This window comes from Haliotis rufescens, unplaced genomic scaffold (genome assembly GCF_023055435.1).
Source record: "Haliotis rufescens isolate VD_foot unplaced genomic scaffold, xgHalRufe1.0.p SCAF_3, whole genome shotgun sequence".
Classification (NCBI taxonomy): domain Eukaryota; kingdom Metazoa; phylum Mollusca; class Gastropoda; order Lepetellida; family Haliotidae; genus Haliotis; species Haliotis rufescens.
In genome coordinates this window covers 1,988,877-2,043,758 of record NW_025964001.1, presented here as the reverse complement: position 1 = coordinate 2,043,758, position 54,882 = coordinate 1,988,877, and the positions used below count along the sequence as shown (strand labels likewise).

Genomic DNA, 54,882 nt, shown 5'->3' with positions numbered 1-54,882 from the left:
GGCAGAGCGATTAGAGTTGTCAGAGGATTGTGACGTCAAGCAATATCTTATATGAAAGCCAGGTTTGGATAATAAATTATCATCACACTGATGCAAGATTCTAATGCACAAGCTAAATAATTATTTATTATCTTTATGCAATATTCATTCGCATAATGTGGAATTATGGATAGATATAATGTATTGTTGTACAAACTATGTTCACAATTGTGTTATTTTTTAAGAAGAGAATTTTTTTCAATATTGATGGTTTATTTGATAACAATGTAGAGGTTGGTGTGGACAGGGGGGCGAGCGTGTTTGTTTGTTTGTTTGTGTTTGTTTGTATGATTAAAAAAATATCAAACATAAATCAAATTGTTACTGGTCCGAAAACAGTCGCCTAAACAAAGCAAACGTCCAAAGCTATACTATCATACCTGTATCAAATACATCACCATCGAATAACCATTTCTTGTTTATTTCTTATTTAGCCACCATCAAACATGGGAGTAGACTTTCTTTTACCCGGCAGAAATTAAGATAACTATAGAGTATAACAGTATATATGTATATACTTTATCAAATCTGTCAATAGAAAACCCTCAGACATTTGTGGAAACCTAATTCATACATAGGACGTGGATAGTAAACATAAGGAAAGTGAGGTTAATTCTGTATATTATGTGCACGAATACTGAGCGGTGATTTGTATATGTGTATATGCTGAGACGAGTAGCCGTGTAATGATTGTAGTTTGTGGTGAGAACTATTTTTATTTCAAAATTTAAAACATTTCATTCCCCATAAGTCTACCTACTCTTACACTGAGCATATTCCAACAGAATTAGAACGTAACAAATATACACAGTTAATATAATGTGATATGAATTTTATGAAATTATGAAGTTTGTCATAATTGACAATGATTCTTTGTAGTTGTAATATGAATTATCCCCGGTCGAGCGTCACTCTATGAAAATACACAACTGGCACATTTTGCTGGGGTGTGGATGGGGGTTGGGGTGGGGGGTGGGGGGTGTAGCGGTATACATGTCTGTCTTGTGAAAAACTTGACAGTAATAAGGTTTGAATAACATGCCAGATTGATGAACAATGCGCCTCTATAAGACTGTAAACAACAAGTCAGTTTCTTGTGGTCGTCAACAACAAATGTCACAGATGTAACGGCTACAGATGTATGTAACTTATGAAATAATCGTGGTATTAAAACGGGAGAATGGACGAACCAACGCATGTTTTCCGTGTTGAATTCAAGACTTCATACCAGGTTATGAAACAGAAATATATTTCCTATGTGGTGACGGCATTCATCTATAGGACACTATGATATGTTTAATTACAATGAAAAAAATATTATATATTAAATCTATTATTTTTATATGCATATTTTTAGAATTATCTTGTATATATCATTTAAATGATAAATTTATTTTGATGTTTGGTTTTATAAGAATATTCTGGTGATTATGACGTTTGAAACACAATGTGCATGAGTTGTATGTAAGAATTAATGTTTGTATAACTGGGTAGGATTGGTATCGAAAGGCAAGGTCAATGCGATAGCATTACCGCTGATCGTCAGCACCATAAATATCACCTCCCGGGGCACGTATAAACATCGGATAGAATTATAGTTGTATTAGGATGAAAATATACTATACTTAGGCGATAATTGACAATACTGTAAGTGAGGTCTTAATATTTCTATAGACACTTGAATTAACGATATTTCTGTGAACGCGAATCACGTTGACCGCGTCAAACAAGAGTTTGGTCGATACTGGCTATGGAAGCTTGCCTCTGGTGTCTAAATGAAGGGATGAGTCATTCTAAGCTATCTTTGAGATGCTCCCTTGACGAGATCTTCCAGCTGTACGTAACGCGAGTTACCTCCCCTGAATGACGTGATGATCTATCCTGGGCGTCTGTCGATTGCTGTGCACCACGGCAACATGTTGAGTCTTGCAATGTATCCTTGTATAAATAGCCACCTCTCGCGCTCTCTCGCTAACACCAACACCCGCGCGCATCTCCACTCATAAAACAGCGAAAAAAGCTAGACCGAGGAAAAAACATGGAAATTTACTTTCGTCTTTGAAAAAACTGTCTACCGGTGAAATACTTGCCCTGTATAATACTGCAGAGTCATTGACGTCTGTTGGGACCCATGTATATACATGACACACATTTTTGTGATCAATACGACTGCACTAGCTGACTACTGTGGTAATTACGCTTGTCTTTGATGGCTGTCAAATAATATTCGCAAGCTCACAGACTCCCGGATAACAAACTTTAAAAATCCTGGCGCCATCCTAATCGTTCATCCCCCCTACAACTGTATACACACAGGTGTTAGGGGGTATAAATGTGATCAACCTCACAGCTGATGTTATAAACACGATCGAAAGACACAATAAAATAAAATCGAATCACGTTGTACTGTCGCTACCGGCGACCGGCATATGGCGAACTCCGCAGCCCTTCGTAAACCGGATCCTGTGCATACACACTCACTACGTAAAGCGACCAGCCGTACACAGTCATCGCGGACCTAGGGGAATGCTGGCTGTGTATATTGACGGCAATCTGGTTCCTTGTCTCCACAAGACAGTATGAGTCAGCGCTCGCTAGTGCAAGTACCACTCCTCGGTAAATGCCCATCCTATATGCTATACTTCCTCCACCGGTAAAGCCGACCGGTCTCTATGTCCACTACCGCCCCCACCTTCTCTCACTCAATCAGTGTTTGTCGTTCTGTCTCTCTGGATAGAGGCACATCGACTCGGACGACGGCTAAAGCAATGCCTTCCAACATGTGGATACTGTTTTTTGCAATGGCAGACAAAAAAAGCAGACAGGTCTATTTCTGGCTCGGGGGTCGCAGTGTGGACGACGGGGCTAGGAGGGTTGTACTTGGCGCTCTGCTGGTTTCTCGGTGATTTGATTTGCTGGTAAGTTAGCTGTTTTGCCTAATCGTTTGTATAGAATGAGTCAATGCGTTGTTTTGTGGATCGTTCTACAAAGAAGTTGATGTACTTTCTAATTGACCTCTCTATGAGAAATAATGAGAGCTTCGTACTGCTGGGAGTATATAGAGGTTATTAAACGTCTAGACGAGTACATATGGTGGGTATACCTCGGTAAAGCATTTTCCCTTGGAGACAGGCGGGAGTCATACTCTATTCCTCCACGCTCAGACAGGCGGTAGGAAAAGTTTAAGTGGAATTAAATAATACCATTAGTAAGCGATTGTCAAATTAGGGGTCTAATTTCATTCGAACGTTTGGCACTAGTCCAACAATATGGCGTGCATATTTACTAGTTTCGATCAATTCATGGTCATAAAGAAGTACTTGGCACATTGTCAAGTGAGGTAGTGAGGTGGGGAACGGCCTACAGCGTCTCTTCAGTTGTCTCCCCTACATCGTCGCCACGGTGTCGCAAAGCGGGAATGGTCATCGAAGTGTTTAGGCTCGCGTCGGCCACGAGGAATTAATTTATTTCCGATTGAGGAGATAGTGATGTCATTCTTTTAGCACAACGCGAGCAAGGCAAAATGTTATTGTTTGGAATCTAAAAATAGCTCTATCTAATTCGGACTGGTGACGTCACCTTGGAAGGCATTATCTTGAACTTTGGTTTATTCTGATTAAATATTAATTTCAAACTTACCAAAAAGGATACATTATCGTTGATAAATAGTCAACAATCAATATTTTAAGGAAAAGAAATTTTTCGCAGCTGAATTTCGAATTATTTCGTTTATTTTCCGCTGAAACCATTTGCTTCGAGGCTTGAGCGGAGAAATACCACAACACGTCTTGGCCCCAGCTGATCGTAGTAAAAGCGTGTCTGCCATGACGATGGCGAGCAGTGTGGACGTGCACGAGTCAACGGCGTTGACCACGGCAGCATTTATGCAGGAGCTGGGCGACTTGGACGACCTGACACTGGTCAAGGCGACTTATGCCGCCCTGGAGAGCGGGCGTCTCACTCCTCTCCTGAAGGAAGAGCTCAGATGCCGAATACAAAGTCGCCGACTCTCTGAAGGGAAAGACGAGCTCATGGTCGAGTTCACGGCTCCCACCAAAGACGAGGTACAGACAGAAAGTCAGACATTTTCACACCTTTGATAAATTTACTTCGCTCTGGTTGAAATATTCGTTAACAGTTATGATGCACACGTGCTATTCCACGTTCAGAAACAATGCCATTCCTGTTATTACATATTTAGCATGAATATTAACGAACGAAATGTTTGCAATACTTTTTTGCTAAATCATTGTTTACTTTTTAACGTTTTTGCATGTGTTTAATCGGAATGTGCACTAACCTATTTGCAGCTTTAATAAGCATTGAAATCGTTGTTTGTTGTTGCATAGATATTAAAGTTTTCATTCTCGTTTTGGAACTTAGTTTTATTATGTTCGGCTGCGATTTGATAACATAAAGCAAATGTCTGCAAAATCTGGGTTAACAACCCTTTTAACCACCAAATTCGGAGGTAAGGGATGGGTCAAAGATGGCACTTCGCGCCCCTTCCCTGTAATTAACCCGCCAGATTTTACCAATCCCTACAACCCCTCGGTCGAAACTGCGTCGGTAGGGTTCGCAGTCATTATCTCTCTGACTGGGTTTTTATAAACAGGAAATATAAAGGGATGGTACGCACAAAGTGTATTGCTGTAATGACAACAACTTTTTCCTCGGTTGAAAAATGTAAACAACATCTGTGTCGGGACGGCATCGAATTGCGTCTTCCATGGTCTTGGAGCGCCCTCCCCCTTGCGTCACTCACGGCTATTGGTTACTTTGATGCCACAAGCAAGAAAACACATTGTTTCGTCTTCATAACACTAACAGCATTTTTTTCGGTTTCTTTAGGAAAATGAATTATTTTGTTTCAAATTATATAATTCGATAATCGTGTCAGGCAATTCTATAATATGTTTGAAGCTTTGACGAGTTAGCATAGATTATGTTTATGAAACACTTGATTACGTAACCGATGGAGCTTTCAGCATCACCCTGAATACAACACGTATCGGAGTTGATCGTTTAGCTTTTATTAAGATCATTATACCTGTTTACATATTTGGAACTAATGTTTTGTACTGATCTACCTGGACATAAAGGGTTGTGTTGTTGTTAATCCACACCTTTACCTGAGTTGATTGGATTTATCCTTTGATTGAAGGCGCCATGATCGAGAGATGCTCTCTGGAAATAACACGCAATTGTTTTTGATTTATAGCTGTGGCTATTTTTGACATTGTTTTAAAAATAAATTAGAACTGGCCGCATACATAGTTGTTAGTTTATATTTACGATACACTTTCTGCAGTTTAGTGCGTGCAAAAATATACATGAAGCCGCCCCCTGTTTATGGCGAATATTTTATGTGTATTTGCAATAATATATTATATCTCTGTTTGAACAAGGAGGGAAGTAATATACATCTAAACACAACTGAAAAGATTCACAATTTGTTTTGGATTTTGATTACTTCGTTTCTATAATTTCTGAAGGGATTTCTTAAATTCACACCCATATATATATACAGTGTTTTCTTGTGACGGTGCCACTAGTGGGGTTAGGATACGCTCACCTTTTCGCGAACACCTGGTATCGTCACTAATTGATAGTGATTCATAAACACTTGCTCATGATATTGCCGGAATCGTACAATCGACTCTACTTTTGCAGAGATTTGTTATGATTATTGAAATGGTTTTTTCGCTGTTATTTGTATTGATCCCGTCCGAAGGTGTATGCTGTACACAAAACTGACGATAATGTTCAAGTTAAAAGACCTCAGAGACTCTGGTATATAATTACCTAGTCCAGGACTATTATTTTAACCATTTCGTAAATTCGGTTATAAGTGTGCGAAATTCCCCGTGTTAAGATTCGTGGTGTTTTCAAAGGATTTTCTAAGGCTGTTACAGAGAAACGTGTTTGACATTTTTGTATTTTGGAATATGATGAGCGAATGTTTCTTTTCTTTTTTAATCATGGACTAAAAATGGGAGTTGTCTTTGATTAATTATAAAACAATATACGCAGGAGCGTATACTTGAATACCGCATTGAGAGTAATTGCGTTATTTTCACATTGCGATTTAAAAGCGGGTTGTAACTTAAAATAAAATAAGTTATTTACTTCCAGAAATATATACGTTTGAATTTATATATATACCGAGGATATAACTTTCACGTGCAGGTTCCGGCGTAAAGGAAATCTGCTGTGCCTACGCGTTTGTTTCACATGCCGCATCGTTATTTGCAGTTCATTCTTAAATTATTTTGTTTAATTGTATGAAGAGAAAAATTTCAATATATCAAGATTATTCTTTTTGGGTATAAAGTAAGGGATGCGTTTGGTGCATTTTGACAATTAATGCTGTTTGTCCTTGTTCAACACGGTTTTTGCCAGTCCAACATTGTCAGAGTGATCACCCACATACCAATAGAACACATTTAATTTTTATAATGATATCTTCGTAACTGTATATATCAAACGAAATATATGAATTCAATTTCGTTATCTCATACAGAGATGGTACAATTTGATTTTAATTTTCGCACTGCACAATTCGAGGAAATATACAAGCAAAAATGTTTTTGCATATTGGGGAATACTGAAGGTCAATTTCTTATGTTTTCGTTAAGATACTGAAAAGACATTTAACGGATATCTGGTTTTAATTCTATACAAATTTACTTCCTGTCTAACAATAAACAAACAGGACACAGCGGCGATCTTGACATGCAAAACTTTAAACTATTTAAGCAGGAATTTGAAAAGCTAGGCAGTTTGAAATATGCCACTGTTTGGCCCATCCTCAATTTTTCCTATTGTACGAAAGAATTCTTTCCAGACGAGATGACCAATGGTCATTTCTGTTGACCTTGGCGTGACCGTGCACTCCCTGGGCGCGTGATTTCTTTACAACCAATCGCAACAGGCCAAGTTCCACACAAAGTTTTCATTGGTTGAAACTGGGTCAGGAATTATGCGGCAGGGTGTCGACGAGTGAGGCCTTGAAAGAGTCATATCAATTTGAAATCCCGATCACTCTGTCGCATAATGCGCTATTGTTCATATATATATCGGTGTATTTTAATTCAAACGGCCGTGCTATTTTTTTTCAAAAGTCATTTCGGTGATTCAGGGTTATAAATATTTTCAAATATGACACACGTGCTATATATACCAGATATTTTATGACATATTCACGAGATATATAATAAAAGCTGTTCTAAATTCACATCAGTATCGGATTGTATGTAGGTACTCTTAAACGCGATTGTCTGGTCCCGACTCGATTATATACAGACCGCCGTCTGTAATAATGCTGAGTGCGGCGTTAAACATCAAAACAACCAAAACCACATCAGCCCAACTTATCTTACACACAAAAGAAATAAAAACTATATTAAGTCAAACTTCAATCCTATTTTGACCCATTAAATCAAACGAATGATGTAAAAATAAATCTGAAATTACGAAAAGTTTATCACTTCAGGTAGTCTTTGTTATACAGCTACGTTTTTTGTTAAAATTATTACGAAAATATGAACTAGAAGGGATCTAGAACCCATCCCGGAACGCAATGGGTGTGAGCGAAAAACCCAGGTGGCGAAGACCCCCCGCCACGCATCGTTCAGCAATTGTAAATCGCTGCCCTATGGCTTTTTAATTCCCCCCTCGCATGTATTTTACCTGTCTGCACTCCTGTCTCAAGGTATTCGGGACCGGCGCCTTGACGGGATGTCACATGTATAACCCAAACAACATATCACAATGATCGGGCGGTGCTTCACCCGCTCAAACGAAAACATAATTGACTGCCATAGAAACGTTTTTAGCTGAAATCTCGATGGAAGAGGCCGACGTAATGAGATTATTTTGCTGGAAAAAGTGTTACATTCTTTCATGAGCACAAAGAATAAATAACGCTGCATTTCCTGGCACAAAATGCGACTCCTCTCTGATAAAAAGTTCTTCCGGATCCATTACCGCCTAAAAGGTATACGTTTCACGGCAATCTATCCACGATTACTTAGATAGCTATACACGTACTTGTATAGATGATTGAGACAATGGCGACACAAACGTATACAATATTCTTTTTATTCGTAAAATATGTAATGTAAATATTCCAAAACACTATTCTGTATTAACATACACACAGGCTATGACCCGAGACGGGGATTATTTAAGGTCGCTTTATCATTAAGTTTAACATTATTTTATGTTCATGTTGTCATGGTGATCGTATGTGATGTTCATGCCGTATGAGGCAATGACCAACCTGCAATCAAATTAACACAAGTTACATACACATATTGATATATTACTATTCAGGACGAACAAAAATAACTTGGGAATAAATTTTATATATATCTAACTACAACTTCCCGTTACGGATAATTTTTTCATAACATTGTGGACGAAGGTGTTTTTTCTATCGCCACCGTTGCTTCATGTTTTGACCTAGATGTATTCAAGCTCATAATCTGCATCTACGCCCCTTTATTAGGACTGTGTAATAAAATATGCAACTAGTTATTAAATTGCATAACTTTATGAAGTAATGATAATATATGGTATATAGTCTTGGTTCCAAGTCTGTGTCAACGAATTCTGAAACAGAGGAAACACAATTTGGTAATATGGAAATAGCGAATGCCAAATCGTTTGGGGGTCCTGTTTTGGTAAGACATTATGTTGTCTTGGCTGAGAAACAGGACATGCGTACAGGACATCAAACAGGACGTAATTTTCTCCAGTTGACTAGTTACGTTCCCTGAAATGGGCCTTATCATTGTGATATACGCAGTCTCAATATTTTCTAAATTATGTATCAACTTTGGCCCTGAATCGACTTTCAGCTTACAAGATACGTCTTCTAAACAAAGTCAGGATATACATGTATAAACAGAGTTTTGAAGATAATGTCCCAATAATCGCGGACTTCGTGTCTAGCCACGACCCGTCATGTTAAGTATTATAGACAGAGTGGAATGTACATGCCAGATAAGAAATATGTGTAGTGCATTCGCCCTTTTAGTAATCATGAGAGAAGGACTGATTTGTTGTACAAGAGAGAGAGAGAGAGAGAGAGAGAGAGAGACAGACAGACAGAGAGAGAGAGGGAGAGAGAGAGAGAGAGAGAGAGACAGACAGAGAGAGAGAGAGAGGGAGAGAGAGAGAGAGAGAGAGAGAGAGAGAGAGAGATTCCACTTGCATTATGTTCCATTACTTTTGACTATTACGATACGAAAATGTGAGAACACCTACAGGCATATAAGTAAGATTGTAATTGCGATCACCGTAAAAAATGTATAACGTATTTTTACTTGATCCACTCCCTAGTGAAGATGAAAGATGAAGAGTGAAAATGTATGGTGAAAGGTCAATGGCGTTTACTTTATCGTCACTTGTAGCGACATGTTTAATTGCCTTTCACTTTGTGCGAGTTCTAATTCATTGGAGTATTGACCGTCATAGTCAGGGCCAAACTGTATGAACTCACACAAAAGGAAAGCCAATTCTAATATTTTTATGTCACTATTGAGTACCCCGAATGATGTATGTACAATTGCATTTAGTACACGTGACTTCATGTTTACACTGATAGACTTGCAACAACCAGTTGTACCGCGGAAAAAAATAGTGGTTCCTGAAAACGAGAGCGTATGTATGCTCTAATTCCTCTACTGTAACAGCTTTGAAGTTTGTTTACAAGAAATAGATTTATATGATATCAGCAGTCGATGAGAAAGGTATGTTAACAGCTAACCAACCCAGTCAGTGACAGTGCGTCGTAATACATTTACCTACGTCAAAATGGCCTCCGACGCGAACAGCGTGACAACGAGATTTCCGAAGCTGTCAATGATTATACATGTGTCGAATATATACTGAAGTAAATTCATAGATTGCTGTAGAATGTTGTTAACTGTCACTGTCAGTATAGGCACGCCTCGAGTCGATAGATTAGGTGTGCATTTCTTCACCGTAGCAAGAATATTCGACCACGGGCATGCAGTCAAACACTCCGACTTTTTTCCAGTGTTTGAACATAGAACGAGTTCAAGTTGAACGTATCTAAATGATCAGAAACAACACTTGGTAGGCAACTTCCAGGGTTTTCCCCAAGAACGGGGAAGTGGTCGATCATTGTTTACGTCATTTCAAGAATACAAATCTCGTTAAAAGACGTATGAACGTCAAAATGTGACACTCAATTCAACCATGAAAGTCGGTTTCGCGGCTTTGCCACCAGTCTCTCGTTCAGTCATTCGTGACCAACTCGTGTTATTCCGGGACAAGCCGAATGGCGACATTTTTGCGACCGGGTTCCGTCTTTGCGCAAGCGGGCATACCTAAAACAATTGTCGACTCGTTGCGTAATGGTTCACAAATTTCCCCCATATATTATATATATATTTCAGATGCAATTTAAAGCACATCGGGAGGTGCGGAATTATACAGTATGATTGAACACATCTAACTGTGTCTTTGGTATATTTTTAGATGCAAGACATATGTAAAATCAAAAATTATTTCTGAGGGATTCTTTAACGAAGAACTTGAAATCATACGCGCATTCTGATTGGTTTGTCGTATTTTCGCACATAACATTCATCGACGGGGGGACGAGTCTTCTTGCGGGTGACGGAAAGGGGCGGGTGGTGACGAATCTCGTTCAACGTGAAGCCGTGTGACGTGTACACGTCGTATTCAAACAGTACATACTAATACAGAACATCAAAAGGCGTAGGGTTTGGAAAGGTCTATTGATGCACGATGTTGCGTGAAGAAACAGGTCAGACAAAAGTAATAAATCTCCGTTAAATCCTCAATCAAATAACTATAAAGTTTGCTGGAGTGTGAAAAAGAACAGCCGAGGCCTAAAGACCAAGTATAGTGAAGTGGAGAGCTGTAGTGCTGCAAGGAGCTTCTCGGCTTGCGTGTCCGTCTCGCATCGTTAGGAATAGTAATAAGGTCACTCAATAAGGTTTTTGTCTAATACCCTTGTGTTTACACGATATTAGTACTTTATATATAAGATACCGTTCACGAGGTCACACGTAGTCTGTCCAGGGAGTGGAGCTTGGAGATGGTGATCAATTGGAAACATTTATTTCCAAATGAACAATGAATCTGTAGGTTAATATACTCTCACTGATTGAAGAAAAACGACGTTGGTTGGTCATCCCTCGTCTGTGCACACACAGGAAGCATGGCCTGTGAGGGCGTGCAGCATTTCCTGTTCAACAGCGAAGGAAGTGTCAAAAGCTTGTGTGTTTTTTACTTGTTGGACTACGATCACGGCGTTAAACCTGCCATGCCGAGTCAGCAGACTGTGTCCTTGATTGTACAAGACGGGTAGATGGCCCATAGACATTGTCCTTGATGATGCGTTGATGAGGTTGCACAGCATGGAATATATAAACAGTTGTTCGTTCTTAACGTGACCTCACATACGACTCACGACCCCCTTTGTACACCCTGACATTTGTACGTTAAATGCAGGGAAATTTATGAAGTTTAATTGTATAACATAATTCACAGGCTGCGTAAATGTAAAGATGCCAGACTTTCAAGTTCATGCTGTCATTTCGTGGTAAACCAAGGTTCATTACAGTCAATCAAGTTCATGCTGTCATTTGGTGGTAAACCAAAGTCTATCATGTTCATACGGTCATTAAGTGGTAAACCAAGGTTCATCAAGTTCATACTGTCATTTGGTGGTAAACCAAGGTTCATTACAAAGTCTATCATGTTCATACTGTCATTTGGTGGTAAACCAAGGTTCATCATGTTCATACTGTCATTTGGTGGTAAACCAAGGTTCATTACAGTCCATCAAGTTCATGCTGTCATTTGGTGGTAAACCAAAGTCCATCATGTTCATACTGTCATTTGGCGGTAAACCAAGGTTCATCAAGTTCATACTGTCATTTGGTGGTAAACCAAGGTTCATCATGTTCATACTGTCATTTGGTGGTAAACCAATGTTCATTACAAAGTCCATCATGTTCATGCTGTCATTTGGTAGTAAACTAATGTTCATTAAAAAGTCTATCATGTTCATACTGTCATTTAGTGGTAAACCAATGTCCATCATGTTCATGCTGTCATTTGGTGGTAAACCAATGTTCATTCAAAGTCTATCATGTTCATACTGTCATTTGGTAGTAAACCAATGTTCATTCAAAGTCTATCATGTTCATACTGTCATTTAGTGGTAAACCAAGGTTCATTACAAAGTCCATAATGTTCATGCTGTCATTTAGTGGTAAACCAAGGTTCATTACAAAGTCCATAATGTTCATACTGTCATTTGGTGGTAAACCAAAGTCTATCATGTTCATACGGTCATTAAGTGGTAAACCAAGGTTCATCAAGTTCATACTGTCATTTGGCGGTAAACTAATGTTCATTACAAAGTCTATCATATTCATACTGTCATTTGGTGGTAAACCAAGGTTCATCATGTTCATACTGTCATTTGGTGGTAAACCAAGGTTCATTACAGTCCATCAAGTTCATGCTGTCATTTAGTGGTAAACCAAAGTCTATCATGTTCATACTGTCATTTGGCGGTAAACCAAGGTTCATCATGTTCATACTGTCATTTGGTGGTAAACCAAGGTTCATTATAGTCCATCAAGTTCATGCTGTCATTTGGCGGTAAACCAAGGTTCATCATGTTCATACTGTCATTTGGTGGTAAACCAAGGTTCATCATGTTCATACTGTCATTTGGTGGTAAACCAAGGTCCATCATGTTCATACTGTCATTTGGTGGTAAACCAAGGTTCATCATGTTCATACTGTCATTTGGTGGTAAACCAAGGTTCATTACAGTCCATCAAGTTCATGCTGTCATTTGGTGGTAAACCAAGGTTCATCATGTTCATACTGTCATTTGGCGGTAAACCAAGGTTCATCATGTTCATACTGTCATTTGGCGGTAAACCAAGGTTCATCATGTTCATACTGTCATTTGGCGGTAAACCAAGGTTCATTATAGTCCATCAAGTTCATGCTGTCATTTGGCGGTAAACCAAGGTTCATCATGTTCATACTGTCATTTGGTGGTAAACCAAGGTTCATCATGTTCATACTGTCATTTGGTGGTAAACCAAGGTCCATCATGTTCATACTGTCATTTTGTGGTAAACCAAGGTTCATTACAGTCCATCAAGTTCATGCTGTCATTTGGTGGTAAACCAAGGTTCATCATGTTCATACTGTCATTTGGTGGTAAACCAAGGTTCATCATGTTCATACTGTCATTTGGTGGTAAACCAAGGTTCATCATGTTCATACTGTCATTTGGTAGTAAACCAAGGTTCATTACAGTCAATCAAGTTCATACTGTCATTTGGCGGTAAACCAAGGTTCATCATGTTCATACTGTCATTTGGCGGTAAACCAAGGTTCATCATGTTCATACTGTCATTTGGTGGTAAACCAAGGTTCATCATGTTCATACTGTCATTTGGCGGTAAACCAAGGTCCATCATGTTCATACTGTCATTTGGTGGTAAACCAATGTTCATTACAGTCCATCAAGTTCATACTGTCATTTGGCGGTAAACCAAGGTTCATCATGTTCATACTGTCATTTGGCGGTAAACCAAGATTGATCATGTTCATACTGTTATTTGGTGGTAAACCAAGGTTCATCATGTTCATACTGTGATTTGGCGGTAAACCAATGTTCATTACAAAGTCCATCAAGTTCATGCTGTCATTTGCTGGTAAACCAAGGTTCATTACAGTCCATCAAGTTCATGCTGTCATTTGGTGGTAAACCAAGGTTCATCAGGTTCATACTGTCATTTGGTGGTAAACCAAGGTTCATCATGTTCATACTGTCATTTGGCGGTAAACCAAGGTTCATCATGTTCATACTGTCATTTGGTGGTAAACCAAGGTTCATCATGTCCATACTGTCATTTGGCGGTAAACAAAGGTTCATTACAGTCCATCAAGTTCATACTGTCATTTGGCGGTAAACCAAGGTTCATCATGTTCATACTGTCATTTGGTGGTAAACCAAGGTTCATCATGTTCATACTGTCATTTGGTGGTAAACCAAGGTTCATCATGTTCATACTGTCATTTGGCGGTAAACCAAGGTCCATCATGTTCATACTGTCATTTGGTGGTAAACCAAGGTTCATTACAGTCCATCAAGTTCATACTGTCATTTGGCGGTAAACCAAGGTTCATCATGTTCATACTGTCATTTGGCGGTAAACCAAGGTTCATCATGTTCATACTGTCATTTGGTGGTAAACCAAGGTTCATCATGTTCATACTGTCATTTGGCGGTAAACCAAGGTCCATCATGTTCATACTGTCATTTGGTGGTAAACCAATGTTCATTACAGTCCATCAAGTTCATACTGTCATTTGGCGGTAAACCAAGGTTCATCATGTTCATACTGTCATTTGGCGGTAAACCAAGGTTGATCATGTTCATACTGTTATTTGGTGGTAAACCAAGGTTCATCATGTTCATACTGTGATTTGGCGGTAAACCAATGTTCATTACAAAGTCCATCAAGTTCATGCTGTCATTTGCTGGTAAACCAAGGTTCATTACAGTCCATCAAGTTCATGCTGTCATTTGGTGGTAAACCAAGGTTCATCAGGTTCATACTGTCATTTGGTGGTAAACCAAGGTTCATCATGTTCATACTGTCATTTGGCGGTAAACCAAGGTTCATCATGTTCATACTGTCATTTGGTGGTAAACCAAGGTTCATCATGTCCATACTGTCATTTGGCGGTAAACAAAGGTTCATTACAGTCCATCAAGTTCATGCTGTCATTTGGTGGTAAACCAAGGTCCATTACAGTCCATCAAGTTCATGCTGTCATTTGGTGGTAAACCAAGGTTCATCATGTCCATACTGTCATTTGGTGGTAAACCAAGGTTCATTACAGTCCATCATGTTCATGCTGTCATTTGGTGGTAAACCAAGGTTCATTACAGTCCATCAAGTTCATGCTGTCATTTGGTGGTAAACCAAGGTTCATCATGTTCATACTGTCATTTGGTGGTAAACCAAGGTTCATTACAGTCCATCAAGTTCATGCTGTCATTTGGTGGTAAACCAAGGTTCATCATGTTCATACTGTCATTTGGTGGTAAACCAAGGTTCATTACAGTCCATCAAGTTCATGCTGTCATTTGGTGGTAAACCAAGGTTCATCATGTTCATACTGTCATTTGGTGGTAAACCGAGGTTCATTACAGTCCATCAAGTTCATGCTGTCATTTGGTGGTAAACCAAGGTTCATCATGTTCATACTGTCATTTGGTGGTAAACCAAAGTTCATTACAATCCATCAAGTTCATGCTGTCATTTGGGGGTAAACCAAGGTTCATTACAGTCCATCAAGTTCATACTGTCATTTGGTGGTAAACCAAGGTCCATCAAGTTCATACTGTCATTTGGCGGTAAACCAAGGTTCATCATGTTCATACTGTCATTTGGTGGTAAACCAAGGTTCATTACAGTCCATCAAGTTCATGCTGTCATTTGGTGGTAAACCAAGTTTCATTACAGTCCATAATGTTCATACTGTCATTTGGTGGTAAACCAAGGTCCATCAAGTTCATACTGTCATTTGGCGGTAAACCAAGGTTCATCAGGTTCATACTGTCATTTGGTGGTAAACCAAGGTTCATTACAGTCAATCAAGTTCATGCTGTCATTTGGCGGTAAACCGAGGTTCATCAAGTTCATACTGTCATTTGGTGGTAAACCAAGGTTCATCATGTTCATACTGTCATTTGGTGGTAAACCAAGGTTCATCATGTTCATACTGTCATTTGGTGGTAAACCGAGGTTCATTACAGTCCATCAAGTTCATGCTGTCATTTGGTGGTAAACCAAGGTTCATCAGGTTCATACTGTCATTTGGTGGTAAACCAAGGTTCATCATGTTCATACTGTCATTTGGTGGTAAACCAAGGTTCATCATGTTCATACTGTCATTTGGCGGTAAACCAAGGTCCATCATGTTCATACTGTCATTTGGTGGTAAACCAAGGTTCATTACAGTCCATCAAGTTCATGCTGTCATTTGGTGTTAAACCAAGGTTCATTACAGTCCATCAAGTTCATGCTGTCATTTGGTGGTAAACCAAGGTTCATCATGTTCATACTGTCATTTGGTGGTAAACCAAGGTTCATCATGTTCATACTGTCATTTGGCGGTAAACCAAGGTCCATCATGTTCATACTGTCATTTGGTGGTAAACCAAGGTTCATTACAGTCCATCAAGTTCATGCTGTCATTTGGTGGTAAACCAAGGTTCATTACAGTCCATCAAGTTCATGCTGTCATTTGGTGGTAAACCAAGGTTCATCATGTTCATACTGTCATTTGGTGGTAAACCAAGGTTCATCATGTTCATACTGTCATTTGGTGGTAAACCAAGGTCCATCATGTTCATACTGTCATTTGGTGGTAAACCAAGGTTCATTACAGTCCATCAAGTTCATGCTGTCATTTGGTGGTAAACCAAGGTTCATTACAGTCCATCAAGTTCATGCTGTCATTTGGTGGTAAACCAAGGTTCATCATGTTCATACTGTCATTTGGTGGTAAACCAAGGTTCATCATGTTCATACTGTCATTTGGCGGTAAACCAAGGTCCATCATGTTCATACTGTCATTTGGTGGTAAACCAAGGTTCATTACAGTCCATCAAGTTCATGCTGTCATTTGGTGGTAAACCAATGTTCATTACAAAGTCCATCAAGTTCATGCTGTCATTTGGTGGTAAACCAAGGTTCATCATGTTCATACTGTCATTTGGTGTTCCATATCTGTTGCTGTGAATATACAAACTATATTCAAAAATAGGATCTCCAACGTTGTTTGAACGTTCATGTGCATTCTGGCTGGCAAATTTCTGAATAAAACCGCTTTGTTTATTGTCTAACACATGTGATGATTAACACTTCATTCATGAAGGATACTTTGGAACTGGATCTCATACACCCGGTATCAACAGCAGATCCAAGTTCTATATACATTAAAACCTCGTTAATCCGGATGGCACAATTCCGGATAAAGGAATCGTGTGTAATGTCCGTATAATCAAACAGACGCGCTGAACAGAAGCTGCTTGGATGGCGGGTTTTCGGATTAAACAGGTTTCACTTGATATAACACCAAGGAATAGAAAAAGCATGACCAATAAGGTTTCACCCCTTGACTGTCATCAGAGACGTTTGGAGGTAAAGTGAGCACAGGATATTGATCCCAATTGCGACATTTTTGTTGTAGCTATATATGCTTTGCACTATTATACCGACGACCTGTATCTCTTCACGGGCAACAGACGCGCCTTGTACGTCATTGTTCAGTTTAAAATAACCCAATTTAGAATCGTGAACTTAATCAGCGACTAGTGGAAGTACAATAGAGCAAATCGTAGTTTTAGATATCGATACAAATTGGCGATTTTATGACCTCGTGTGTATGAGACATTAAACTATACTTCCGCCAAGCGAGCGCAGACAGCCGGTGTTAACGTGTATGTAAATACATCAGTTTAATCAATACATTTGCCGATGGTTTCATGTAACCGTGAATATACCTACGCGACAAGTCCTACATTTGGGTCGAGGTGATGTGATAGCTTGAACCAGGCGCCCATGCATGTACATAGTACATAGACACTTAAAGAGGGGCTCCGCTCGAGAAAGATTGCAGTCCCAGCAAATGTGACGCATGTCGCAAACACTACTAATCTGTCTGGTATCTCAATTATTATGATGCTTATCTCCACGTGCGTTAATGATTACTCCCCATACATGAACAGGTTGTCTCCGTTTTCCATATGGTACTAATAACATGTTTTTGACCTAGACTGTATTTGGATCAAGGCCATGTCATTGTGCTGTTATAGGGTTAACACTATCACACACCAGCTTAGGATAACGGTATCACACTTGAGTTTAGGATATCAGTGTAAAACTTCAACTATTGCACAACAACGATTATCACAACTACACAACATTACGAGTTAACATTAATATACAAACGTATGGGTTAACACCATTGCAAGTTCGGTGAAAGTGTTAAATAGCAGGTAGGAATAACATCATTACACTGCAACTATGTTAACCCTTTTACACAACAGGTAGGATGAACACCTGGATAACTGGATAACACAACAATTAGGGTTAACTTTATTTGACAACATTTCAAGGTAACGGAATTCGATAGCAGTACGGGTTAAAAGAATAAGACGATAGTCTGGGTTACTAGTATTACACAACGTTTGTGATAACGGTTTTACTCAGCGAGTTGGAACCCAAGTATTAGACAACAATTAGGGATAACCGTGTTAGACAACAGTTTTGGATAACGGTATGAGACAGCAGTAAGGGATAACGGTGTTAGACAACAGTTTTGGATAACGGTATGAGACAGCAGTAAGGGATAACGATGTTAGACAACAGTTTGGGATAACGGTATGAGACAACAATTAGGGATAACGATGTTAGACAACAGTTTGGGATAACGGTGTTAGACAAGTTTGGGATAACGGTATAAGACAACAATTAGGGATAACGGTGTTAGACAACAGTTTTGGATAACGATATGAGACAGCAGTTAGGGATAACCGTGTTAGACAACAATTTGGGATAACGGTATTAGACAACAGTTAGGGATAACCGTGTCAGACAACAGTTTGGGATAACGGTGTTAGACAACAGCTTGGGATAACGGTGTTAGACAACAGTTAGGGATAACCGTGTTAGACAACAGCTTGGGATAACGGTGTTAGACAACAGTTAGGGATAACCGTGTTAGACAACAGTTTGGGATAACGGTATGAGACAGCAGTTAGGGATAACCGTGTTAGACAACAGTTAGGGATAACGGTGTTAGACAGCAGTTAGGGATAACCGTGTTAGACAACAGCTTGGGATAACCGTGTTAGACAACAGTTAGGGATAACCGTGTTTATACCATAGTTTGGGAGACACACACGCATGTTTGTGTCAGCTGGAATCATTGTCGCCATGTCTGCCACACACACACCCTCCCCCCACACACACACCCCCACCCCCCACCCCCCACCCCCCCACCCCCACCCCACCCCACCCCACCCCACCCCCACCCCCTGGGTCACCATTACTGCTCAGATGTTGCTTTGAAAACAAACAAAGACTAAACACTGATCGGGCTCATAAAGTTCATGAAATGTCCACACTCTTTGCTTTGAACGTCGATTATTGTACGCTGTTTTGTGCCCCCACTCCCTGATATTGCTAGAATATTGCTAAAGGCGGCTTAAAACCATACTCACGATAATGTCTACGTCTTTGTACGTATTAAGGGACCGAACATTTGATATTCGTGGGGGGGGGGGGGGGGGGGGATTTTCTTTTATCGAGATTAGCTATTTTTCATTTACAGCTACAAAACCAGATATTTTTTGTTCAAAACAATTTCTCTTTTTTCAACAGTCTGAAGCGTAATTAGTTTTCAAGAAGTTTCGGGGACACTGTTGCATTCAGCATCTTTTGCCGGGACAAACGTACTAATCCAACTGGTCGTACCACGGGGAAATGTGTAGTATCCAGACAGCAGAGGTTTGCAACACGTACAATCTATATGTTTATTGCACTATGCCACGATATACTAGTATTCATTATGTGATGAACTATTTAGTATAGTTGATGGATGTGGCAGCTAATCCGACAGGTGATGGAATACATCCATGTACTAGTTCTAAGCGCTTGTCCTAGTACTGGCAAATCACGCGGATAAGTAACGCATTGACACATACTCGCTATGTTTCTAATAATCACACAATGTGCAATGTTGTGTCTTTTCATCGTCAGGATTTGATTTAAATTATACCACCACCTGTGTTTGTACGCACAGCGGGATAAACACGCTGTTAAGACTGACATGGTTTGCTGTTCATGTGATAGGAAAGCTTGACTCAGATGATAGGAACGCTAAAATATTTTTTGCATATGGAAATAGGTATTCGGTCCACTTGTCAGCACAATCAGGGTCTCCGTATAAATAAAAGCGAAAAAACCCTTTCTATAATGAGGAGAATCTCTGTTGAAAGCTCGATTGTACAGTTCCGACTGTATCATGAGCATGTGTTTATGAACCATTACCAAATAGTGGCGATACCAGATGTTCGCAAAAAGGTGAGCGTATCCTGTCCCCACCTATATCACAAACACATCCAAAGGAAAGTCAATTGTTCACCTGAGAAGACAAGGGAACATATGGTACTGGACATCATATTGGTCAGTGATGCGTCAAATTTAGAGACGTCCACTACATGTCTATAATAAACAAATTAAAGGCTTGACTGAGGCTTTGAATTTTGTAACCTTGATCAAACAATTTCTGAGCAAGATTCGTATGACGCTTTTTGAAATTTTCGTTTATAATAAAGCGATAATAAAAAAGGTTAAATAAATATCATATCACAGCGGAAAAAAATCTAGCTTTATGTCGCATCCATACCCCGGATCCGGGAGAGGGACTAGTTGACTACAGCGAGAGCTAAAAGTTAACTAATAAAATATAGTGCGTGTGTTCTGTAATAGTACGCTAAACATTCATGCATTCAAGAACTGCGAGTATCAGACAATTTACAAAAAAATGTGTTTAATATCAGCCTTATAGCGGTGTAATTGTTTTAATTTTATTATGTTCCTACTCAAATTGGAACTGTAAATTAATGGAAAAAGATCACGAAGAAAATACTTTTCGGGGAATGAAAATAACCGAGGAAACTAACTGGCGAAGCCGTGAGACAATTCCCTATCATCACGTTACAAGTTAACTATTTCATGTCCCCAAATGTGTGAAAACAGTTAAAGGCCTCAAAAGAGGGAAAGATCCTACGTCATCTGTCACCTCTGGAGGTAGTCCATCAAATGGCAATAATTATGTGTCATCTGTTGCCTTTAGAAGCTTCAACTTGCACTATATCCCTATGTCCCGCGAGTGAGTGAGTGAGTGAATTGGGTTTAACGCCGCTTTTAACAGTATTCCAGTTATATCGCGGCGTGTCAGCTTAATGTGGGAGGAAAGCCCGAAGTGATGCAGGTCTCAGACGTTTACCACTTCGGTGAAACCCACGAGCACGGGTATGGTGCTGACAAACCTAGAAACATAATCGGGGCGAACCGCTATGTCCCGCGAGGACACTGCTGAACGTGGAGTTTTGGAGGGCGCATACTTATTTCGAAACCGCTGATCGTCCTCACTTTGGTGATGGGAAGCACAAACACATTATTCATTTTGGGAAGATGCTGTATGTAGTATTCTCCATGGAAAGTAGTACCGCTGAGGAATTTAAAAACGGTAAATCCAATCTGAGATGTTTATTAAAATTATTGATGTGAAATGTGCTTCTCTAGACTCCCAGAACTCGACATACATTCTTGTGCTGTACACGAGATCCCAGCATAGATGTCGCTGATGTGTCTAGAGAAAACATGCAGCACCGAGAGAGGTTTCCTAGAACAGTAAAACATGATGATGATGATGATGATGATGATGATGGTGTGGTGTTTAACAATCACTAAAGTAATTACAGACACATAAGAATTATGATTCTTAAACTATAATCAAGTATACACCTGCAATACCTCGCTTTCATTTCACTGTTAATATAGAATTCTGTGTCTGTCTAACTTGAAATGATGTATTATAGATGGTATTTTCGATAATTGATAGGAGAAGTCTTCTAAATCGGTGACACATTGACTTAGATTTTATCTTAGCCCTTAGTTGCTTAAATATTCATAATATATGTAGGATATATAGGATAATGTTCACAAACGGTTATGTAATATATCCTTTATGCTGAATAAAATATAAGATATATTAGTTGATCAACCGCATTTTGATAAAACATGTGTACACTGATGCTTTCTTATGTCTGTTAAATTAACGAAATGTGTCCTTTATCAATAAGACGTTATTAAATAAAGGAGATATTGCATATTGCACGTGTAGTGCAGCTTAGCCCAAACATCAGCCTTACAGTAGAGGAAGTGGCCACTTGCTATTTCCTCTGTTTTAAACCTACACCGTGTTATCTTGTGTAGTCTGTACTTCCCCTTTAGCAATGTTTCAACCATATCAGCAACATCTTAACACCCAATGCAATAAATAATGGTGCGTTATAATAAAGTCTTTATTTACAATTTGAACAAACCCTTTTTCTTTTTTTTATGCAAAATAACCATGGTTTCATTAGTAGGACTTCAGTCATGGTTTCATGGTTTCATCACTGATTTTATTGATCCATTCGTATATTTTTCACCACTATTTTGCACTCTACGCCCATTCATTTTTCATTATTCTTTTGCGTTGACGAGTTATGTCAACTCCAACCATTATCAACCAGCTGTGTCAAAACACATTACATGTTTCGTAAGACCTTCAGAAAGTGCATCCGATTATTATTATTATTATTATTATTATTATTATTATTATTATTATTATTATTATAATATTTTTACATGTGTTCCTTACCCGTGCAAATGAATTTATGAAATGATTTGGTCTCACACAGACTTTTATTTCATAAAGGTCGCATCAATGTGTTTTAAAAACATAAAATATTTAAATAAAACATAAATATTTATGAATATCTCCCTGTATTACGCATGTACATACATATATTGTTATTGATCGTGTACCGTTGCGATTCATCTTAACATAATATTCTTATAAACTGTAAGGGAACTATATGATTATTATTTTTTCATGTAATTTCCACGATTAACTAATATATGTGTAATTACGGTCGTACCAGTGTCGATCGGAATAACTGGTGGACATTCTACCTAAATAAATGTGTTATGTGAGAATTCGGTATCCGTTTGTTTCAGTCCTTGCAACAACGCAGTATATATATTCGCCAACCCTCATGTCGAGATAAGCCCCGCCCCGCGCTAGTCGATACCAACATCAACATAACTAGCATGCACGGCATAGCAACCAGCGAACCAGACAGCCCAACTGGCGTATATAGACATATTTGCACCAGCTTCGTCTAGCATTGATTAAAAATGATTTAATAACTCCTAGCTATATCGACAACATGCATACCATATGGGATGACATAACATGTTTAATATTCATCTTTAACTTTTGTTGTGTTATCGAGTGGTATTATGCGCACTGGATAAAGAATCGTTTTGTATGTGACAGAGCGCCAGACGTATTGTTGTACGTCATTTTCAACGGTATTACTACGCATCGGGATAGTGTCACCATCAAAACGGATTATTGTAGGTGTGAATTACAATTCCGTCAAACCGTTTGATACATTATTATTATTATTATTATTATTATTATTATTATTATTATTATTACATCATAACTATTATTTTCAACATAGTATATTCTAGGCAGTATACTAGTTTTATCTTTTCTGTACACCCCGTATTTTATGATCTTAAGGAGATTATTTTCAACATAGTATATTTTAGGTAGTATACTAGTTTTATCTTTTCTGTACACCCCGTATTTTATGATCTTAAACGACTTAAGAACTATTTTCATTTTTTCTTGTCGTATTTAACCTTGAGCTCAGGTTTACTTTGGTTAAGTTTCTGTTAGCTTAGAATATAAATTGCAAAAGCAGGGTCCCTTGGTGTTTTTCAATTACCCCCTACTATAGCTGTACAGCTCACGCAACGCAACGCCCGCTGGTAAACCCAGTGCAGTTAGTCAGTGGTTTTTAAATGCGTCGACATCAGTCAGAGCGAGTAATGAAAAAATAATGGCATGTTTTCTGGAATCTCCTTTTGGCAAGCTTGTTTGTAGCAATTCCAAACTTGTAGTAAACAATCTGGTGCTTCCCTCGTATCTGATATATCCAGTGACACATTTGGCATCGGTGGAAGCTTCTTGAAGTCCGACGCCTGTACTGACTGACGGCCCCACTGCGCGCTAGCAATGCCACCCACCCGACACCCAGCCATGGGGGAAACACCTATATACCCCAAGCAATGTTTGGCTTGTTCGCCTTTCCAACAATAACAATATCGTCTTTAAAAAAACATTATTTTACATACATTTTACCTTTTTGGTTGTTGTTGTTTATGATTTATGTCATAACATGTATCTGTTTCTTCATCATATAGTTTTTTCAAAAGAAATCTCCATTTTTCGACTATTCGAAAACTATTATTGAAGAAATATTATCTTGGTGACGCAGTAATATTCGCTTGTTGTGTATCAGATATTTGTTCGCGATGTTTGAGTATAAGTGTTTTTGGTTTTCGTCGTTCAGGCGTATTTCAATCATTCCGTCATGACGTCGGTTTGTGCGTATTATTTATAATATGTTGGTTCGCATCAATTGACTACTGTAAATCAAAATGCCTTTAGTTTTCGTTTCTCGATAATATTTTGATCATTCAGTCTCGTTGACGTCTCGCTTCAGTCAAGGTATTTCCTGGAAAATTGACATATTTCGACAAGAAAGTATACGATCCAGTATCGTAATGTTTGGATGTTATGATTTTAATGTTTAGATATTATGATTTTAAAATTCTGATTACGTTATTTTAATATTTAGACATTAGGGTTTTATTATTCAGAGTTTATTTTTCTACATTTGGAAATTAGGATTGTAATATCACGACTTTCGGAATATCCTTGGTACGCCCAAATTCGTATGTTCAAGCTTGTTCAGTTATCCCATCGTATTGTTTCCGTTACTGTCTACAGCATAATGTATAGTAGTACATGGTGATTAACGCTGATGGAGTAAGCCACTGTCCAACTACGCCTTGTTTCTCTCCAGCCCCGCCCCGAGGAAGTGGCCAAGTTGGACAGGCGCAGGGAGCAGAATAGGCGAGCGGCTCGCAAATTCCGGGAAAAGAAGAGAAACAAAACTGACGTTCTCATGCAGGTAAACTTACAGTCTTGTCGTGATGTTTTAGCAACAAAAAACTAAATGCGAAATTGTTTGCAAAGATAGGCTCGTTTATTCGTTATTAGATTATCTTTCTAATCTATTTTTGAAAAAGTTTGTTTTCGTAAAGGGTAATAAATTTTGATGACAATTAAAGTTACGTTGTCTAGGCAGGTGAAGTGCTCTTGAAGATTGTATTTCGGTCTGTCATAGGTAAAACTTCTTAGACTGAATTTATGTGTTTACTACCCAAGCGAATCTGACGTCATTTGTATGCATCGTTCATATGTTGGCATAACGTTGTTTTGTTAATACATTTCGTTCGGTAGATTCCTCTTAGAGACATCGACTTGTCTCAAAGTACTAGTGGTTACAGGTCACCATCTATCTTTCAGGATTGGGCACACTGTGGCCCAGAGGTCAAGAATGATTTGATCGTGGGGTCGAATTCGAGATTTCCCCTGAGTAGGATTCCTGGTTCGTCAGCACCATACATGTGGCACACACCTAGTAAACGTCTTAAACATGTCTTAGTTTGGACTTTACCCCAGAATAAGCTGACACGGCATGTTATAACTGAGATACTGTTTAAAGTGGCGTTAAACCCAACTCACTCACTCACTTACGCACTCACTCTTTCAGGAGACTCATCGTCTCGAAGCCAGTAACGACACCCTACGGTCAGAGATCTCCGAACTTGGCAAAGAGCGGACCAGATTACTAGCTGTCCTCACTGAGCATGCGCAGCTATGTCACATGACCAAGGTGGACAATCCACCACCCTGACCTCTACGCCCAATAGCACCCATCGATAAGGTCACGTGGATCTATTCACTCATCGCTCATTGGTCAGTCATCTGTCACGTGTCATCTCCTTGTGTCAAAGACAACCTTCACCCTGACAGAAACTTCATCAGATGATGCAGCGTCAGGCCTCCGTGTCACTGCCCGGCCTAGTTGAGATGTATTTGCAGGGTTCTTGTAGCATGGCAGCATGCCCGTCAACAAGAAAGTTTATAAACAACGACGCATCTCATATAGGGACACAATAACGTCGTCGTTTTCAACGCAGTTTAATCTTCCCGAGTTACGACTAAAACACAATGTCCAAAATCTGACATTAAAGACCCCATTTAATAAGAATTTCAAACCATTTATGCAGATATCATGAATTTGATGTTTTATTATGTATATGAAGGTTCAACCTGACCAATCATTTAATAGATGTATGTACAGAAATCTTGATTGTTATAACTGTCAATTTAAGTGTATATACGAAGATATGGTCTATTCTGTACAAATATTATTTGACGCTCAAATGGACAATTCGTTATCTTGTTATATTTCAAATTTGAATCATAAATGGCATGTTTTAGGTCTATGCGTGATTCGATTATTACCCAAAAATGTATCAACTGAAACAACACGATTCACTTAACATGTATCAGTAAACAATTCCTATTGTTGTGTTCTTTTCAATCGCTCACAATCTAATAAGGATTTGATATTTGACCACAGCCAAATGATAAAACTTTTTACTTGCGTTATATATGTAAAACTGTTTTGTGTTTTATGGACCGAGGAACAAAACATATCCGTCATTAAACCGGAAGTCACGTGGATTGTTTCCTATAATCATAACGAGCAATGCCATAAAAATAACCTTTTGGAATAATGGAAAATAATTTCACAATATATATGTGTATATTGTGTATCGTACAGCCAGCTGTTGCTCTTTTAATATTTCTATATTTCAAGAACACAAAAAGAGGTTTTAATTATAGATATAAGAAGTACTGTTTGTGTTCCTTATTGCGTACTGGGAGTATTTACACCATGTTGTACAGACGTCCATAGCTTATCATAGTGTAGTACATTACATTTTTCTAGATGTTAGAAACACCGACAGTGCTTGTAGGCGTAACTGATTGCTTTAACTACAAATGCAGATATGTTAATTTCTTTTCCTGACTATATGATGATCGTTCAAGCTATTATCAACATCTGTCCACGCAAAATAATTGTATCCGGAAAAGAAATGTATCTGTCATTATTATTAGTCTGGTGATGTCACATGGTCAAAGTGACACGCTATGAATGGAGACCCGTAGGAGGTTTATTTCCATTCGTCATCGCACGTTGATGGCATGAAATACCAGGTGTAATTAATTCGAATGTTTATCAGATAGATCCATGAAGTCATTAATTAACGTGACGTCAGCATGCATCTAGTAGTTAAACACGACGTCACTACTTATCATGTCACGTGTCATATAACACCATGACGTCACTTTGATCATGAGACTAGAAACGCCATGTCGTCACTACGTGTCATTCGAATGGTAGCGTTACGTTTTATGTGACAAGAAACACCATGACGACACTTGGTTTATGCGACTAGACACGCATTGCCCTAACTACGTGTTACTCGACTGGTAGCTCTACGTGTTATGTGAAAAGTAACGCCATGACGTCACTTCTTGTTCTGATACTAGTAACGACATGTAGTCATTACGCGTCATGTAACTGTTAAAGTCTTTAGGTACTACACGTGTCATGTAACTGGTAAAGTCTTTAGGTACTACACGTGTCATGTAACTGGTAAAGTCTTTAGGTACTACACGTGTCATGCAGCTAGTTACGGTGTGAACTCACCGTGTATCGTATTATTCATAACGCCTCGCAGTCATTACGTATCATGCTGCTGGAAACGTCATGTAGTCACTGTGTGTAGTGAACATAATGACACTTTTGGACTAGTTAGTAACGCCACGTGTCACATGACTGATAACGCTACGTGTCATATGACCAGTAACGCTACATGTCATGTGACCAGTAACGCTACATGTCATGTGACTAGTACTGCTACGTGTCATGTGACCAGTAACGCTACATGTCATGTGACCAGTAACGCTACATGTCATGTGACAAGTAACGCTACGTGTCCTGCGACTGGTAATGCTACGTGTCCTGTGACTAGTACTGCTACGTGTCTTGTGACCAGTAACGCCACATGTCATGTGACCAGTAACGCTACGTGTCCTGTGACTAGTACTGCTACGTGTCCTGTGACCAGTAACGCTACATGTCATGTGACTAGTAACGCTACATGTCATGTGTCTTGCGACTAGTATCGCCATGTAGTCATGAGTAACGTGTTACAGTGTTAGCCTCATCTACCTCCTGACGCCACTACCCCTAACAAGATGACCCGGACTAGATCACGTGTTTTTCATCTCACAAATCTGTTGTTCGCTTGTCACCCACAGCGTTTAACCTACCATCAATCTTCAGCAAAGTAGCTTCTTTAGAGATCCTGTGATGAATAGAAGAATCGTCAAGAATTTGCTCACGAAATAATGTTATCAACCAATATACACTACTCGTTGTCATGGAACGTGCAATCCCGTCTTCTCATGTCACTATGTTTAATTTGCACTATATGTAAGTTTTACTGACTATTCCGGAAACATACTATATCTGGTTGTGGGACGAAAACAAACTCAGTATCAAGTTTTAATTATACAATAGGTGATCGTTAACAATGTCCTTTGTGTTTCGAGAACCCTGGCGACGCCATACTACTAATGCATATGTATGAGCAATTTTGACACGCGGGCAAGCACATCACAAACCACGTCCTTTATGGGCGTGGCCTGCCCTCCCCCTGTCCCGACCCTGTCCTGTGAGGGGTAGTGGCGTCCATCTGATTGTCCCCCTGATGTCAGCCAACCAATCATTATCGATCTTTGTGTTCAAGTAACTCAACAAGGGAAATGATCTCAAGATCAATACTGTTTTTGATCAGTTTTCAGTACATGGTCATTATAATCACAGATTTTTATTCTACCTTTTCAGCTTTTTTATCTTGAGCCATAAAATGGCAATAAAATTTGAGGATGCATCACGTGTTTTGTCATATTTCTGTGTGGACTAAAATAGCATTCATATATGCAACACTTCCTAACCTGACAACGCTAAAGGCCTCACTCCGTTTTAAAGAATTACACATAGAAATGACCTCGGTGGCTTGTCGGAAGTACCTGGTTCGTCTTATAAACATTCAAGAAAGGGGAAACCTGGTCCGCTGCGAAGGCTTTGTCAGATTGGAGCGTATGCATTTGATTGGGTGTCCTCAGCCTCTTTGAAAGACTTTCACTTGAAAAGAGTGAATAAAAAACACTTCAAACACGTTTACACTAAGAACTGTATTTGTGCAAAAAGTTTTCGAAATAAAGTAGTGGAGACAGTTATTCAGCTTTAAGGCATCCAAATACAATAAGCGTAGATTGTGTTTGTCATGCAGGTATTCAGAGGTGCTCCTACTTGCCACTGGCACGTGAGCGCTCTCTTCACTCTGGGTACGTACACATATGAAAGGGCAGAAAAACAACACGTGTCTGCAGACACTTATAGCCTATCACTGTATCACTGTGACAATGCTAGAGACAGGAGCTGCATCGCAATGTGCAGACGTCACTTTCGTAGTACCAGTAAGTCAAAACAATCTCAGTGTCTGACACAAGTCTAGGCTATGGTGACATGGGAGACGTTCTCTCATGTTCTCTGACAAGCAGAGCGTTTGGTGACATTTACTGTGTGAATGAAGTTAAGAGCATTTGTAATGGGAAGACACAGACAGTGACGGAGACCTCGACATCTCATTATTATTAATAACTTGTCTCCCGACATCACAACATGTAAGATACCTCTGAAGAATAACACAACAGTACTTGATAGAACGTGCAATACTTATCTATATCATATAATGTCATCTATCTAATACACCGAGTTGTCTGTAGATATCTACATACTACTGACTTTTACACCCATGTAGAGAATCGAACGGGGTTCGGCGAGACGAGCCAACGCGTTATCTGCTAGGCTACCCCACAGCCCCTCATCTATATATTTCACGAACAATTCGGTCGCCAACTGTAATGGATATCGAGCATTCTGTAATCATTGGAAGGATACATGTGTCTTTATCAATAAAATCAACTAAAGAATATAAGGAGTATTCTGTTGTCAACAATAGAATATAAGGAGAATACTGTCGTCAACAATAGAATAAAAGGAGTATTTTATCGTCATCTATAGAATATAAGGAGCATACCGTCGTCAACAATAGAATATAAAGGAGTGAGTGAGTGATTGAGTTTGGTTAAACGCCGCTTTTAACAGTATTCCAGTTATATCGCGGCGTGTCAGCTTAATGTGCGAGGAAAGCCCGAAGTGATGCAGGTCTTAGACGTTTACCACTTCGGTGAAACCCACGAGCACGGGTATGGTGCTGACAAAACTAAAAACATAATCGGGGCAAACCGGGATTCGAACCCACAATCATAGGTTTCTGGCGTGCCCAAGGGACGCAATTCTGCACAGCGAATCGCGTCGCCTTAGACGACTGGGCCACCCGTGCCCCAAGAATATAAAAGAGCATACTGTCGTCATCAATAGAATATAAAGAGCATTCTGTCGTCAACAATAGAAAATAAGGAGCATACTGTCGTCCTCAACAATAGAATATAAGGAGTATTCTGTCGTCAACAATAGAATATCATGAGTATTCTGTCGTCAACAAGGGAACATAAGGACATTGATGATTCTTTCGCGATCTGTAGAATAAATGTAGCTTTCTGTTGTAACTGGACAATTCATTCCACATTTCTGTCATCTATAGAAAAGACGCAGCTATGTCACATTTACATTCTTTTTATAGATTCCTTAAAAATAGACATTTCCAGGTTCCTGTGAACGACTAAGAGAGGTATATACGACTAGCTGCTATGTAGGGACACGACATGTTTGCTATATGTCCTCGGAGCCGATGCGGCAGGTTGTATTTGACGTATAAATGAGACTATTTGTTCATGTGAGCTACCCCATCAACCTGACATGGCGAATAAGATACATGTGTCTGTTTTAACGCAAACAGATGGCACGTTTGAACAGGTGCCAGGGCACTTGTCGCTGTCGTACAAACCCCATGACGCGGTCGTGCATGATTTAACCAGCATTATAAAAGTGCAATAATATATCACATGCACTTTCGTGAACACTTTGCGGTTTGTCAGTAGAGTAAAAAAAGTATGCTTCGTTAAACCTTTGCTCAATTAATACATTCCTTTTTGTTTAAAACCGTTTTAGCGAAGCATCGTTTAAACGAAAAAGAGCACGATCGATATACAATACTCGCACCAGTAAATCTGTAGACACCGATATCGTTATCTATTTAGCAATCTTGAAAAGACCCGTTAACAAAAGCCAGATGATATATTAAACTTTTTAAACACGTGTTTGTGTGTCTAGATCAGCACTGCAGAGTAGTACTGGCGTCCTAGTCTGCCTCTGTGGCGGTGTCTGGTAAGGACACGCCTATCACTTTGGCAAACGTTCAATAAATTATCTATATAACAAATTGCCTCAACAGCTGCTAGTGTCTTCATCAATTTCGATCCACGCATGCGTAAGAATTTAAAACGTAAACGCTGTTGTCGTTGAGATGTGTCACGTGACAACCGTTATGGTCTAGCGTTCCAGACGAGTTGGGGGAGGGTTTGGGAGAGGAGCGGGGCACCTGTAGCGTGAGAGATGGTGATCAGCTGACTGACTGGCTGCTGCAGGGGGAATATCCAGACAGGCCTACAATGTCTGCACGCGTGCATCTCAGTGCTATATTATCCAAGCGAAGTGATCGCCAATACTATTTATTGTAAAGGTTATTTCTGATGTGAAAAAACGAGCAGAATACACGCAAAGTTCAAAGGTTTGGATACACTTACATCAGTCATGAATTGTTTCGGGCTTTGACCAGAAAGTGTGTGTGAGTGAGATGCGCTTTCAACAGTATCAACTGGGGTGTCAACTTAATGTGGGAGGAAAGCTGAAAATGGCACCGGATCCCAAGGATCACAATCTGTGCGGATCTCGGATTCGAACCTAATCCAGATGATCCTACAACTGAGGAACCACATCCAGATGATCCTACAACTGAGGAACCACATCCAGATGATCCTACAACTGGGGAACCACATCCAGATGATCCTACAACTGAGGAACCACATCCAGATGATCCTACAACTGAGGAACCACATCCAGATGATCCTACAACTGAGGAACCACACCCAGATGATCCTACAACTGAGGAACCACATCCAGATGATCCTACAACTGAGGAACCACATCCAGATGATCCTACAACTAAGGAACCACATCCAGATGATCCTACAACTGAGGCACCACACCCAGATGATCCTACAACTAAGGAACCACATCCAGATGATCCTACAACTGAGGAACCACATCCAGATGATCCTACAACTGAGGAACCACATCCAGATGATCCTACAACTGAGGAAGAACCACATCCAGATGATCCTACAACTGGGGAACCACATCCAGATGATCCTACAACTGAGGAACCACATCCAGATGATCCTACAACTGGGGAACCACACCCAGATGATCCTACAACTAAGGAACCACATCCAGATGATCCTACAACTGAGGAACCACACCCAGATGATCCTACAACTAAGGAACCACATCCAGATGATCCTACAACTGAGGAACCACATCCAGATGATCCTACAACTGAGGAACCACATCCAGATGATCCTACAACTGAGGAAGAACCACATCCAGATGATCCTACAACTGAGGAACCACATCCAGATGATCCTACAACTAAGGAACCACATCCAGATGATCCTACAACTGAGGAACCACATCCAGATGATCCTACAACTGAGGAAGAACCACATCCAGATGATCCTACAACTGAGGAAGAACCACATCCAGATGATCCTACAACTGAGGAAGAACCACATCCAGATGATCCTACAACTGAGGAACCACATCCAGATGATCCTACAACTGAGGAAGAACCACATCCAGATGATCCTACAACTGAGGAACCACATCCAGATGATCCTACAACTGAGGAACCACATCCAGATGATCCTACAACTGGGGAACCACATCCAGATGATCCTACAACTGAGGAACCACATCCAGATGATCCTACAACTGAGGAAGAACCACATCCAGATGATCCTACAACTGGGGAACCACATCCAGATGATCCTACAACTGAGGAAGAACCACATCCAGATGATCCTACAACTGAGGAACCACATCCAGATGATCCTACAACTGAGGAACCACATCCAGATGATCCTACAACTGGGGAACCACATCCAGATGATCCTACAACTGAGGAACCACATCCAGATGATCCTACAACTGAGGAACCACATCCAGATGATCCTACAACTGAGGAACCACACCCAGATGATCCTACAACTGAGGAACCACATCCAGATGATCCTACAACTGAGGAACCACATCCAGATGATCCTACAACTAAGGAACCACATCCAGATGATCCTACAACTGAGGCACCACACCCAGATGATCCTACAACTAAGGAACCACATCCAGATGATCCTACAACTGAGGAACCACATCCAGATGATCCTACAACTGAGGAACCACATCCAGATGATCCTACAACTGAGGAAGAACCACATCCAGATGATCCTACAACTGGGGAACCACATCCAGATGATCCTACAACTGAGGAACCACATCCAGATGATCCTACAACTGGGGAACCACACCCAGATGATCCTACAACTAAGGAACCACATCCAGATGATCCTACAACTGAGGAACCACACCCAGATGATCCTACAACTAAGGAACCACATCCAGATGATCCTACAACTGAGGAACCACATCCAGATGATCCTACAACTGAGGAACCACATCCAGATGATCCTACAACTGAGGAAGAACCACATCCAGATGATCCTACAACTGAGGAACCACATCCAGATGATCCTACAACTAAGGAACCACATCCAGATGATCCTACAACTGAGGAACCACATCCAGATGATCCTACAACTGAGGAAGAACCACATCCAGATGATCCTACAACTGAGGAAGAACCACATCCAGATGATCCTACAACTGAGGAAGAACCACATCCAGATGATCCTACAACTGAGGAACCACATCCAGATGATCCTACAACTGAGGAAGAACCACATCCAGATGATCCTACAACTGAGGAACCACATCCAGATGATCCTACAACTGAGGAACCACATCCAGATGATCCTACAACTGGGGAACCACATCCAGATGATCCTACAACTGAGGAACCACATCCAGATGATCCTACAACTGAGGAAGAACCACATCCAGATGATCCTACAACTGGGGAACCACATCCAGATGATCCTACAACTGAGGAAGAACCACATCCAGATGATCCTACAACTGAGGAACCACATCCAGATGATCCTACAACTGAGGAAGAACCACATCCAGATGATCCTACAACTGAGGAAGAACCACATCCAGATGATCCTACAACTGAGGAACCACATCCAGATGATCCTACAACTGAGGAACCACATCCAGATGATCCTACAACTGAGGAAGAACCACATCCAGATGATCCTACTTCTGAGGAACCACATCCAGATGATCCTTCAACTGAGGAACCACATCCAGATGATCCTACAACTGAGGAACCACATCCAGATGATCCTACAACTGAGGAAGAACCACATCCAGATGATCCTACAACTGAGGGAGAACCACATCCAGATGATCCTACAACTGAGGAAGAACCACATCCAGATGATCCTATAACTGAGCACAGCGAGGAACTCCGCTTTAGCCAACGGTACCACCGGCATTCACGTCATTGATGGGACCATTTTGTGTAGTACTGAAAATCCTGTAATACATGCAATGTACGGCAACTAAAATAATCAATGTTCATTTGGGATGTATGTTTAGATATCAAAGTACATGCAGAATACTTTCTGTTTTTAGAAATAGGTATTGGTGTAATAAATATAAGGATTCCACACAGCAAAAGGGGAAAGGTTCTTTCCAAGAATTTTTTTTAAAGAAATGTTCCCATTGACTAAGTGTTAGTCTACCGGATGCCCAGCTAGTGCTATTATCGTATGGACACATTTCGACGCGTGCGCGCCTTATAGGCGATAAATGCTAGAATGAGTGAGTAAGTGTGTGGGGAATTTCACATTTCAGTTACATCAGGGCGTGTGAGAAAAATGTGTAGCGGATGTCTGAACTGACGTTAGACGTTAAGCACTTTGGCGGAAGTAACGAGGTATGGTGGTAACAGACCAGGATTAGATATGGTGAATCTGGGATTCGAACCCAGAACTAGCGGATCTTGGTATCCAAGGGACACAACCTGTGCACAGCGAGAAGCATCGTCTACGAGGAAACTATAACATCTCAAGAGACACCCTTCAAAATAACAATATGTACTGTTCATTTCACAAATAGACAAACACCCCATATGAAAATATCAAGATATACAGACATACAGATTTTGAATATCGAAAACATATTTTTTCATGCCAAATAATAATACACATTTTAAATATTAGCTCGTTAACAAATGTCAGATCTGAACCAGTAATTTTCTACGTGTATGCGTGACATTCACAGATGTTACAGAAATCGCTGATTCGGGAATAGCGTTGTTGTTATCGTTTTGCTGCTGTTTTCATAACACCACGTGATCGTCGCGTTCCACTCTGCTTGCTTGTCACGGCGTGACTAGAATGAATATGTGTCACAAACATTAATTTGCATTTAATGGTATTGCCTAAACAATTGTATACATAACAAATGCATGTGTTCTAAGTTTTCAGATGGGTTGTTGACAATAAAGCAATCCTATCACATCTCAGTCGCTATGTGTTTGCTTCTCCTAGCCTTTCATATCTATATCCTGTTACTGGCATTCTTCAGACCCGTCTGACGTGTTTCATGTGATATGTCTGTTTGTTTTTTATAATATATCTATTATCTGGTAAGTGTGTGGTTTTGACAATCTCTGACATGTTATGTAAAAGTAAACAGGTGCTTCCTATAATATATTTTTGTTGTCTTGTTTATGTGTGGTATTCCTATCAAAAGTCCAAAATGATTTTTTATATGTGGGATTATGATTATGTTTGCAATTTCCTGTATATGGAGGGGGCACGGGTGGCCCAGACGTCTAAGGCGCCGCGATTCGCTGTGCAAAGTTGCGTCCCTTGGACACGCCAGAAACCTATGATTGTGGGTTCGAATCCCGGTTCGCCCCGATTATGTTTCTAGGTTTGTCAGCACCATACCCGTGCTCGTGGGTTTCACCGAAGTGGTAAACGTCTGAGAGCTGCATCACTTCGGGCTTTCCTCCCACATTAAGCTGACACGCTGCGATATAACTGCAATACTGTTAAAAGCGGCGTTAAACCCAACTCACTCACTCACTCACTGTATATGGATGTATATACGCGTATATACATGTGTGCATGTGCTTCTGTGCGTGTATGTGTGTTTGTGTTTGTATGTGCATGTGTGTTTTGACGTTTTATATAAAAATATATAAACATGAATATACTTTCCATATTTATGTCTTACAACATGTGTAAAGTATTGTATATTTATGAAGTTTTCACAGTCACTGTAGTGTCTTGTACACAGCAAGTACTTGTAATGTCTAACGGTGTATATTTCCATGTGTATAAATTCACCGTGTCATCCGTCCTTGTTTGCTACTTATTCTATGTCGTATGTAATGTCATTGCATATGCACCGGGTGCCGCCTGTGATGTGATGATATATCACACGTAGTTCTTAACGTAGCTTCTTATAAGTCCAATGCATTTGCACTTTTATAAGAATGCCCAGTCGTCTAAGGCGCCGAAATTCGCTGTGCGGTTTTGCGTCCCTTGGGCACGCCAGAAACCTATGATTGTGGGTTCGAATCCCCGTTCGCCCCGATTATGTTTCTAGGTTTGTCAACACCATACCTGCGCTCGTGGGTTTCACCAAAATGGTAAACGTCTAAGACCTGCATCACCTCGGTCTTTCCTCCTACATTAAGCTGATACGTCGTGATATAACTGGAATACTGCAAAAAGCGGCGTTAAACACAACTCACTCACTGACTCTTACAACATGACCCATGTAAAGCATTTCAATATATATGAGTTCTTATAACATTCCAATGTAATGTATTCCGACACGTATGCTTCTTATAACACGTCCAATGTAATAATGCATGTTTATATATATGCTTCTTATAACGTGTCCAATGTAAAGCATGTTTATATATATGCTTCTTATAACGTGTCCAATGTAATGCATGCATATAAGTATACTTCTTATAACGTGTCCAATGTAATGCATGTATATCAGTATGCTTCTTATGACATGTCCAATGTAATGCATGCATATAAGTTTACTTCTTATAACGTGTCCAATGTAATGCATGCATATAATATGCTTCTTATAACGTGTCCAATGTAATGCATGTATATGAGTATGCTTCTTATTACATGTCCAGTGTAATGCATTTCTATAAGTATGCTTCTTATAACATGGCCGGGGCATGGGGTAGCCTAATGGTTAAAGCGTTCACTCGTCACGCCTAAGGCACGGGTTCGATTCCCTACATGGGTACAATGTGTGAAGCCATTTCTGGTGTCCCCCGCCGTGATATTGCTGGGATATTTCTAAAAGCGGCGTAAAGCCATGCTCGCTCACTCACTCACATGTCCAGTGTAATGCATTCATATACGTATGGGTTTTTTTTTATAACATGTACTGCCGTCATACGGCTGGATCATTGCTGAGTGCGGGGTTAAACAACAATAAAAACAAACGAACAATGTCTGATAACATGTCCAAAGTAATGCATTCCTGCATGAACGCTGATTGTATTATCTCTGATCTGATATATTATATAATGTATGTATGTCTAAGTCGATGTAGTTCTGTATATATGCTTGTTATTATACGTCTGCATATAACATGTCTAGATATGTATGATATTTATACCATACCCAAAGTAATGCATTTCTAATTTACATGTTTTTTTATCATGTCCCGAAAATAATGCTTCTAATAAGTGTATGTTTCTTGTAATTTGTCTGAAGACAAATGTTTGTATATGTAGGATTTTTCACAAAAAGACTAATGTAATGCATCTAAATATGGATATGTCTGCTTCTGATAATGAGTGTAGTTATTGATTTTTTATTCACTTAAACTTTGCACAATATCTTAATTCAGGGTTGAAAAAAACCAACCATATTTGGTATAAGAGTGGAGAATGACTACAACATTCACAGCTAATCACTGGGTCAGCTTTCTCTAGGGTCGATTTTAGGAAACGATAAGATGTCGATTCTCAAATCGTGTTAATAATAACATATATTCATGCATAATAGTCAGCAGATGGCTTATCTGTTATATAATTGGTTGTAATTACTATCTAAGCTTCGTCATTTGTTCAATTATAGAGCACGAAAGATTCACGTCACAAAATTGCATCTTTTGACAAGAGAACATTTCTAACGACTGTGCACTTGGTCCAAGGGGCGCTACTCAACATTTACAACAAGAAGTTCAAAGTCTTAAGTAGATGCGGTGATGAATCGTGAATGCCCTGAACCTTAATGATACGCCGATGCCTGCACTACTACACAACAAAGTGAGAGTCCGTATACTGGCTCCACTGAAACGTATTCCTGTGTTCGCTATTCCTGTGTTCGCTATTCCTATGTAAGCAAGTGTAGAAACACACGGACTTAACATATTCAAGCACAATACAGTTATGTAGGAAATGCACGTGTAGTGTGTCTTGCGTCTCTGGTGTTGTGTGGAAAATAGTGGAGTCTATTTGGAGCAAGGAGCAGAGTAGACGATGTAGAGTACAGTTGTACAGTTCCATAGTTGTACAGTTGCACAGTTGTACAGTTCCACAGTTGTACAGTTGCACAGTTGCACAGTTGTACAGTTGTACAGTTGCACAGTTGTACAGTTGCACAGTTGTACAGTTCCACAGTTGTACAGTTGCACAGTTGTACTATTGTACAGTTCCACAGTTGTACAGTTGCACAGTTGTACTATTGTACAGTTCCACAGTTGTACAGTTGCACAGTTGTACAGTTGCACAGTTGTACAGTTCCACAGTTGTACAGTTCCACAGTTGTACAGTTGCACAGTTCTCCCGACGTCTCTATTCTAATGATCAGCAGACGAAAACAGATATCCCTTCGGCGCGTGTTGCTCTAAAACACTGTTTCATAAAGGCGTATTGTTATTAAACAGATGATCTCTTCACGGGTGAGCAATAAAGATACATATTGTGCTTTCACATTTTATTTTAATGTTACTTTTATGTTTATAATATTTGAATGTGAACTGACAATAGAATGAAATTATAACTATAATTTAACAACTGTCATTTTCTGTAAATTATGTTCATTTCAGAGACTAGACGTTAGTCTAAGCTGACGTCAGAACGCGGATCTACTGCCGTAGCCAGAGAATCCGACATCATCCCATCCTCCAGAGATCAGAGATCAGATTGCATAGGCACTGAGGGAGGATTGGAGGACAATTTCTGATGACGTCTTTAGGCGCCTAGCAAACTCTGCCTGACGTCGTGTTCACGCCTGTCCGTTTTGACGTGAAGGACGTCAGTGGCATTCATTTAGTGGAAGTTAGAATTAAGAATCAAGAATTTTTATTGTACAGAACACCCTCGTAGGACAGGGTGCAAACTATCTACATATGGAATAAATATAACTATCAACATGAAAGGTAGATATACATAATGTACATTATATATATAAATATTACATATTATTTTCATTCATACTGTATAAACATTTATATATATATATATCATGAGGTGGCTGGCAGCGTGTACTTTAATGATGATGATACTGTATAGATAAGACATAATAATCATAAGGTCATATCTAGATGTTGTCTATAAGAGAGGTTCTTTTAATAAACATGTCGGAGATAATTTTTGAAACATATTTTGCTCTTTCAGGACAGGGGTTCAGGATATTTGCAAAGATTTTATTATCATTTTGGCAGTTTTGTAAGTCTAGTGTTCGAAGAAGTATCTGCCTTTCATTCTGATAATTTGGACAGTTCAAAAGGAAGTGTTTTTCATCTTCTATCCTATTTAGGTTACATAATTTACATATTCTCTGGTCGACAGGCGTGTTAGTGTATCGGCCTCTTTCAATCTCCAGATTATGGCAACTGAGTCTTAATTTGGTTAAAGCTAATCTATGATCTTTACATTTTACAGCTGAAACATACTTCTTAAGTTTAAATTTATCTTTAATAATTCCTAGATGCCTAAGTTTGTGGGAGTTATCAGTGTTTACTTGGTCACTTTCAATTAGAAATATATTTCTAAATTTTGTTTGAAGAGCTTCATAGAATTTTGAGCAAGGGGCATTTTCACTGTTGGATTTCGGAAGTAGGTGTGCCATCATATATTTGATAGAGGATGTCCAGGACATTTTTTGTGAGGCCAAGAGAATATCCTCCTGGTACGCATCGAATAAGAGCCTGTGACATTCCAAGCCTCTCAGACGCTGGTAATATCTATACATAGACATACATATTTGCAAAGTAAGAGGGTACATTCCTAATTCACTGAGGCATCCAATATTACTCGACTTTTTTGGTACTCCTAGAATCTGCTTTGCTATTTTGATAGTGATCTCATTACATAGTTGTTTAGACCAGTTATGATACATTTCATGCGAGGGTCTTAGAAGACTGCAGCCCCACACCTCGGCTCCATATGACGCAATGGGTACAATTATGATCATGTATATACATACTTCATCCTGGGTGTTATGTGAAATCATACATTTGACCCTGGTGCTGTATCAGAACAGTGAAATAACAGCGAGTATATGTCGCCATATGAGTGTACCTTCCAAATACATGGCAGTTGGGAAGCCTAGTGGTTAAAGTGTTCGCTCGTCACGCCGAAGACCCGTGTTCGATTCCCGACATGGGTACAATGTGTGAAGCCCATGTCTGGTGTCCCCCGCCGTGATATTGCTGGAATATTGCTAAAAGCGGCGTAAAACCATACTCACTCACTCACCTTCCAAATACAACGTTTACATTAACGTTTGCCATATCTACAAACATTCTTTAAAACCCACATATCTAAATACTTTCCTTTGTTCTTGAGATAATTCAGATAGACATGTTGCAATCAATACATGAGAGGGTAAAATTGGAACTCTGATAAGTCCTGATCAACTTGTTATCTCGTTGAAATCATTGCCATGGATCATGTTTAAGTAATGACCCGATTTAGTATTCGCCAGTCGATGTATAAAAAGCCTCAAATATTTCTGCAGCATCGGATCCAGACATTTGACCTTACCAGACATGATACAATCAGATACTGGGACCTTGAGCTAGCAACCAAATCACCTAAAACCTCGTTAATGATTCTTTCTTCTCTTTAATGATCACCATCGCGATCTGGTAAATGCAGTCAGTAAGGTGTGACCCAAATTGATGAAGGTACGGCACATAAGTGTGTCAGTGGGCTGTTATTGTTTATAATCACGTCCCAGCCCACCATATCCCGTCGTGCAGCACACTGATGGCCAGTCACTTGAAAGGCCTCCCCTTGTCGTTCTTCAATCAAGCATGAGACAGCCTAATCGCTGGGAATTGATGGCGGGTTTTGTCTTCACCTTGCCAGACCGACACATTAAAGCCGTTAACTCAACGTTTGTGTTAATTTTCTGTAATTCCATAGGAAATGAGACTCATTGAGTAGGTTTGTAGTGAAGTTGTGTCGGTTGCTACACATAAAACGCAAATCAAAAGGTAATCATGAACTACAAGCGACGCCACCCAGTCAGGCATTTCCGGTGCTTGTGTTCGGGTAGGCTGATGCGCATGCGTGTATGTAAGGTTATCTCCGAGTGCGTGGACGTCCTATTGTTCTGTGACCGGTCCACTGTAGTACCTTCGCATTCCGATATCAAGTCAATTAGACAAGAGGTAGGGTTTTCTTGTTGCCTGCCGATAATAGAAGGAAATCAATGATCGTGTACTGTCCGACTTTATCAGTTCAGCCTCGGGTCAGTGGGTACGAGTTTATTACGGTCGGTGACGATGGGATGGTGTTGTATAAACACAGCACCATATGGACTTCCTGTCGTATCGCAGTTACTATGGCAAGTGCAAGAACTCTGCAATGAAGATAACATGTTAACGCGAACCATACACAAGCCAAGTGCAATCCTTCCCAGAGAATCCCCGAAACATAATTAATTTTCGAAATACAATGTTTAAATATGGACGCTTGAGCCAAATAGTGCATATACATTATGCAAATTTTTAACAGCTGATTTTTACTCATTGCGCATTGGATATATTTATTGAAACAGTGTATTCGACCAGCGGAACTCAAAACATCAATGCCTTGTATCCATACAAAGTAAGCAAGATAGATAGGTTTCCCACACCCTATCCTCATGAATGTATTTTAGTCATTTTTTTAAGTATTCGCAGAACAAATGACACCAATCACAATCGGTACCCATTTCGACAAGGTCATAACAAGAGGTTACAATAACAACGAACAACGATCAGTGATACTGTACCGCCTTTTATTCCATTATACATTTCTAGCGACAGACACATTGTCTCCCATCTTTCGAACATTCCTGTTTCGTGATCGTACTGGTGTTCTGGAATGATACAATGACATGACCTTCTTCACCTCTAGCTATCACCAAGCGCCAAGCCCTCTCTTCGGCCAAATCTATTACTAACGGAATGCGAGCTAACACGATGTATCATGTCGCATGACAGAGTGTACAACCTGGTATGTATTCAAAATGACGAATGGGAGAATTTCCAGAGAAAGAACCAAAGAGCGTTGGCTTTGATAGCTAAATGTCCAACTCAACTGCAGGACAAAAGAAAGTACACACTAAATATGGATTTCAACAAACAATTACAAATTCATCAAACCGTTACTAGGCTGAAAACAGTCGCCGAAACACTTCAAACATCAGGTCGAAAACTGTTATACCGGTTTATCATCCAAAACTGTCTCCCACATGAGATATCGCTTGGGTTAGATCAAACGATATCTCCATTGTAGATATCGCTGCAATGAAATTGCATCACAATGCTTTGCAGTCCATTGAAGCTTTTAGCAATACTTTTTACACTTAAGACACTGCTTATTACTGTCTACAAACTTAAAAGGTTGGAAGAATGATGTTGGATGATAAATAAAATCTCACCCTCGTGTCTTTTGATATCAAATATATCTACACTCGAAGTTTTTCCACTAACTCGTGTGGATACATTTCATATCGAAAGACACTCGGGTGAGATTCTCTATATCAAATACATCCCCATCGAATAACCATTTCATCTATATTTCAGTTTTAGCCAACATCAAACATGTGTGTATACTTTCTTTTTCCAGGCAGGTAATAAATGATACGTACATATAATAATTATTTTTTAATTTAGCGCGGCCCATACATATAATCATCATCATAATTATGATCTGTGCTGCAATCACAAAACATTTATTCCCGTTATGCATTTAAGAATGCCAATTCTTTAAAAACTACAAACTCTTAAAATTCCTTTGACTTTCGTTTGGGTCTCATTGGGTACATTTGAAACGGTAGCCTCCACGCGACGCAAGTCGGAGCCCTACGATAAAAAGGCAAACTAATACATACAAACCCTCTCTTAACGATATCACATTCCAACACATGTCTTAAACATGTCCGACCGGTTTCTAATGTTCTATTGTTTCCGTGGGCCGCCTACTCCCACCCACACAACCGCACCTGTATTTTGGGGGAGGGGGATGCTGAGGGGGAGAGGGGTTCGCCGCGTTCTTGACACCGATGCTACCTGATATTTACTGTGATGTCAACAAAGACGCGCTCTGTCTACAGAAGGTGCCGTCAGCATATCCGTTAACGCTTCACGAGTTGCAGATTAACGTAGCAACATGGTCGTTTAAGGGACCATATAATAATTTTTAGACCTGCTTTTGAAATGCTTTTGTGGTAAAAACCGTGGATTTGAAAAGAGAATCTAAGCAAAGTTGTAAATAATTCACACACCGGAGTGAACTTCTATAGTATCATTTATACATGAAAAACACATCGAATACATAATTTGGTAAAAAACTTTTTTAATTCGATCAAAAAACCATGTACTAAAGCATATATATTTAATGAGTTAGTAATTTCGCTCTTGAAGCTATGTTTTGTATTGGAATTCTAAAACAACTATTCTGAAAATATTGTTATAAAAGTTAATTTGTGTCTGAAAGTTAATACTCCTTATTTGATAATCATATAATGTAATACAAAGTTACGGCGGTGAGTAGCATAGCGGTTCACGCGTCCGCTCTTGACGCCAAAGTCCATTTCTGGTGCGAACGCCGTGATATTGTATTAATATTGCTCACTGCGGCGTAAAACCCAATTCAGTCAGGTTCTGAACTTTCTGTAGAATCGGCGGCAAACGTGTACATGTCCATATTAACCTTAGCGAGGCACGGCTTATACTTCACAGAGTCTTGTTGCAGGGTACAAGTACCGACTTAGATGACGAGGGTTGCGGAAAATTGACAATTGTGAAGGTAATGATAACTTTTCAGTTCAAACTTTACCAGACTTATCTGAAACTGCCTGTACTTTAGTAAAACAAGAGAAGGCATAGACTAACAGAGTCTATGAATATCTTAGTACAAGGCGATTGTCTCACTTTTAAATTCGTAACGGTGGGAGTGGAATATAGCTGGATTTGCTATTTTTTATGATTTGGACTCGTTTTGATTAAATTACCCAGTCATGGCACAGGACTAAGGAGAACATTCTAAAACATTAACAATAAATTCTTTGATCATCAAAGCGACAGACCCTTCACATAATCATTAGGAATGGTAACTCTGCTAGGCAAGAAACATTACATTTTCTCTCTGGCGTTTCTTCAGTAGAAACGCGTGGTTTTGCACTCTTGACATACAATAATGTCTTGGGCAATATATCGCACGTAAATCAAAAGGTAATGGCCACTATGAAAAAAATGACATCTCGGTAAAACTGGTGGTTACATAGAGGAGCCGAGCACAGCAGGATGTTCCAGGAGGTGTTTAAAGACTACATCTGCAGGTGTGATTAGAACAGATACCTTCACGCCACACTGTCTTTATTGCCATAATAGACTACAGACGTTTATCTGACCTTGGCCCCGTTCCACAAAGCGATCTTAGGCCATGTCGATCGCAGTTCCCATTCTAGTCTGTCAAAGAGACCATGAAACAAATTACTCCAATACAGCCCATGCAAGTCTATACTAGTGGGCAAGTCTAGATTACTGCAGTATCAGTCTGAAAATGAAGTCCCTGGGCTCCTTTTTATTGTATTTTATGAAGATAATTTAACAATTGTTCATATTCTGTAAAACCTGTTCATTTCGGAGACTGGTTGTTAGTCTACTCCCATTCTCTAACACTGACTTAGGACAGTCGTAGCGTTTTGTGGAACGGCTCTATAACATAATATGCAGGAGGAAGGGCGACATGAAGTGTATTCTTTCCTGATCCTGCCATAGCCTGTCTTAATTTAGACGTTCATGCCCTGCCAATACTTTGAAATGAATAAACAGACACATTCCAAATGACATTCCAAGTTCAGAAATACCCTCGTTTAACTATCATATAATGTATGTACGTATCCCTCATTGGGATCAGACACTAGACATACTTAAATATGATCTCTTGCACAATGGCGGAAAAATAGTTTTTATCACTTGAGTTCAAAGTTTGGGTTCTGCTTATCTCTCCAGCAGCACATTTAGTCATTCCGTGAAGCAGACGACGGGGCCGAGTTTCCCGCCAGACACCTGGGGGAGCAGACGTTAGACTGTAATTACCACTTGCGACGTCTGCCACTGCTGCCGTGGGGTCATTAAGTGCACGCGCGGATACGTGGCGGTTTGTATGTGATATACATAGGTCTGTGTGGTGTGTGGTGTGTGTGTGTGTGTGTGTGTGTGTGTGTGTGTGTAATTATACCATGTATGTGTGTGTGTGTGTGCGTTTGGAATTATACCATGAATGTGTTGGACACGTTTGTGTGCGTCCGAAATGATCAGATCCATAATTAATGTACGTGTGAGTAGTCATATGTATAAGCATTTTGCATATTTATTATTTTATTAGTCATGATGTACTATTGTTTATCTCCAAACGTGTAATCGATATTTCACTGGAGTGAAGAAGCATTTTATGCCGGAACTACTTTCGTTCTAGCTCAGTGACACTATGGTATTCAGGGCGAGACGATGAAGGTCATCTCGTGACCTGATTTTTATGTCGTAATCTGATACATAGTGTGACGTCATATATTTTGATGTATGATCGTACATTTTAGTCTGGGTGATTTCTAAAGATCACAAGGCAGCGTATGATCATAAAAAGTATGTGTCATATGCATTAATGTGTCGCTGTATGTATTTGTCTTAACAAACGAATGCGTTATCGTATGTTAGTGTGCTTTCATATATATTGTCGTTTGTGTTACCATATGTGTTGGTGTGTTTAATCATAAGTGTGCATATATATAGTACTTCCAATTCGAGTGTACAGTCAAATGGGTTTAAAATTTAAAGCAAACCACAACCTGAATACCTTCTTCCGTGTTTTGCTTTAAATTATATATTAGTGAGTGTTATATATTTTAGAGTGACAGACAGACAGACAGACAGACAGACAGACAGACAGACAAGTATATTTTTGTCTCACTCGTTGAATACACTTATAATGCATCAAAAGAAGTATACACATAAAATTCTACAACCAGTCGCTAGACGACTAACGAGAGACACCATGCCATTACAAATATACAGTCATACACAGCGATAAGATATATACATATAAACATCAATGATATAAAGTGGAAAGTCGCTCTGCTAAAATGTTATGGCAGGTTTTGGCCACGCAAGAAATATAATCAACGTTTGATAAAATCTATGTCAACTTTTCACTGTAAGAGTAATTTATAAATTAGTAAATTTTAGACAACAGCGATTCAGAAGATCAGCCCTCACGTCGTCGTATAAAGGGCAGATAAGTAAAACCTGGATCTCGTCCACCTGGTCTGTGCAATTAAAGCAACATCTCTCTTCTGGTGGTATGTTTGTGTAACGTCCAGTCTCTATCTTTAAAGGCGCCACTCCACATCTGAATTTAGCTAGGGAGCTCCTGTGAGCACGATTGAGAGGGTATCCACGTATTTTTCTGTGCTATAGACTTTCTTAAACAACCTGTAGCTTCTTTGTTTGTTTCTACCACGGTGTCCTTTCTCCAACAATAAGTTGTCCCTCCATTTAGTCTTATATTCCAACATAAGGTGTTCTTGCACCGTTGCAACAAATAACTTTGTTTCAATTTGGGTATTTATGCTCCTTAAATGTCCCAGGTCGATTCTCTCTAGACATGACGTCACTTTTCCATTCCAGCTCCTCCTGCAGTTGCTTGCCCACACAAATATCTTCTTAGTTATTCTTCTGTTTGGAGTGTTGACACGTCTGGCCCAGTGCCTTGAGACTGTTGTCCATGATCTGATATATGGCGGGATTCAACCTACTTCCCCATTTATTGCAATGTTTGGTGCATATTTTCCAAGTCCTAGGAAAAGTGTGTGATTACAGGTGTCCTCAGTGAGTGAGTGAGTGAGTATGGTTTTACGCCGCTTTTAGCAATATTCCAGCAATATCACGGCGGGGGACACCAGAAATGGGCTTCACACATTGTACCCATGTCGGGAATCGAACCCGGGTCTTCTGCGTGACGAGCGAACGCTTTAACCACTAGGCTACCCGACCGCCCCTGTCCTTAGTGAAAACATACATATGTATATGCGTATAAGTACAATAACGTTTGTGATAATAATAAAGTATATAGTATATATATATATATATATATATATATATTGTAAACACTTTAAGGCACGTTATCTTAACGGTGTGTTTAACCATATATAATTAGGCATGTGACCAACCATGCAAACACAATGATTGAGAGTGGGTAATGATGTTTATTAGTTATGATCATATCAATTATTGCGTGGTCATATACACATTGGGGGCATGTGATCGTACAGTAGTTGATTTCGCGTACGTGTGTGTTGGTTAGGTGTGATCTGCGGTCGCCATTGTGCACGTTCGCTTTCCTTGTATTTTGTTCAGATTGCTGTCGCACAGTGTGTGTTAGGCACTTAAACGCCTTCTTCGTTCACGTTTTATACAGAGCAAATATGATTGCAAAATCTATGCATGTTATGTAGTGCGTGCTATAATAATGCGAGGTGTAGTGCGTGCTATAATACGTGGTATAGTGCGAGATGTTGTGTGTGCTATAATAGTGCGAGGTGCAGTGCGTGCTTTAATAGTGCGAGGTGTAGTGCGGGCTATAATACGTAGTATAGTGCATGTTATAATAGTGCGAGGTGTAGTGCGTGCTATAATACGTGGTGTAGTGCATGTTATAATAGTGCGAGGTGTAGTGCGTGCTATAATAAGTAGTATAGTGCATGTTATAATAGTGCGAGGTGTAGTGCGTGCTATAATATGTGGTGTAGTGCCTGTCATAATAGTGCGAGGTATAGTGCGGGCTATAATAGTGCGAGGTGTAGTGCGTGCTATAATACGTGGTGTAGTGCAGGTTACAATAGTGCGAGGTGTAGTGCGTGCTATAATAAGTAGTATAGTGCATGTCATAATAGTGCGAGGTATAGTGCATGTTATAATAGTGCAAGGTGTAGTGCGTGCTATAATACGTGGTTTAGTGCGTTGAAAGTTGCTGCTGTTGCTGTAGTTCAAGGATGTGCACGCATGGTCACAAACTGTCCAACACATGGCGGTGTTCTGATCACAAAAATATCAGCTGGTTATCTTATGTTCAACGACCTGGGCACAAAATATTGACGTGTTTCCATGATAAACAAATCTTTTGTGTAGATGCGTTCCAGGTTGTGGAGCTCCGTCAATCAGGAAGACAGGACACAATGGAAACTGAAATAATTACGTCAGGTTCAAATCCACCGCTCCTGTAATACGATAAACCTTGTACAGTAATCTCCACGCCTGATTTAACACCTTTCTCCACAGCGCAGTTCATTTCATTCAATTACAAACACATCGCAAGGGCCACGTAGAACCAACTTAACAAATCAAACATTAATTCACAACCTATTCCCATCTCTCAAATATAACTTTTTTACGTTCGCCGTGGTACACAAGTGCGAATGACATGAATATTTGAGCGCGTCGCCTCAACGCCTCCCGGCTCTCAATTCCACAGGGTCATTAGCCGGCGCGTGAGCGGCACGCGCTGTCGGGTGGGCCTGAACGCGTCGATATTGAACCCGAGATCACCGCCGAGCTGAGGAATGAGAGCAACGACCTTGATGGCAACAACTGCACTACACCGCCAGACAGACGCATCGATTTATACCCGCAAGACCAGTATGTAAATTAATACCATATTTAGACGCCCTTGTGTTTATTTACGTTTTGGTCTCCCAACACGGCACTGCAGTGGCCACGCCCATCACAACAGGAAGTAACGCAGAACATGCGCGGTATTCCTTAAATCCTTCCAGTGGGAAAGAAAAAATGCCGATAGTATCACACTTACTGGAAAAAAATAATCTCTGAAAATTATCTACATGGTTACTAATTCATTGATATATATTTCTACAAAGTGCAAGAGATTTGGTTTGGTTTTTTAACGATAGAAGCAAGGCTATTGTCTGTGTATATCGGCCTGAATCTAAAACGTGGATATCTATTCCTCTTGCAACCCAGTTCGCCTAACTATACCGTTATACCATATTGACACGATTGCTCACACTGGCAACGTTCTAAGCGTGGAAATGGCCACGGAGCCCAGTTTGTTCGTGTATACATACAGCGGTATCGTCACCGACAAGTTCTGTCGACAAAACCTGCTACCTGCCCACGTTCGGGGAATCCCCTCACCCAACACTTCGGTTCGAGAGTAGTACACAAATAGCGTTTGGGTATGCATATTTGTTAGGTATCACAACAGCGCGTTACTCAAAATGGAATCTTTGCAATCAGCTGGTCCGACTCGCCAGGTGCTAAGACGGACAGGGACGCGGAGACTGGACAAACGGGTGGTCAGCGCGGCAAGGGAAGCAATTCAGAGTGGCTCTCTTATCCCTCTCATTAAGGAGGAGTTGTGGTGTAAGATTCAGTCAAGGCGTCTGTCAGAGGGACGGGGGGAATTAACGCTGCTCTCGACACCTCCCGTCACATCGAAGGTAGGCAGACTTTCTCTCGTATAAAACAATGCGTTGTTAAAAGGCTGGTGGCTGGCTCGTTGTATCTATCGTCGGATGAAATGAGATCATCAGGTCAGGGAACGATGTCATGTGAGGTCATTTTCATACAATTCTATTTTAGGCTATTTCGTAGTTTTACAACGCTGTCTAATCATGTGTCGATCAAACCCCGTCAGCACTTTTTATTACAACTGGGACAGAAGCATCTAGAACTCTCTTAAATTTCTTGACCTTAAATAAGAACGAGTAACTTAAAATACATTTTCCGAAATAATGCTACTTAAGAGTCTTGCTCCGCTGAGAACACAGGACTCGTGTAATTCGATCAAATATTTTTATACTTTCCGTTTTTAATGTGTAGCCTTGTAAACCCCATAGTAGAAAATGTGCATGCTTGGGGTAGTAGTGGTCACGTGATCCGCATACGTCGGCGCGTGGAGAGTGATGAAATGATGGCAATGCTGACTGATGTTTAATATAGACCAAGCAGCTGATTGGTAGATATGTGACCTTCAATATCAGGAAATAATTTGGCTCGTTATCTAATGTAGTGGTGAATATAATTGCAAATCTGAATATACCGAGACTGCAAATATTAATTGAGTTGAGTTTATTACACACAATGTCTATAGGTACGACTACTGGACTAAATCTCGGCAATTATGTTTCGTTCAGTTAGTTGTTTAATTCAGTCACATCCCTTTTGGTCGCCTCCGTGGTGTAGTGGATATAGATCGTCTGCCGAGAGAACGGAAAGTCCGGGGTTCGAACCTTGGCCGCGTCAGTCCAATAGACATTATAAGATTGTTACCCTGCCGGGAGATCGGAAGTCGGAGTTCGATGCTCGGCTGCGAACGTTAAAAAACGTCAGTGCGTTAGCACTACACAACCAATATTAATCAGGGTGCCGTTGGACAATGCGATCTGAGCGATAAGGTGATCGAAACTCCCATACTTTAACATAGACTTACGACAGTCGTAGCGCTAGGGTTGTTTTGTACAACGGCCCCCAGGATTAGTACAACAGCCTCGCATGTACATGCACGTCTCTATATGAGTGAAACGATCTTGAATGCGGCGTTAAATCCATTTTCACCGCACGTCATGTGACTTGTATTCATGTCATGTAAAAACAACAGTTTTCAGCTTGACCTTTTATCTGTTTTAAGCTGACCCCCGATGACGTTGAAAAACGATGTGTGAGACGTCAGCAGAACAAGCGCGCGGCTAGGCGCTTCCGGGCCAAGGAGAGGGACAAGGGGCATCAATTACAGGAGGTAAATATATGATCAACTTGTAACTGAATAAAACTAAACTAATTTAACAAATAAATAAATGTATATATTTATCTATCTTCGCAGAAAATATCGAGTTTGGAGGAAGACAAAGTAACTTTGGAGAGACTGCGTGAAAATCTACGTCACGAGAAAATGGGACTTATTGAAAAGCTGCAGGACCACCTCCTGCAGTGCACAACATTTGATGACGTATTTCACAATCATATTCTTCCTGTTAATTGGCAGCCATCACAGGACATAACATCCGATGACCAAACAGTATCGTGATACTACTAAAGAAATTCCACGTGCATGTTGATTACGTTACCATGACAATAGGACCAACGATACGTCATATCTCTGTTACGGTTATGGAACATTTCCGCTCCGAATCTTGCCGGAAGTGGAGCAGACATTTCTGTTACTTTCCCTCTAACGACGCTTTTCGGCTGAAACAATCGTAGTCTGTCACCACACATTCTATTGGAATACGCTCTCAGAGATATATATCCCTCCTCGTTTATCAGCAAAATACTGTTTTTTAGGTTCCTTGTAGAACTCAAGATATTGATTAGCTATGAGTGAGTTAGTTGGGTCAAAGACGTATATACAATATATACATAACTACATATTCTTTGGTTGGGTTTAACGCCGCAGCATCCCAGTTATATCACGGCGTGACAGCTTAATGTGGGAGGAAAGCCCGAAGTGATGCAGGTCTTAGACGTTTACAACGTCTGTGAAACTTACGAGTACGGCTGATAATCAACTGTTTGCACGTTTGATGATGATGTGATAGAGATCTAATGTTTCAGTCTGTTGATTTAAATGTATGTCCGAAATCAAACAGTATGACGATTATAAATCAGAAGAGACTACCGATATGCTTATTAATGGCGAACGTACCTACAAATACGTGTAAAGCATAACGATACTTACACGTTGTCCAAACCAGATGGATTGTTTGATCGGCATTACTTAGAAGTTGATGACAAAGTAGTCACAATTTTTGGATAACAGTTTTTTTACTTACTGTAAAGGCGGCGTTTCGGTATAGATCCTTATACCGTTGTCAAGCAAGGCTGATTTTTCCGGGGTATCTGTTTGTTGTGACGCGGGAATTTTTTAATGCGAAATTGTTTACACATACGTGTATTGGTGTATTGCAGTTGTACAACCATATGTGAATTGACACTGTTTATTGCACCAGATCACAGGTTGTCAATGTGACGGTCGGAGAAAAAAGAGGCACCGCGTCGGATATCCGGGTGCCTCAGACCAAATGACGCGATGGTGTCAAACCGACGTGTGGGACACATGTAGGTGATGGCAGTATGTCACATGTAGGTGATGGCAGTATGTCACATGTAGGTGATGGCAGTATGTCACATGTAGGTGATGGCAGTATTTAATATTGCCTCTCAGACTGAAAGGGGCTAATATAGCTTTCGAAAAAAAACAGTTTCGCAATAAAAAAGATTCATATGGGACTGTGTAATTCATTTTTCGGGATTAATCTGACGCATCTTGATAAACAAATTGTTTGTTTAACGCCGCACTCAGCAATATTCCAGCTATATGACGGCGGTCTGTAAGTAATCGAGTCTGGACCAGAAAATCCAGTGATTGACATCATGAGGATTGATCCAATTGGGAAACGATGACATACATCAACCAAGTCAGCGAGCCTGACCACCCGATCCCCTTAGTCGCCTTTTATGACAAGCATTGCAGAAGACCTATTCTAACCCGGATCTTCACGGGTGGTATAATATAGAGGCGGTGTGAGGGGGTGGTATCAGCTTAAACGTGGCTCTGGTACCGGGTTCGTCTTCACAGTTCGGTACGGTTTGTAAATGTTTGTGTCTCGGTTGTGTTGTTGACAATCATGCTAAGATAGGATGCAACACCTTTTAGTAAGATCACGGCGTGTCAGCTTTTCCAAAGAAAAGGATCCCAGCTTGGAGAAACAGGTGAAAGAGGTTTATATTTAGAAATAGGACCCCCGAGTATTATGTTTAAAAACCAAGAAGCATAACCCATGCTTATTTGGGATTCGAACTCGCGATTAGCTGAGCTGGTATCTATGCCACGTAACCCTTTTCAGTTGAAGCCTTAGTGACTGGGCCACCTGTTTTCCCCTGAAGTAGTTCCAAGTACCGCGGATCAAGGTTCGTATACTTTTGTGAAGAATTCTATTTAGTTTTGTGAACATCACCCGAAGATCACACCGCAGAGAAAACACACCGGAGAGAAAACACAACGTGTAGCGTTGCACAGAATCGCTGACCGGCGCGGGACGGCCACAGTGCATACATGCATCCAACACGCCGCTAGTGTGCAGCTGCAGTTGAATGAAGAGTCAGAAAATCTCCCCTACTATCCTGTATACTCACAACACTCCATTCCACACAAACAAATAACATTATGTATTCCTGATTCTTACAAGCATTAATACATATTTGTTCCCGTGGACATAATTAGTGCATACAAATGTTTTCAGTGTGACTCAACCCGTCAGGGCAGCCGTCTGTCTCCGTCGATGTGAAACAGAACGGATTCCTGCAGCGGTGCTATCACCTCGCCTACTCGCTACAAAAAACTTTCAGACAGAATATATCAAACAGTCTACTTTATTTCACATGTCGACATAATGGTGGGAATACAAGACCCCATTATCTGCAAAACACAGATAGTTCCTGTACATAACCGCTGTGATTCTACTGCTGCAAGAGACTTAGGTCGCCTATTAAGTAAAGTCTTTCTGGTAAATGTTGAAAAGCAAAACTTCATATTGGTGAACCAACTGTCTACAAACATGGACATAAAGGTATTGTTTTTAATAATGGTGTAATATATGTACTTTGTGGTATGTATTATGCTAATGTCGTCATCGATGACGTGTGCTGAGGTCAGGGATGTGCCTGTTGCAGCCTTGTGTTGTCGGAGTGAGTCAGCTTCACGGCCATACATACACAGTGGAGCACTTGGTAATGGTTCCCTGACACCGTTACTATAAGCCCATTATTTATGTACGCAAACGCTCTGCATACAACCCCGACAAGATTCCCAGCACCTTGTCCTGTAGTCTTCCCTACGACCTCCCTCACGTCGGATGGGTGTGCATTCTGTATGGTTGTACAAACAGTTTTCATACTCTCAAAACAAAATGTCTATTTTCCTTCCGAACTGCGAATCGATATTCCTTTCAAGTAACGTACGTGATTTACCAAATACATGTGTATAAATGTTATTTATATGAACATGTGTAATATCACCGTTTATCATCACAAACCACATCATATCAAGAGTGACAACCCTCAATGAGATTTGTCCATTGTGCCAACAGGTCATTTCTGCT

The 54,882-nt window shown here is 40.0% G+C and overlaps 2 protein-coding genes across 2 annotated transcripts; both read left to right on the top strand.

Moving 5' to 3' along the window:
• Positions 1-3,017: 3,017 nt before the first annotated feature.
• On the top strand, positions 3,018-28,098 carry LOC124148482. The gene is made up of 3 exons (XM_046519588.2): positions 3,018-4,103; positions 24,875-24,982; positions 25,628-28,098. The coding sequence occupies exons 1-3, from the start codon at positions 3,864-3,866 to the stop codon at positions 25,769-25,771; spliced, it is 492 nt and encodes a 163-aa protein (XP_046375544.1). The 5' UTR covers positions 3,018-3,863; the 3' UTR covers positions 25,772-28,098.
• Positions 28,099-49,852: 21,754 nt separating this feature from the next.
• LOC124148447 lies at positions 49,853-53,011 on the top strand. Its single transcript, XM_046519542.2, has 3 exons — positions 49,853-50,223; positions 51,414-51,521; positions 51,606-53,011. Exons 1-3 carry the CDS (start codon positions 50,002-50,004, stop codon positions 51,807-51,809), a joined length of 534 nt encoding a protein of 177 aa, XP_046375498.1. The 5' UTR covers positions 49,853-50,001; the 3' UTR covers positions 51,810-53,011.
• Positions 53,012-54,882: the final 1,871 nt, after the last annotated feature.

What these genes read in the sequence shown, in the direction of transcription:
- LOC124148482 (XM_046519588.2), top strand. Translation starts at nt 3,864, where the DNA reads ATGACGATGGCGAGCAGTGTGGACGTGCACGAGTCAACGGCGTTGACC. An exon ending in CGGCTCCCACCAAAGACGAG is followed by an intron (nt 4,104 to 24,874) that starts GTACAGACAGAA and finishes GTTTCTCTCCAG; the next exon opens with CCCCGCCCCGAGGAAGTGGC. An exon ending in AAACTGACGTTCTCATGCAG is followed by an intron (nt 24,983 to 25,627) that starts GTAAACTTACAG and finishes TCACTCTTTCAG; the next exon opens with GAGACTCATCGTCTCGAAGC.
- LOC124148447 (XM_046519542.2), top strand. Translation starts at nt 50,002, where the DNA reads ATGGAATCTTTGCAATCAGCTGGTCCGACTCGCCAGGTGCTAAGACGG. An exon ending in CACCTCCCGTCACATCGAAG is followed by an intron (nt 50,224 to 51,413) that starts GTAGGCAGACTT and finishes ATCTGTTTTAAG; the next exon opens with CTGACCCCCGATGACGTTGA. An exon ending in AGGGGCATCAATTACAGGAG is followed by an intron (nt 51,522 to 51,605) that starts GTAAATATATGA and finishes CTATCTTCGCAG; the next exon opens with AAAATATCGAGTTTGGAGGA.